General features: G+C 33.4%; 7 protein-coding genes across 13 annotated transcripts; 4 read left to right on the top strand and 3 right to left on the bottom strand.

The window, feature by feature from the left end:
• Positions 1-11,443: 11,443 nt before the first annotated feature.
• On the bottom strand, positions 11,444-42,623 carry LOC126754765 (cyclin G). Of its 2 annotated transcripts, none has more exons than XM_050466872.1 (6): positions 42,508-42,623; positions 20,578-21,593; positions 20,237-20,476; positions 19,627-20,001; positions 19,302-19,516; positions 11,444-17,845 (listed from the first exon to the last, which is right to left on the bottom strand). In XM_050466872.1, exons 2-6 carry the CDS (start codon positions 21,571-21,573, stop codon positions 17,770-17,772), a joined length of 1,902 nt encoding a protein of 633 aa, XP_050322829.1. In that variant the 5' UTR covers positions 21,574-21,593; positions 42,508-42,623; the 3' UTR covers positions 11,444-17,769. The 2 variants fall into 2 exon arrangements, with proteins under 2 accessions (XP_050322829.1, XP_050322838.1); XM_050466881.1 differs by lacking the exon at positions 42,508-42,623 and adding an exon at positions 37,747-38,493.
• Positions 42,624-43,226: 603 nt separating this feature from the next.
• LOC126754990 (cyclin-dependent kinases regulatory subunit) lies at positions 43,227-44,033 on the bottom strand. The gene is made up of 2 exons (XM_050467233.1): positions 43,832-44,033; positions 43,227-43,742 (listed from the first exon to the last, which is right to left on the bottom strand). The coding sequence occupies exons 1-2, from the start codon at positions 43,888-43,890 to the stop codon at positions 43,451-43,453; spliced, it is 351 nt and encodes a 116-aa protein (XP_050323190.1). The 5' UTR covers positions 43,891-44,033; the 3' UTR covers positions 43,227-43,450.
• Positions 44,034-45,192: 1,159 nt separating this feature from the next.
• LOC126754951 (uncharacterized) lies at positions 45,193-54,791 on the top strand. 6 transcript variants are annotated; one of them, XM_050467223.1, is made up of 4 exons: positions 45,193-45,211; positions 47,144-47,838; positions 49,396-50,125; positions 54,709-54,791. In XM_050467223.1, exons 2-3 carry the CDS (start codon positions 47,622-47,624, stop codon positions 49,587-49,589), a joined length of 411 nt encoding a protein of 136 aa, XP_050323180.1. In that variant the 5' UTR covers positions 45,193-45,211; positions 47,144-47,621; the 3' UTR covers positions 49,590-50,125; positions 54,709-54,791. The 6 variants fall into 6 exon arrangements, with proteins under 6 accessions (XP_050323180.1, XP_050323157.1, XP_050323141.1 ...); XM_050467200.1 differs by lacking the exon at positions 45,193-45,211 and adding an exon at positions 45,261-45,370; XM_050467184.1 differs by lacking the exon at positions 45,193-45,211 and adding an exon at positions 45,477-45,798.
• LOC126754946 (transmembrane protein 216) lies at positions 51,486-57,870 on the top strand. Its single transcript, XM_050467173.1, has 2 exons — positions 51,486-52,049; positions 54,709-57,870. Exons 1-2 carry the CDS (start codon positions 51,791-51,793, stop codon positions 54,900-54,902), a joined length of 453 nt encoding a protein of 150 aa, XP_050323130.1. The 5' UTR covers positions 51,486-51,790; the 3' UTR covers positions 54,903-57,870.
• A 284-nt stretch (positions 57,871-58,154) lies between these two features.
• Positions 58,155-59,646, top strand: LOC126754906 (uncharacterized). The gene is made up of 2 exons (XM_050467114.1): positions 58,155-58,298; positions 58,360-59,646. Exons 1-2 carry the CDS (start codon positions 58,271-58,273, stop codon positions 59,463-59,465), a joined length of 1,134 nt encoding a protein of 377 aa, XP_050323071.1. The 5' UTR covers positions 58,155-58,270; the 3' UTR covers positions 59,466-59,646.
• A 246-nt stretch (positions 59,647-59,892) lies between these two features.
• LOC126754606 (DNA polymerase alpha catalytic subunit) lies at positions 59,893-66,374 on the top strand. The gene is made up of 9 exons (XM_050466717.1): positions 59,893-59,995; positions 60,052-60,246; positions 60,317-61,407; positions 61,467-61,652; positions 61,722-62,571; positions 62,632-63,600; positions 64,826-65,384; positions 65,450-65,922; positions 66,001-66,374. Exons 1-9 carry the CDS (start codon positions 59,980-59,982, stop codon positions 66,204-66,206), a joined length of 4,545 nt encoding a protein of 1,514 aa, XP_050322674.1. The 5' UTR covers positions 59,893-59,979; the 3' UTR covers positions 66,207-66,374.
• Positions 66,375-66,451: 77 nt separating this feature from the next.
• LOC126754928 (uncharacterized) lies at positions 66,452-69,223 on the bottom strand. Its single transcript, XM_050467148.1, has 2 exons — positions 68,795-69,223; positions 66,452-67,067 (listed from the first exon to the last, which is right to left on the bottom strand). The coding sequence occupies exons 1-2, from the start codon at positions 69,123-69,125 to the stop codon at positions 66,493-66,495; spliced, it is 906 nt and encodes a 301-aa protein (XP_050323105.1). The 5' UTR covers positions 69,126-69,223; the 3' UTR covers positions 66,452-66,492.
• Between the last annotated feature and the right edge of the window lie 899 nt (positions 69,224-70,122).

Here is a 70,122-nt window from a genome sequence, read left to right as displayed (position 1 = left end):
ATTAAGGGACTTAGTTTTTCAGTGGTAAAAAGAAAGCATTGCATATCACTGAATTATACTCTCGGTTCATATATTGAAATCTTCTTAGAAACAATTTATTTTTATTTTTTTAAAGTGCGGTTATAATATGGTTCTTAATAAATATATTACTTTTATTTATTGTTTTTAATAAAAATGTATACATAAGTGTATATACTTATATATTAATTTTTAATAAATATATTATTTTTTATATTTTTTAATAATAATTTTATCACTAAAAACTTGTATCATAACTAATCATTTTTTAGCAGTATGTAAACTCAATTTTGTTACACTGTATGTACTTTCAACGCATATGCACAATTTCCATAACTCTTTGAAAGAGCATAACATATAGTAGTTGGTGCTTTTTTCGAATCTTCAAAAATATGTATTATTTTTTTTTTGTATGTACACATATGTATGTATATATGTACATATACATGTGTATTAGGGTGGGTCAAAAATCGAATATTTTTTTTCGCTTTTGAATCTGAAAAATATGTTCTTAGACACCTCTAAGAAAGTGTCTTTAAGTATTTCTTTATATGTACATTAGTATTTATTAGGGTGGTTCAAAAAAACACAAATATCTTCTTTCGTTTGGTGTTCCGAAAAATCGGTTCTGCGACACCTCTAAGAAAGTTTCTGCAAGTATGTATGTATATCTCAGTTATGTACACATGTACATATACATATATTAGGGTGGTTCAAAAAACACAAATATTTTTTTTTGTTTGGTATTCCAAAAAATCGGTTCTGCGACACCTCTAAAAAAGTCTCTGCAAGTATGTATATCTCAGTTATGTACACATATACATATGTATATATTAGGGTGGGTCAAAAATCCAAATATTTTTTTTTTACTTAGTACTTAGTACTCTGAAAAATAGTTCAAAAAACTGAATATTTTTTACTTGGTACTCTGAAAAGTAGATTCTAAAACACTGCTTATGAAGTTTCTATAAGCATAAGCACTTAATTGTAACGGAAAGTTCCCTCGTCTTACAGTTTTTCTATATTTTCTTATTATTAGTTCGAAAAAGTAAAATCTCGCTTCAAATTACTGAAAAAAACTTCCTGTTTCATAAGTTTTATAGGCAAGAGAATGCTCTGCAAAGATTTTTTCGTAAATTTCACCATTTAGAAGATATTAAAGGTTGAAGTTGGATTATTTTAAGTCAAAATTATGGTGCCTATAAATTTTTTAACTCAATGAAAAAAATATTTTAAATTTCGATTTTTTTTTACCCACCCTAATATATATGTTTAAATCATATATACCATTTAAACTTCTCTATTTAATTTCCTCACACAATACAAAATGCAAAGTTTCTCGATAAGCTATATGTATAGGCTCCTTGGTCACACTCCACTCCTAGAAAAGATCGCGAGCAAGCACAAACTAAAATAAGCCAAAGTCTCAGCTTTACAAACTTAAGTTGCATGCCAACTTACGCCTTGAGTTAAGTCATTCCACTTGATTATCGAGCGATTTTTCAACACCGTTAACTCTCCCAGAAGGTGAGAGTAATCGCTATACGTATTTGCTCAGCGACATTTTCAAGCTGCCACCGCTACATTGTATTGAGTGCAAAGAGCTTATAAATGTATATTTTATGTATGTATGTAATGTCAGTATATGTATGTCAGTATATGGTAGGCTTGCGCTGTGTCACTTGTCTGTGTCGCTCCAACTTCATTGTGCATTTTTCTCTCACTTTTGTTAATCTATTTTCCATTCATTAGCTTTGGCTGCTCGAGTTCACATTTTAACATGGATAATGACGCCTTTGTAAGCTGACTTTTGTATGCTGCCACTGCCAATTAGTCGGCCACACAATGCGGGTTGACAAAATGTTGCATATGCGTGTTGCTTTTGTATTGTTTGTGCAATGTCGCCATGGGTTATATGTGCTCGCTATCTTTTGGCATCTTTCAATAAGTTTGTCGTGTAAAATCCCATTTTTTCTCCAAAAACCAAATTCATAAACCTGCATACATACAAAGAAGCAGCTTCACAGTCGTATGTATGTGTATAAGAAATCAAAAAACAAAAAATAGTGCTTCACTTTCTGCTGCATGGCTTATTTTAATTACACCCATTGCCTGTGTGACCTACCTTCACCCGCTGCTCGAGCATTTTCACGGCCATTAGTTGCAGTTACCTACCTATACATAATATGTAGATATGCATATATATGTACATATATATATTGTACATACGATGTCTTTAACATTACACAATTAAATGGGGAAATTCGGTTTGCTTAAAATTGCTCATATATTTTGTTTATCTTGCGAACACATATGACCACCCACATATGCATACACAGAGCAATCGTTCAGCAAATTTGAGCTTGCGTTTAAGAATTCCAAAATTAGTGGAATTTCCAAAGACTATTTTTTTTACTTCTGAATTGGTAAACAGTTATTTATTTTGAATTTTATTTTGTAGAGTGGCACTGTTTACAGGTTAGGTTAGGTTAGATGGCTGATCAAAGATCGTACCTCGACTAGTATACGCAGTCTTTTGTGAGACCATGGAAAAGAAGAACTTTTGTGTTCGAACATATAAATTAGCAAAACGCTTAGTAGCCACTACAAATTTGCACAGGCGTTTAATTTCCATTCCCGCCAACTCGGCGGGGTGTCTGTAGGTATACGCTTCCAAGTGTTTAAGTCTGGACCTCCCAAATGCGAGACAGTCAAGAAGGAAGTGTTGAGTTGCTTCCACGACATCTTCTTTGATACAGCTTCTGCAGATAGTGTCTGGAGGAATTCCCAGTCTAACTGCGTGAATGCCAATAAAGTAATGGCCCATTTAAAGTCCCAAACTAAGCAGAAGCTAGCTTTATTGATGGCAAAGGGATCACTAGATCTCTTGCAATCGATCTTGGGCCAAAAGGCTTTTACGACAGCGCATGTACCGATGATGGCCCAGTGCTGTCCAAGCTTCCGGGAAGCTAAGCTATCAAGTAATAGAACAAAAGAGGATACTGGAGCACCGGTCCGCTCCAATTTTACCGATAGCGAATCTAAAGTGCCTTTTCTTGCTAGCTCATCAGTTTTACAGTAGCCTGCGATTCCACTGTGGCCTGGCACCCATACCAGTCTTATCACAAAGACACTAGATGTTATTGATAGCGAGGTTAGGCACTCTTTGACCAGCTCTGAACGAAATATGAATGAGTTCAAGGCTAGCATCGCCGCTCTGCTATCTGAGTGGATGGTCACTTCTCTGAAAGAAGCTGCACTCCGGAGCAGTAAATCTACTGCTACCTTAATGGCTGCCACCTCGGCTTGGAAGACACTGCAATAGTCAGGAAGTCTGAAACTGGAGTTGATAGAGAGCTCCTGACAGTAAACTCTTCCACCGACCTTCCATCAAGCTTTGACCCATCCGTGAAGAAACTCACTGCTCCTCTCCTCCAACGGCTTCTCCAACGGCTTGCTTCTTCCATACACAACTCCCTTGTTGATATATGGGTAGAGAAGGAGCCGCCAGAGTTCGGTTTGACGACTCCTTGATCCAAATGATCCAGTATGAAGTCAAAGTGAGTGAGGATTTCCGAGTGTTCAGACACGTGTACTTTTAGGAAGCCAGATTCTCTGAGTATGATGTCAAGTTTCGCGGCCATTCACCTTCCTGCGGTGTCCACGGACAATATGTGCAAGATGGGGTCAAATTGCATGGTTGTAGTGGACCTTAGTGTACCACACATGCTGATGAGCGCCGCCCGTTAAACGCTTTCGAGTTACTTTGCAATTGTGGTCTCTTCTAGAGCCCTCCGCCACATAAAGACGACATTGAAGATAATGAACTTGACTATCCTAGAACCAGAGGACCACTTTCGGAGAGAAACCCCACTTTTTGCCAATGACTCCTCTACTTATTAGAATTACTGTTTATAATTTTATAAATATTTTTTATTTTTCAATCTCTAAGAAATGTTTGCTAGGCAGTTACAGCTCAAATATAAAAATCTTCACTACATTACAAAAAAAAAACTGAAACAAAAAAATAAACAAAATAAAACAAAGATCAATAATTTAGTAAAAACCACACGAAAGCCTGACAAAAGCACCTAACTCAAGGACGTTTTCACCGAAATCTCTGTTTAAGATGAATTACCACAACCAATGCTATATTTATTTCTTATTATTATTAGTCAACATTAAATAATAACAACAAACGCATTTACCATCAAAAAATATTGACAGTCGAAAAAACGTTTGCCTCCAACTTCAGCGAGCCAACGAGCCAACACCACTCATTTCGGCTGTTTGAATGACTGACTGAGCTTTTAGGTTTGGTTTTGGTGGCAAAAAATAAAATAAAAATAAATAAAAGTCATTAACAAATGAAAGCAAAACCAACAACAACAAGTTATTAATATTAAAAATTAACATTTTAAGTAGGCCACGACGTTGTCGCGCGACGTTTCTGTGTCCCTCGGTTGAGTCTTCACTCCGCTGGTTTTTTACTTCACGCATGAATCATGTGGGCATACGCTGTGTTTGCTGCAGACGCCCTCAACACTTTTTAGTGTTGTTGTAGCGAATAAAATCAACAATTTTTTAGCACGTAAATATGTCTGCCTATATACAGTATAGGTAAAATTATACGCTCGGACAGCGTATAAGGGTTTCGTGCACCGAAAAGTTGTTTATCACAAATCGAAGTAATCGTGTTAGATAGAGTTATATATCGTCAACTAAAATTCAAAACAACGTATCATCAAAAAATCGAAATTGAATTTTTATTGCCTACGATTCACGACATCACATTACATATATGTAGCATAAAATTTGTAGCTTCCGCTGTCAGATATAACCAATATATATATAACCAATGCATAACCAATATATAACCATTTTAACCATTTTATAACGTATATCGTTTTTCCTTCGCCTGTCAACTTTAAAGTGATATTACGTTATTTTCCATTTTAGCTGACGATTTGCATGTCAAAATGCGCTCTAATAAGTTTAAGGTACATACCTCAAAAATCACCAAATCTCCATCAACCAAACTTGCTCAGGGCAAATCCTCCTAGAAACTCCTCACTCAGTTTGAAAATGTGTGAAGTTGGTTAGTAACCACGTCCACTCACCATATAACGGTTACGTTGCAATTAATTTTTAAATTTCCGGTTGGCTTTATACAGCATATCTTGGTCCATATGTAAGATATTTTGACAAAATAAGGGGTTTGTTAGATTTTATTGTTCTTGATATATTTGAAGTTGTTGTTGTTGTCGAAAATGTTGAAATGGATCTAATTGCCGACATATGCTCACCAATATAAAATTGTATGAAAACATGCTTTCAAACTTACCTTAGTTCAATGCTCAAGGTAAACGCAATCAATCCAGGTGCCCTATACTGCAACTCGTTTCGAAAAAAAAATTACTCGAATTCAGATTTTGAAAATTTTGTATTCGGTAACTCGATTTTTGCATTTATTTTCGCTTAAAATATCCGCCAGCTTTTGAGTTGTAGAAAGCAAACACGAAAAATATAAGTATTCATTCCGGCACAGGGTGGTACAACTTTCGCATAACTATAAATTAGATTCGAATACATTTTGGAATCGAGATAGAGAATTAAAAAAAATAATAATAATAATTTTTGCTTATTTTCTGCTTGATTTTATACAACTTAATGTGATCAATATGTGTGGTATTTTAATGAAATTCGGTCAACATGTTTCCCTAACCACAATGCTGCCTATGAATGAAATCGATATTTACGTTGTTCTAGCCCCAATCATGTTTTGAACACATTTGAAATATTTCGCGCATTTTTTAACACAAAATATTCGGTTCCACCCGAACTTAGCTCTTCCTTATTTGTTTTGTAACACTTTCGTACGCTCAAAATGCGCGTCGTACGGAATTTAAAGGTGCGTTAACCATCGGGTTACCCCAATGTGAGGCTTCACTTATGCTATAGACGATTAGTCATCCAGCCAGTCAATAGCCGTTCAATGCTGTTTTGACCGAAGGTTGATGTTTAGATATCACCATTTAGTTGCAGCCAAAATGAACTCCTAAATAAACTCATTGTATGTGTAAAATATATATATTTTTATACTCTCGCAACAAAGTTGCTAAGGAGAATATTATAGTTTTGTTCACATAACGGTTGTTTGTAAGTCCTAAAACTAAAATAGTCAGATATAGGGTTATATATACCAAAGTGATCAGGGTGACGAGTAGAGTTGAAATCCGGTTGTCTGTCTGTCCGTCCGTCCGTCCGTGCAAGCTCTAACTTGAGTAAAAATTGAGATATCATGATGAAACTTGGTACCCGTATTTCTTCTTCTTCTCCATAAGAAGGTTAAGTTCGAAGTTGGGCAAAATCGGCCCACTGCCACGCCCACAAAATGGCGGAAACCGAAAACCTATAAAGTGTCATAACTAAGCCATAAATAAAGATATTAAAGTGAAATTTGGCACAAAAGATCGCATTAGGGAGGGGCATATTTTGACGTAATTTTTTTGGAAAAGTGGGCGTGGCCCCGCCCCCTACTAAGTTTTTTGTGCATATCTCGGAAACTACTATAGCTATGTCAACCAAACTCAACAGAGTCGTATCCTTCAGGCATTTCCATATACAGTTCAAAAATGGAAGAAATCGGATAATAACCACGCCCACCTCCCATACAAAGGTTATGTTGAAAATCACTAAAAGTGCGTTAACCGACTAAAAAAAACGTCAGAAATACTAAATTTTACGGAAAAAATGGCAGAAGGAAGTTGCACCCAGGCTTTTTTTTAATTTAAAATGGGCGTGGCGTCGCCCACTTATGGACCAAAAACCATATCTCAGGAACTACTCTACCGATTTCAATGAAATTCGGTATATAATATTTTCTTAACACCCTGATGACATGTACAAAATATGGGTGAAATCGGTTCACAATTACGCCTTCTTCCAATATAACGCTACTTTGAATTCTATCTGATGCCTTTTCTGAATAATAAGAGTATATACATTAGGAACCAATGATGATAGCGGAATAAAACTTTACAAAAATACGGTATTTGAAAAATATGTAAATGACGGATAATGAAATCTCGATTATCACTTTATCATGCGAGAGTATAAAATGTTCGGTGACACCCAAACTTAGCCCTTCCTTACTTGTTTTTTTTTTTTTTTTGTTTAATTTCAGCGTATTGGGTTTTTACTATGCTTTTGTGGCAGGATACACAGAGCGCTTTAATACATGCATTGTTCCCCATCGGCTTAGCGCCGGCTGTAAAATAAGATTCAACAGAATTTCACTGAATCCAGAAAGCTTAACAGTAAGCGCTTATGTTGGATTTTCAAGTCAATTGACTTAAGGAAGAATGTAGAGGAAAGCAACTTATTGCTTACCAAGGTTTAAATTATGGTTAAAGGCTTTCAGAATTTTACATTTGCACTTTTTCTTTACAAAATCAATAAAAATTTGAAACTAACTGAAATAAGTTATGGTGGACGTCGGAGAACGCCTTTAAAAGATGAAATAGAAGGTTAGGTTGCTTGCGATGTCAAGAACTCCCATATATAGATCAGCGGGCACACGTGTATTGATTGAACCTTTTGAGACACACATCTGTTAAAAGGGTTAATATAAATTTCATCGTTTTCCCCAGGTCTTCCGAAGGCATAACAACATATTGTCTCAGTTTGGAACCTACATTTTTCCAAAAAAGTTTTACTTTCGCCACAATACACCTGCCGGCAAAGTACAATGTGTAGAATGACATTGGCTGCCCGAGTCGGTGTCAAAACGAACCGCTCTTTGAACACTTTAGCGACTTGTGACACAGTGCATTGGCTTGATGAAGCAGCAATTTCTTTTTTTTTTTTTTTCAAATGCAACCGATGGCCAGTTAGAACCCACACAGCTAGGGAGAAATTTGTCTTACTCTCTAGACACAGAGCTCGTTAGATCTCTTACAATCGTTCTTGAGTCTAAAGGATCTTGCGACAACGCATGAAACGATGGTAGCCCAGCGCTGGCCAAGCTCCCGCGAAATCCAACTATCTAGTATTAGAACACATGAAACACTTAGATATTTACAATCCCTACATAACAGATATATTTCGAATGAGTTTTTTTAAACGAACGTAAATTTCGATGAGTGTGAAACGAAAGTGAACAATTTAAGTACTGACTAAAACTAATAAAACCAACAAATAGTTCATATATGAACTAAAAGCGCTTTTATCTTCTTTATTCCACTTTTTCCGGTTAAGCGCAAGTCCCGGAAATGCGGCAGCACGGAAGCATGGCACGGCAACTAATTGAATCCACTTGACACGCGACATTAATAAGCTTAACAATTTCAACAGGTTTTCGCACGAAATTTAAATTAAAAAGTCTTACTATTTTTAGCCCACAGAAACAATTAAAAGAAAAATGTGGACAAGAATAGGCGGTCTAGTGAATGTGTTCAGTATATTTTAAATCAAATCGAATCAAATAGAAATAGAATCACTATAAACTTAAATTGTTTATGATATGCTTATATTTTTTTATTTAGAGAATCCTTTTTAGCTGTAATTTTCCATTCAAATTCTGTTTAACACATGGAAAATATTTCGAATTTAAAACTATGTTGGATTCTCAGTTACACAGCTATACTGTGTACCATAGCCTAAATGCCTCTTGCCACGTTTTAAGCAGAAATTTGATTGTACGACGCAATTCTGAAAATATTGGATGCAGAACGATTTTTTCAATTTCACTAGAATGAAAAGAAGTTTCCTGAATCTATGAAATGCTTTTTATCCCATAGTGAGCCTCAATTCTGGGAAGTAGTTCTAAAAATATTGGATACCCAGAACTACGTTTTTCATTAACCAGAGCGAAGAAAAATCGCTTGTATCCCTATTGTGAACGTATAAATACTCGTAAAACAAAACATATCAGCATATGCGAAACAGAGGCATACCCTTAGGCGCAGCGATAGTCGAAAATACCACAAAATTGCTAGACAAAAAACTGTGTGTGCCAAAATGTCACGGTTCAGTGACAATTAAAAAGAAAAGTGCGCAATAAAAGTTAAGCTAAGGCTACGCCAACTGATACCAGGAAAAAATTAAAAAAAAATATAGTAAGATGTGCAATGCAAGTACTAAGCACTACAGTTTAGTTCGAAATGCTGGTAATTCCCAAAGCAGACACTTTCTCCCCCACTGCCTAGTTTTCGCCTGGCTAAATTTGAAGCATCTCGGTTGCCATACATTTTATGAACCCAGCGAGTTGGCCAGAATTGATATTGGCCGCCTCTAGGAATTTGTGGCAGACTCTAGGCGTTTTGTCAATATGCGACGGTTTTTTTGCCATACGTAGAAGTTCGGGACAACACAACGAGCAAACGGCTCTAGCGGTCCAAGTGAGATTATTCGTAGATTCACGAGCAATCAACTATTTACTTATCCCAACCCACGGAACATTTTTTACAATTTTTCTCCACCTCGAAGTATGGCCCGACTTTGATCCTTGTATAAAAACTTGCTTGTTTATTATACAGTTTTACTATCACCCAAAATTATTTCTCTGCCTTTCATCTTCATAACTGCCGCACCTGAGACATGCACACTTTTGAAAAAAATAAGCCGCGGACGCCCCTCTTTACTATTAAGCACCGTACCAATTTATGGTTTGTACCAAGATTTGTGACTTAGTTATAAAACCTTATATTATTTGGTTAACGGTGCATATACGCAAAATTGCACTTGAGGGTGGATAACCGATGTACCCTATTTTAAAGGGTGATCCATTTCGAGGTTCCCTACTTTATTAAAGAAAAAACACAGAAACTTCAAATTTAATGGGGAATGTTTCTTATCATTCGAATGAACATTCTTTGGCATTTATTTTTGGAATATTATCTCTGTCTAATGTTGGCCGCCGCTACGTCTGAGATGGTCCATCCGTTGAGTCCAATTTTCGATAACTCGTTCGAGCATTTCATCTGATAACCGGCGAATGACGCGCGTGATATTTTGCTCCAAGGCCTAAATCGAAACGGGATTGTCCGCATAGTCTTTAGACTTTACATATTCCCACTGGAAAAAGTCTAACGGTGTGATATCACACGACTTTGGTGGCCAATCGACTGGCTCAAAACGGCTCAAAATTATCGGCTCACCCCACGATCACGAGCTCCAATGTATCTTCTACGTTGAAATATTCCAATTATTCCGAAGACACACTTGAACGTTATCCTCGAACGTTAGTGGTGGGTTGCGTAAACCTTTGATTTAATATATACATACACACATACCCCCCGAGAAAATAATAGAGAGGTGTTAAAACGCATGATCTGAGCGACTATTTGACTGGCGCATTTTTCGAAATTGAGTCTCCAAACTTTGTATGCAATATGTTCATGTTTAGACGTGAAACATGGGATGGCATATCGTCTTCTTGGAAATATAGAGCGTCTGCGTTGATTTCATCAAATGAAGGGAACCAAAGTCGTTTAACATCGTGTCATAACGCTCGCTATTTATGGTAGCGGAATGAAAGCTGGAAGGAAAGCTGGTCAAAATTAAGGTCAAATGATTCCGCCATACCACAACCCGCACCAAATGGTACATTTTCGGCGATGCAATTGAATTGCCTCAACTACACGTAGATTTTACTCACCCCAATAGCGACAAATTTATTTGTTACCGAAGCCATTAAGCCAAAAATGGGCTTCAGCTGAGAAAATGATTTTTCGATGTACGTTTTCAACAATTTTTTGTTTTTGTTTTTGTGAGAACGTCAATTTGCTTAATAATCTTGGACATTTTCCAAGCCTTGTATTAAAGTGACACTTGACATGATGAAATGACAAAACTTACTGACCAAACTGACCAAGCTGGCAAAATTCGACACAAATCGGTGAACAAATATGGCCGCCACGAGTTTTCCAAAACGTGTTGTTATTGTTGTTGTAGCGGCAGAATTCTGCCGAGTTGACGGTCCTTGGCCGCATAAAAATACGGGGCCGTTCCGATTACATAGACCCGACTGTCGTGGGAATGGTGTCAAAAACACGTCATTCCTTTTGGTAGACGCTATAAATATTGCCAAAAGCTGTAGACTATAAGTAAGAAAGGGATGATGAACGCTTTTTGCATTTTATTTTCACCATTTTATGTTGTATATATATAAATATATTTATGTACACAAATTGTATATTTAATTTTAAATTTATTGTTATTACTTAATTAAAAAATAAAACTTAATTTTAACAAAGTCTCATTTGGAATAAATTTATTATAAATACCAAAGATTTTTCTTAGTTTAAGTATATATTTCTATATATTTCATAAATCTGCTGATTTGTTTTTGTTCTCTTTGCGCTTATAAGCCGAACTGATGATTTAAAATGTAGTTTTAATACAGAATTAATTTGATTTTTAATTTTTATATTTTTTATTTTTATAATTTTCGACAATAAGTAAAACACACAAATACAAACACACCCGCCTAACAATATCGCGCTGCTAAAATAAATAAATGATCACATTTTATTCAAATTATTAAGGATATACACATTCAAAATGTGTTGTTGTTATTGTTGTTAATTTTGCGTACGTTTTGCAAATTTTCAAAATGTGTTGTTGTTAATTTTGCGTACGTTTAGCAATTGTTTTTTTATTTATTTTCCTTTATTTTATTTTATTTTTTTTATTTTATTTTATTTTTTTATTTTTATTTTATTTTATTTTATTTTTTTATTTTATTTTTTTTATTTTATTTTATTTTATTTTTTTTTTTTTATTTTTTTTATTTTATTTTTTTTTTTTATTTTATTTTATTTTATTTTATTTTATTTTTTTGAAGTTCACTTCGCTTTAATTAAAATCTTGAAATGTTTATGTATGAATTAAGCCGAATAAACAGAAAAATGCCTTAAATAACTAAAAATCACTTAAAATAACACACATTTCAAATGTGTGGCATATGAATACCTGCATTTTCAACTAACTGTAGGCCAATAAAGCGAATATTTCGCGTATTTAAAAAACTCCACTTTGCTGTATAATTTTACTAATTGTTTGGCGATTAAGGCCAGCAGTAAAGTCATTTCGATCTTATATGTATAAGCATATATGTATGTATGTATGTATGTGACTATGAAAAAAGATTTTGCTACATTTTCTCAAAGTTTAGTGGGTATGTGTTTACTTATATACCAATTAGTTACAAAAGCTATATATATTCAATTTTATATGCTTTCAAAAAAGTGCTCAGCAGCTTAATAAAATACTTCAACTACAAATTATTACACATTAATCAGATGTTCGTATTAGATTTTGCTAAAAATTGTTTAGCTTGAAATGTAATCAGCGTTGTTGGTAATTAATGGTTCGGTTGGTAGCTTATTTACGTTTTAATATCACCATTTTTAACATTAACATTGTCACTATAACGTGTATTCATGTTTTTACAACATCACAAATTCTATAAATATGTAAGTTTTGTTATTTGATACAATAATTTGTTTGTGTATTGCTAAATTATGCCTAAGTCATTGAAGTGAATTTCACTGAAAGATTTTTTTTCGTTAAGATTAGTACAATATTCCATAAAAAAAATAGTACAAAATAAGAAAGTTTAGAAAATGCTGCTTTACTGCTTTATGCGCAATTTCAGTAAAATATGAACATTAAATTGGCAAGAAATGCGAAATCGTCAAAGCAAACACATTTTAGAAGGCATGCAAGCATATTTTTTTAATATTTTTATATATACTTTTTTAATACTGTTATATAAATGTGCAGAATAACAAAAATAAGTCAGTTAATGCAACATTTCGCTTAAGAAAAAAATTTAATAACGAATTTTTACATGAAAATATGTTGGCAGTCTTGCAGGAAACTCTGATATTAAGATATTTTGTATTTGTGAGTCGAAGCCAACACCACTGAGAATTGGTATTTAGCATGTCTGTTATTTCACAAGTGGCGCAAACGCGCCTTGCAGTTTTCAGTTTTGAAGCGTGCCATATGTTACTCATACTTTTCGCATGTATTTTGCATACAATTTTTTACAGCCAATATTTAACCACAAAACAAATAAACCTACAAATTTACCGTTACGTTATGCTAATACAACATTTTGCGCTCTACAAAAAAGGTCTTAATAACATTTTGCATAACAGCATTTCTTTAAAAGTTATATGCAGTTAATGTTATGCATCAAATGTACTGTATGCATGCAGTACACCATGGCGTATGAGCAACTCAGACTGTATGCATAAATCACTTGTATTAATGCAAGCTACACTTGATATATAACTTTAACTGCGTATAACTTTTAAAAGAGTGGATTAACGGCAAAAATTGCAAGGGACTTTTTGGTAGAGCGAAAAATTTTGTACTCGAATATAATTATTTCAGTTTTTCCGGTTTACTTGCTTAGTGCAAAATTTCAATTTAGAAGGATGGTTGAGCCTCAATCACTGCGGCAGTATAGCAAGACATCATATGCGATGCAAAAATGTTGCAGTATATTTAACTGCGGAGAAAACCAGAAATGTCGCAATATTTTGATGCAATGATGCGAACATTCCTTAAATCTCATGTTTTACATATACAATGAGAAAGCAATAGGCTTTAGACACAGTTTGTATTGAAAATAAAGCGCTTGTTTGCGTTGATTGCTTTTTTTTTGCGCACAAAAACTGAAACTTCAAAGGACGTTTGTTAAAAAAAAAGAACAACTTGTGAAATAACCGACAGCCTAATGTATATACATACATATTTGTTGTGTATATGTTGTTGTATATGTTGTGTCAGGTGCAGCGCACTGTACTTACTTAGCAGGCTTGTGTAGCAATTATATGTACTCACTTTGGTGGTGCTTGCATCAGACGGACGAATAGGAAGTAACACGCGCTCTGACAAACAAACAGTACATACGCCGTCAAAGCGTCCAAAGCTCACTTACATAAATGGCAGCTTTGCTGTGAGACGATTTGCGTACCATTACTTAGTCACTTAGTCACTGCAGCAGCGCTATTTGCTGGAAGGAATTTAAAATTTTTAGCACCTTAACAGTTTGCTTTGAATGAAAATCAATTTATTTTGTTTTTTAGTTTAATTTGTTATGCGCATTTGGAAGTTTATTTCGACGAAGTCAAAAATGACTCGCGAAACTACCAACTACACACATATTTATTTTCGTTCATACACAATTTTAAATTGTTGAAAAAATTCTTGCACATTTCCAATTGTTATGTTTGCTTACAAAATGCTCTTAATGCAGGCTATTTGCAACATTTGCATATAATTACTGTATTTTACAGCCTGCTGCTATTTAAAAACAAAGAGAAATTAATTAAAAACTATGCAAAAATAGAAATAAATAAAAATAAAATCATTCGAAACATTTCAAAAATGGTATTCGGCGAAAACTTAAAATTGAATACAGTTGAAATTTGCTGTTCACTCCTTTGCTTGCACAGGAGCACGCATTACACGCATATTAAGGTCTAACTAATTATGGGTTGTATATTTGTTGTTTTGTTGCCTTAATGTAATATCTAGAACAGTTGCTGCGCCCGTACAACTAACAATTAGGTTATGTTGTTTTTTGCAATACTTTTTTAGTTTCCACTTTAGTGTATATTCTTTTGGATTGTATGCATCATAATTTCATTCAAGTAAAATATTATGATTAACATAGCTTAAATTAAAAATGTTTTTTAATACAAATAATTAAAAGTATTTAAGAAACAAGCTGAAAGCTGCTCACATTTTGTTAATTTCGCTTTTTGTTTTTGTATAACGCAAAAATGCAATGAAAGTGTTGTCTTAAAACATATTTAGTTGTTGCTTTTTGGCAAATATCAAATTTGGAAAATTTTTACTCCACACTTAATGTAAAATAAGTGTGTTGCAGCGAACATTGAGTTTCAAAACTCCAACAACAACTTGCTACAAGTTGCTAAGCACTGCTTGATTGCAGTTGTTTTGTTTGTTTGTTCATACTTAAATATTAGCAATAAAATTATTAACAAAAAAGATATTCTAAAAAATACTTTGTATACAAAAAAGTTTGTAAACAAAACAAAAATAATGAAAATTAAAAATAATAAAAAAAAAGATCACTCCAATGAATTTAATTCGAGGATAACATGTGTGTATGTCATAAGCAAGTCTGAGCATGAAATTAAAACAAAATAAATTAGGAAATCCACACAAACTGCGTGCATCTTCCTCAAAATGTTGTATGTAGCAATTAAATGTGGCTTTCACCGTTTGCCTTTTACTATGAAAACTTCAGTCTTTTTTTGACCAAGTATAACTCACTCGCCTCCTCGCTCGATTCGGTAACTGTGAGCGCACGCTCTGAGCGGCGCCACTAAAATACAATGCCTGGCATTGTGTACGCTTAACGCTGTTAGCCAAAATGTACTAACGTTAGCGTGTATTGTGGTTTGCACAATATTTTTCTATGCCGCTTAGGGAGTAGGCATAGACTGTGCCATATTGTGCTTGAGCCGAAGGGAGTGTGTATTCGGTACAACTCACTTCGGCTCGGAAAGAGTTGTTGTATTTATGCATTTCGCATATCCACATGCACATTTCAATCGAAAGTGATTTTACGAAATGCTAACCATTGCCATTGAAATGGCGAACAGTTGTAATTTTGCCAAAAAACTTAATAACATTTTTTTTATATAGTTCCGTACTTGTATTTGTGTGTTTGTCTGTTTGTTTTGCATCGCTTTAGGATGGTTTGAAGTTCGTCGTAGCTTCGAAATTATCAAAATGCTTGCTGCCAATTACATCAAAATTGTTGTTATCATTACATGAATTGTGCCAATTATGTGATGTAATAAGTTTTTTTTTACAAGAACGAGGCAGTCGAATTTTTTCACTTTCTTGACACCCTTAAGACACAATTTACGCTTTGACTTAACTGTTGCGTTTTGTTTTTTTTTTTTTTGTTTTAAACTTAACAAACAAGTGTCAAGGTGCACGTTTTCAAAATCAGCTTATATACTTAAAATTTAGCGCGTCTTAAACAAATTTAAATTTACAATTTTTTTTTTTGAGAATTTTGCGTAAATTAACGTACAGTTGTTTTTCGAAATTAATAATAAAATATTTTTGTACTTTTTAAATTTTTTGTTTTTTTTTTGTGTGTACTTCTTACTACAAATTCGGTGTTACGATAAATAGAACTAAAGAAAATTTGGAATAAAACGGTTATTTTTAATTGTATCATATCGTTTGCGTATTTAATTTTTTTTTTTTTTTTTGGTTTTGATATTTTCAATGTATACAAAGATAACATTACAGTATTTACTAATTATTGTAGTGGTGATATATATTTTTATGTTCTTTTTGTTTTTGCATTTTATATAATCTAATTGAATATGTTTTTGTCTATTTTCTTTTTTAATTTTTTTCTTTTTAATTTTAAACTTTGCATATTAGTTGTTTTGTTGTTGATTTGTTTTTTACCAGAAATAATTTAACAAAGTACTATAATTAAAGAATAATACAAACAAACGGCTTGACATGACATAATTGATATTGATTGTAGTAATGTTTCATAATTATTAATCATAAGTAAATTAGTTTTTTGTTTTGGGTTTTTTTTTATAAACTTTATGTTTCCTTTATAAATGTTTTGGAATATTTTTTGTGTGAGCGAACCCAAATGCAGTGTCCCGTTGGCATACGACACGTGCTCATCTCATCAACAGCAATTTGTCGGTATTCCAGCTGTGCGCGCATGCGCAACACTTTTAGCATGTTCCGCTAAAATACAGACACAGCTAAAATACTTAACAAATGTACAAGGTGTTAGCTTAATTGGTTCGTTTAAAACGAAATATGTTCGTAGGTTTTGCTGTGAATTCGTATTCTGCCAAGAATTTTTACTACTCACTTCTACGGTTCCTTGAAAAAATGCTTCGGAACGGCATCAATCCTTGGTATGATGGTCCGCAACATTTATTTAGTTTTTTTTTTTTTTGCTTTTTGATTTTTTTTTTTTTCATATTTATGTTTTTAAATTTTTTTGTTTGTGTTTTTTGTTGTTTTCCTTAAGTTTTGAAATAGAATTAAACATCTTCCCTATACATACGCACCGTTCTAGCTGTCTGACTGGCCGTGGTCACACATATGCGCCTTCTAACCCATATATTTTTTGTTTTTGTTTTTGTTTTTTCTCTTTAAACATTTCTACTACCGTACGTATATACATACACTAAAACAAATAAGAATTCTTTCGTAATTATGATGCATAGCAAAATATACACACATCGCAGAGTGGGGAGCCGGGTGTTATTGTTAAAAAAAATTGTTTTTTTTTAGTTTTTGTTCTTTTTAAAAAACTGTTGATTCCTCGCTTACGGATTTGACTGTTACTCCTTTTGTTGTTTACTATAAATATTTTTTTCCTTTCAAAAAGCAAAATATCTGTTGTTTCTTGTTTTTATGTGCAGGATATGTTGTTGGTGTTGTTGCTTTACTGTTTCATGTTGCTGCTCTCTCGTGCTTCTCAACTTCGTATTGCATTTCACTGTAATCTCTCAATTGCAATGCGTTCAACAACAATGCGTCTCCATATGAAACAATTTTTTTTTCTGCTTTTCGCAACTTTTTTGCGTACTCCTCTACTCAAACTATCCGAATATACCGAAAAAAATATCCTGCAGTTATTTGTTGAGTTCGTAAGCAAAAATCTGATGTTCTGTTCGCATCCTCTTATGCGTGTGTACGGTACTAACACTGTTCAAAGATCGGTATAATGGGTGATGTGGGCCAGTCCTCCTCCTCCTCGGAGCTAATGCTTTCAGTTCTGTAAAAAGTTAATGAAAAATTGTAAATTTATAAGAAAAATTTATTATAAGAAAATGTATAAAAATTTGTTTTTGCTTTTTGCCATATACGTAAACACTCATATACTAAAAAAAGAGCAAATCAATATTGCGACTTTTTTGATAAACAATTGATAAGGTTTCATTTTTAGATTATGGACATCACACTATTGTGCTTAAAGAATTTCACATGACCAATTTGGGTACAATGAACTTCAGCGACAACAACTTTCTTACGCAGTTACGAGAAGTAGCAAAGAAAAACAATTTTTAGTAAACATTATTTTCCAAAATAGATTGTAAACAAAATATACTAAAAAATAATAAAAAATAAAGTAAACGCTCTAAGTTGTTGTTAAAAGTATAAAAACATTGCTGAAGCACCTACAAACATACTCGGAAAAGCTATCTTAAAGCGTCAATACGACAGTTTCTAGAAATTTTTCTAAATACAAGCATATTGTATTTTTTTTTTTACTTTTGACTTTGTGCTTTTTTTGGCACACACTTTCTATATTTTATCTCACTGCCAGTCCAAAGCAATAAAGTACGCAAGTAAGTGTGTTTAGCAGATAATGAATTGAAAAATAGCACATCAAACAACAAACAAGCTATATGTACATAGTACATACATACATAAATATGTCGGGTAAAGCGTATGTGTCGTTTATTTAGCAGACACATGCGTGCGTACAGGCGCTACACACATACATACACAGTAAAAGTCGCAAATATTTACGTAAATATGCTCGTTTATACATATTTATATATGACTTGCTGACTATATAGATTTGCATGTTTTGTTTTTGTATTTGTAGACATAAATATGTTAGGGCTACACGCGCCAACAACACACAACACAATGAGTGCGCAATTTAGGGAAACGTAGGAAACATACATATGTATGTACTCGTATGTGTATTTTCCCCCATTATGTTTTTGACTTGTATTCCTGAAAGTGTCACTTGTTTTTATATAATCGAAACGATATGTGAGCAGAATTTAAATTGATTTTTTTCAATTGATCATGCGAAAAAGCTTTAAGCAGCACAAGCATTTTGTATTTAGAGAACTTATTTGTTCTAAAAATATAGATTCGTACATATGTACAAAAAAAGACATACTTACGTAAGTATGTACAACGAAATAATGTTATATAAATTATACTTGTAATCAATTGAGATATTTTAGCACAAAAATTACTTTGGTTAAGCATTATGTATAATTTAAGTAAAAAAAATCGCCGCCCTAAACTATTTATTAGCAACAAAACGCAAATTTGACACATTTCAGAACAAAAATTACTTCGGTTATTTGGCATTAGCAACAAAAACACTTTCAAAGATATTTTGTACATTGACATTATTTTCTTTGATCTAATTACGAATTTTTGACACAAAAGCAAAAAAAAAATGTGTAATTAGTGTCAAAACTCACCTTGAACGACAGCCTTCATCCATGACATTCACTTGGCCTTCATCGATGGTGGGTAGATCGGTTGAAAAACGATTGGTTGGACGCAATACTTTCAATGTGCGGCTGGACAATTTCCAAACCAAGCGTTGCTTGTAAGGCTGCTTGTTTTGACCGTTGTAGTGAGACAGGATCTCAGCAACAATGGAAAAGCCACAGCTGAATACGCGATCGGGAATCTGAAATATTTTTCTTAAATTAGTAAATACACATAGCACATTTATGCAGGAATTTGCTATATTTGATTTTTTTTTTAAATATTTGCAGACATAAACGCATAGTAACTCACCCGCAAATATTGCTGCAGGAAAAGTATATACTCGAATACGGGTTTTAATTCGGGCCGTTCGCGTTTATAGGACGCCTTAATATGGAAATCCAAATGTAGACACATCAGTATTAATGCCAATGTTGATGGTGCTATAACTGTAGTCTTGACATCGCATAGCAAATTCTCCAAACGATTTTCTAAGTCTTCCAACTTGATCATACGTTGATAGAATTCATAGAATTCATCGCATACCTCCTTTGCCAAATTACGGAAAAGGGCATAAAAAACGCGCAGGATGGTAACGGCAGTGACCGGGGTGGTGCCCATTTGTACACCCAATTTATTGGCGATAACACCAGCCATACGCTCTAAATCGCCAGCAGTGCAACCACACTAAACAAAATAGAATGAAAGGATGCGATTAGTTTTTAAGCTACAAAATGAAGCCACTCCTCATATTTATTCACAAATTATGCCTTGAAATGAAGAACAAATCTAACATAACCTAAAAGTTGTTCTATATCGTTTTGCTTTTTACATTAATTTTTAATTACCAATAAAACGAACTACTTTGATTTTGTATAAATAATGTAAAACTTTACGTGTTGCTTACTTTGCGCCATCTTACCTGTGAAATAGTCACTAATTCGTCCGCGGGTATTGGTTTTAGTCCTAGCTGCCTAATAGCCAAGTGAAATGAGGCAACACTCATGCAGGCCATATGCTTCGGCTTCACAGCCATGCGATCAAGGAAGCGATCCACAAGGCTCATTGCTGAGAATAGCACATCGGAGGGCAGCTCGTACCACATTTTAAGGCAACGTAAAACATACGCGGAGCCATCACGTCCACCAGCCGTCACTTCACGCTGCAAGCAAACAAAATAAAGTCATAAAATATAACATTTTTGGTTATAGGTGAAATTAGAATTATAATACAGCAGTGTGTGTTGTCTTGCTGTCAGCTTACCTTGGATTCTCTCGGCATCAGCAATACAGTATGGTATTTATCCTGCAGCACATTGTATTCGTTCAACATACGATACAGTTCTTCGGATGACAAACCGACTAATTCATTCTCCTTCTTAGGCGAATTTGGGGCATCATTGGCGCTATTGGCATCGCTGTTGCTACTGCTGCTGTTGTTGCCAGTTTTATTGGCATTATTGTTGTTCATCTTCATATTCCTATTCTCATTGTCCATTAACGAAGACTCCAATGGGTTGTTCATCATGTTAGCAGGTGTTTGTTGTTGTTGTTGTTCTAGCTCATACTTTTGATATTCCAAGCCAGCAGCACCCGGTGTCCCATACCGGCCCTCGTCAGACATCCTCCACTCATCCACATCTACATCCACAGTATGCATTGCTGCAATACCGCTACCATTCGCTACTGCTGCCGCCAACATCGTTGAGTTCATAGCTTCCGCCACTGTCTCGCCGCCCATCATGCTGTTTAACGGCAATTCCGATTGCTCGCATGCCGACTGATTATCGAAATGATGCTGATGGTAATGCAACTGATGATCCTCTTCCTCCTCTTGCAGGACATCAATATTATTGATATTCATATTGTCCATGTTTAAGGGTGAAATCTGATGATGATGATGGTGATGATTGATGTTGTTGTTGTTGATGTTAATGTTGATGTTGGCGGGTAATCCAGTTATTGGCGAAACCGACGACGACATCGATGACCGCTGCTGCATCAACTGCTGCTGCACGTCAAAGCCGTTTATATTGCCGTTCACGAAGTTATTGCACTCGCCCAAACTGAAATTGACGTTGTTGACGTTAGCGTTGGCGTTGGCGTTGGCGTTAGCGACAAATTGGCAATACAACTGCTGTTGATGTTGTTGTTGCTGTTGGTGTTGGTGGTATTGCTCTTCTTGTTGTAGAGTATTTGACAAACCACTATCAACGACGGCGTAATTGGCGGCAGCAGAGTAGCGTACAGGGACAGACATTGTGAGGGCTGGCCTAGTACCTAGTTTTATGAATTGAATTTGTTTGTTTTGTTTAAGAGATTGAAATTAACGTTACAAATGTTTTGGATTTTGTAAAATTGCAATGCTCAAAAATGCGCGTCTCTTTTTAGCCTTCGTCTCTTGGCTATTGCTTATGTCGTTGGTTGTTTTTTTGGTAATAGGCCAACAAAAAAAATTTGTTTGATTTTATTTTCAGCCACAAGTGGAGAATTTGATTTGGATTGATTTTTTAAGCTTACACTACCTTTTCTGTGGTAGGTGAATATGACGATATCAACGAGAAGCACCACAAAAGCGATTTCTCGTCTTCTCTATGAATGGGTTCTCTCAATCTATAGCTTAAAAATTTCTCTCTCTCGAATTTTCACACTTCACAGACGAAAATAATTCGCTTGCTTGCAACAATACAAATTCTCCAAAGAAAAGAACCAAAAGTAAGAAACTAAAATGCGCCACAAAAACCACTTTTCGTAAAAAAAATTAAACGAATTGGAACTTCCGCGTTCGCTCCGCTCTCTCTTTTGCTGATAGGTGGTGATAATGTGGTTTTTACCTTTGCAATTGAATGCAAAACTGCACAATTTAGTTATTCTTACCGACCGAAAATAAAATTTATTGCTTGCTACTTGTGTCGTACACACCGGTCACAGTGACAGTAGTGTAGCGGTTGCGAGCACTGAGAACAGTTACTGCGAACGATCAAAATGCTGCTGCTGCTGTACTACTCTTGCGTACAAAGGACCTTCGTACAATTCCTTTCCTCTATTTTTTAGATGGAGGAAAATAGACAATTTGCAAGCAACAAACAAACAAAACCCTCAAAGATTTTTGAAATTATCTTAAATAAAAATAGTGTCCCTTTAATAAAATATTGCCAAAGTAAATATTAAATACTTTGTACAGAATTAAAGTAGATACAAAAAAGCACGATTAGGTTTATTATGTGAGCTTCGCAGCTTTTTTACGATAATAAACACTTGCGCTTTCTTAACTTGATTTTATTTATTAATAATTTATGCGTATGTGTGTGTTGAAAACACAATTTATGTACTTGAATAGCTTCGATTCTTGTACAGAATTTTAGAAAAATATGCGTCAGAGAAGACTCGTAGTCACTAGCTTCTCTCTCTCTCTCTCTTTAAATACTTGTATATCCTTTTTATCTAGAAAACTTACGTTCTGTTTGGGAGGGAAATGATTGAAGAGAAAATAATTTAGTAACATTTCTAAAAAAATCAATGGGATTGTAACAATATAGTGCACAATATTATTAAAGCTGGAAAGAAGTATGTTTATTGTTTATATTATAGTTATATTTACATATAAATAAAAGGTGCATATTTTATTGGAAAATGTTTAAAAATTAATGTTTGATTGTATGGTTATAATATTTGATTATAATTAAAAATAAAAATGTTTTAAAATAAAATTATGAAATTCTTAAAGTAAATTATGGCAATAGTGAAGTATGAGCAGAAAATTATAATTAAAAAAAAAGAAAATTAATATTAAAAATTATATATTGTTTTAAGGTGGTAACGAAGTATGGATAGACAATTAAAATTAAAAAAAAAAATATTAAAAATTAAAAAAAAAAATTAATATTAAAAATTATATATTGTTTTAAGGTGATAATGAAGTATGTATAGACAGTTAAATTAAAAAAAAATTAAATTAATATTAAAAATTAAAAAAAAGAAAATTAATATTAAAAATTATATATTGTTTTAAGGTGATAATGAAGTATGCATAGACAGTTAAATTAAAAAAAATTAAATTAATATTAAAAATTATAAATTTCTTTTTTTGGTAATAATGAAGTATGAACAAAAAATTAATATTAAAAAAAAAATAAAAAATAATATTAAAAATTATATATTTTTTTAAAGTGATAATGAAGTATGGACAGACATTTAAAATTAAAAAAAAATTAAAACTGCATAAAATGCCTAAATAAGTTGTAAAAATTAACAACATAATTTAAAAATTTAAATAATATTAACTCTAAAGGCGATTTAGATTCATAAAGGTAAACAAACTCAAAAAATGATATGTTAAATTAGACACTTGCTAACGCCTTTGGTGTTTCAAATTCTTATTTTCTTTAACTTAATGATTTTACGAAATTCTTTTTTCTTTTTTTATTTTTATTTTCTTGTTTTTTTGTGGTGACCCTGAATATTTATTTCGCTGTTGTTCTATTTGTCAACATTTAATAAAACACCAAAAATAAACGCTAAGGTTGTCATATGTTATTTGTTTACAAACTATGCTCTACTCAAGGATATGCAAGCCATGGCAATGACATTGCCAGCTGAGGGTGTGACAAGTATGTGTGTATGTTGTACAGATATTTTCAAAAATAAAATCGTTTTTCATATGTCAGATTTTAAAATAGTATATTTCATATTTTAAAAGAGTATGCAAATATAACAGATTCCAACCCAGCAAATAGCACTGAGGCACACAGAAAAATTAGAAAAATTCAATCAACAATCAATTAAATGAAAAATAAAAAAATCAACGCAACAAACCGACGACGAAATTGGAAATATATAAAGCAGAAATAGCCACAATGCGCTGGTGACAAGGTTCAAAGTTGTAAAGAGCACCAGGCGTGGATTTATTGTACATTTACATGGTGTGCTGTTAGGCAACAGATGCCACCAGCAAAAGACGTATGTACATGTTTGTTTTCATAAAAATAAATTACACCGCAGATGCATACAAAAAACGCTATGTTTATAATTGAAAATAGTACTTTGATATGATGGTATGCACACCAGCAGCATTCAATCACACGCTATAATTTATCTAACGGATGTTGTGGCAAAGTGTAGCATAGCACAGCATCAGCGCTCGACAGGCAGCAGGCCACAGTTGATAATTGTGGCGTTGAATGAGATGTTAAGTGCTATCTGGAGCGTTTGCATACCCGCATGCACTTAGAAACTCGACATACTTAGATATATACATACTGCATGCATATAAATATGTATATCGTGTTGTGCGTACGTGCCTAACACGCTTCCCCATTGTGGCACGTAGTGTATTGAGCCGCAAATGCTGAGCAGTGATGCACTATACATATGTAGCAGCAAAATAATTTGTGGTAGCACAGCGTTAGTGAAACAGTGCGTTCATCAAACATGAAATATTTATAAGTTTTCAGCTTTTATTCCCTGTTTTTTATACCCTGTACAGGGTCTATCCTTCTATATATACTCTAACTAGTCCCTCAGTTTTTGGGATATCGATCTGAAATTTTGCACACGCCTTTTTCTCTTCAAGTAGCTGCTCATTTGCCGGAATAACCGATATCGCTCCGCTATAGCATATAGCTGTCATACAAGCTGACCAATCGAAATCAATTTCTTGTATGGAAAACTTTTTTATTAGACGAGATATCTTCATGAAATTTGGCTTTCATTATTATACAATACAACACTACAATTCCCGAACTTATTGTACACATCGGAGTACTATAGCATATAGCTGTCATACAAACTGGTCGATCGAAATCAACTTCTTGTATGGAAAACTTTTTTATTAGACGAGATATCTTCATGAAATTTGGCTTCCATTATTATGCAATGCATCACTACAATTTCCGAACATAATGTTCAGATCGGAGCACTATAGCATATAGCTGTCATACAAACTGCCCAATCGAAATCAATTTCTTGTATGGAAAACTTTTTTATTAGACGAGATATCTTCATGAAATTTGGCATGGATTTATGTTTAAGACAGCGCTACAATCTCCGAACATAATGTTCAGATCGGAGCATTATAGCATATAGCTGTCATGCAAACTGACCAATCAAATTCAACTTGTTGTATGGAAAACTTTTTTATTAGACGAGATATCTTCATGAAATTTGGCATGGATTTATGTTTAAGACAGCGCTACAATCTCCGAACATAGTGTTCAGATCGGAGCACTATAGCATATAGCTGTCATACAAACTGACCAATCAAATTCAACTTGTATGAAAAAAGGTATTATTTATGAAGATTATTATTGCTCCGATCCAACCGAAGTTAGCGTTTTTTTTTCCTGCTATCCAAACTTGTTGTATAAGCAATATAAGCGTTTGTATACAAAAAAAAAACACAACAAACTGCGTAAGAAGACCAATTGTGTAAATACTAGGAGAAAATATAAATCATGAAATGCAAATGAAGGCACGTACAATTGCAATTGTATGGACGTAGTTGCTTGTAGCTATATATAATTACATATGTATATGTATGTATATAGTAAACATGTACATATATGCGTATAAACGTCAGCGAAGTGAGATTTCTCAATACCTCATATTCAATTAAATATAAGCATAACAGAAATTGATTGAATCATAAAATTTGTAATTTATGCGTGGTTTACACTTGCAGACAAACAAATAAAGTGGATGGTCTATGTTAAAAGCGGCTAGTAAAAGCCAATCATAAATACTATATGTATGAAATAGTATAGGAAATGAATCAGAGTCAATTGAAGGAATATTTATAATAAGATATAAATAGTTTTAAAGAAGCCGCAAATATTCGTGGACGACTTTTTGCTATGGTATTGATGAGCAAGAATGTAGATATGGTCACCTTAAAAACCAGTTGTTTTACAAAACTTACATTTGACTGTAAATGACATTGACTACTCCAATCTACATATGCATATAAGTAGGTATATTAAAACCTATATTTAAATTTTGTATTAAATTAACAATGAAATATAAAATTCAGAATTCATAGCAAAGCTTTTCACAATACTAATAAAATAATAAATTCATATCAAAGCGATGCGGAAACTGGTTACTTTATATTAGCCAGTTGTTGTTGTTGTTGCGACAGAATTCTGCCAAGTTGACACCCCTTGACCGGATAAAAAATCCGGGTCCGTTCCGGTTACGTAGACCCGACTGTCGTCTATTAGCCAGTGGAAAGGTATGCTTCGAGTCGCAAAGAGCTTACTACATGAACGTGTGGAAGTTTGCACTTAAATTCGCCTTAGGGACAAAAGCACGAGTTTTGAATAAATAAAATATGCGAGTGTTATTTAAATAATTATGGCCGCCCTGAACGTTCACAAAGCGCTTATCAACAAATTAAAATCGATTTAAATATTTTTAACGGCATTTCAAAAATAATTTTCGCAAAACGCAATAAGTAAATAATTTTTTTAAAAGCCTTGACAGCAATTAAAATTGATACAGTCAAAACAGGCTAAAAATGGAGTGTGCACAGGTGTTTTTGAAGCCAAAAAATGTATGTACGTACATACATACATACATATGTACGTAAGTAATTATAAACAAATGCACAACATTTAAAATCCCAACATGTTCTCGTTAAACACACATCAAATTTATTTAAGTAAAATTAGCAAATGACCAAGAAAAACAAAAACGAGACCGACCGACCTTTGCTTATGACCAACGCGAGTGCAACAACCAGCACACCGAGTACAGTGACTTTGAAAGCAAAGGTTAAACAGCAATGCTAGAAGGGCGGCCTGCATTTAAATGCCATTCAAATCGGTTAACACCACTACCGGCACATTTAAATTATAATTTGTAATTGGCTAAGCGCATAATAACTGATCAGGCCATTTTAATAGAGTTTCCGACACACTACAAAAAACATTATGTATCAGCTGACTGCAACAAGCAGCACGTCACGTAGTAATTCAATTGAAATAAATATTGAATCACGGTTGTGTTTTCCAATTATGCTGTCCAATCACCGCCACAATATTTTGAGCTTCCGCCATAATTAGGCACAAACAAAAATAGCTATGATTAAAAGAATCTTAATTGAGCGAGAAGAAGTCGTAAGCAAATACAACTCACGAATAAACAACCTGACCTTCAAGGTCGCATGACGCAGTTATGACAGCAAAACAAATTTAAATGCGAAAGAAATAATAAAAACTAAAAAAAAAAACTAAAAAAAAACTAAAAAAAATAGCTAAAAAAAATAGTTAAAAAACGTTAATTTCGATTGCACCGAAGCTATAATACATTTCAGGAACATACTAAGTTGAAATACCCTGAAAAACTTGTTCGGAGTTTGTAGAGTTGCTTTGGTTATAATAATACTTTCGAATTTCGTGAAAATAACTTACCAAGTAACAAGTTTTCCACAAAAAAATCAAACAGCTTGTATGACAAATATATCTTAAAGTGGTCCAATAAGATTAATTTTTTTAGAAAGCTGTATTCTAATTTCAATGTCATTTGTAAACTATCAACTTACTGTAATAGGTTCCAAGATTTTTGATACTTGTCAAATAATATTTCAGCATGCTAGCTCACTAACGCGAATACATATACTAAGCATATAAAGGGCAAGGTTTCGGACCCAAAACCTAAAATTTGTTTTAAAAAAGATAACCTCTAAATAAAAGTACTCGTGCACATACGTATGCTCGAGTTATTCGACGTCTTAACTTAATGGAAAATTACTGGCCCAAGCATAACGTGGAAGAAATATAAAGAGAAAACGAAAATTCAGGGCGATAACTTGCAAACTTTAACTCAGCTAGTAAAGCTGAAGAAACGAGCAAAATGGATTTGCAAAAACTGAGTAAACCGGTCGAGAGAAATTAGTGTACGCCCAAGCATAACGAAGAAACGAAGAAGAAATATAAAGAGAAAACGAAAACTCAGGGCGATAACTTGCAAACTTTAATTCAGCTCACAAAGCAGAAGGTGAGTAAACCTGTCGAGACAGCTATAAGCATTCTAAAAATATACTCGTGTACATATGCTCGAGTTATTCGACACCTAATGGAAAATTACTGCCACAACGAAGAAGAAATACAGAGAGTGAACGAAAATTCAGGGCGATAACTTGCAAACTGTAATTCAGCTGGTAAAGCAGAAGAACCGAGCACAATGAATTTGCAAAAATTGAGTAAACCGGTCGAGAGATATAAGTATACTTGCAGAGAATGACAGAAAAGCAATGCATAAAAGTAAAAAAGACTAAAATTTTGTCTCAAAACTACACTCTTCCGCTACCTTTATGTTTGGGATGCCGTTACTCCAAACAAAAAACAAAGGTACGAAGAAAATATTGCATATAATGAAGCGCGAAATGAATTTCTATAACAAAGATCATACAACAAATATGCGCGTACATACATATATTTATATATACAAACTGTTAATTTGGCGCAAAAACGACGACAAGATAACGCCAATATTTAGCTATTCCTCAAACAGACAAATAAGCCAATATTTTTTTTTAGCTTTGTCTAACGGCCAACTTTTTTCTATTTATAGCATGACGTGATGTGTGAATTTCTACAAGCGCTAAAAGCAGCTCCAAAAATTTGGAGAACAGTGCGAAAGGCAGCAATATTTTATAGATTTACGTAAAGCTTACAAAGCTGCTTAGGAAGGCTTTCCAAAAAATATGAAGAAAACAAGCTCACGTCGAGTTTTTTCACGGTCTATACAAATGCTAACTCAACGAACCAAAAATCGAATAAGAAATTTTATGATTTTCTTTTTTTGCGGACAATACGAAATACAGTAGAAGAAATTATAAAATAAAAGCTCTGTGTTACTTACAATTGACTAAAATCTAGCTAACTCTAGCCAACAACAACAACAATTGCACAAGTGTTTATTGACGAAAGCGAAAACAGACACTGACTGACACTGTGTTTTCGTCATATTTTCATGGCAGAGCGGGAATTATTGTATATTATTGACAATTTCAATTGCCTCTTTAGCACACGATGTGTGTAGGATGGCCATATTCGGAAGTCGAGGTTATGTATGACCGAAACTAACAAATGTTGAGTCGCACGCGCGCTCTTTTCCGTGGTTAAATAAGGCAAGAAAATAAAAGCAAATGCATAAACAGCAAAGTCAATTGCATATTCGATACAAAAAAGAGAAATTTTTTGTTTAATATAGGAAAAGTCGCTGTCCTACTACAAAACGTAGCACTGATCTAAGCCTAAAGAATAGTAGCAATACAAAATTAAGCTTTAAATTATAAAATAATTATATATTAATAATTGTTTACCGTTCGTATTCCGCACTTATGCGTACAAATTGCAAGTCATGCTAATGGCAACGATCAGTGGATGAAGAAAAACAACAATTGATACTCTTGCTCGTTTCGCCTTTTTACATTTTGGTGTTCGTGACTTTGACTTTAAACCAGTGTACGCGCTTTGCTGTTACCGTTTTTTTTTTGGCAGCTTTCTAGTATTTTCGCTAACAATAAAAGCATTTTTTTGTTTTTGGTTTTGTGGTTTACGAATGTTTTAACATTTTTCTGCGTTTGAAGGTCAATACACACAGGTTGAAAAGGAATGAGTTTTGTATTCAAAAAATGAAACGTTATTTTAAGCAATTTTATTTAGAAACTGAGAATTTTTAAATATTTTCAGGGGCTCTACATTTCATTTTAAAATTATATTAACAAAAATAAAAACATTAAGCAAAGCGTCTCAACGCCTGCGTCAGCGAGAAGTTCAACAAACGATATCCATACAAACATACATATGAGCAAAAAATTTTGACACCAGATAAGCAGCCAATAAATTAATTTGTCAGACGCAAGCCGTTCACAGCTCCCCAAGTGTATAAATATTTGTGAAAAGCAGCACAATAAAAAAAAGAAATTCGTTAACAAAATCAACCCCTCATTAAGGGTAGTAATTTCCAGAGGCAAACGATACAATGTGTAAAAAAAACGCTTTTCTGTTTCAAAATACATAAAGTATTTGAGGATATATGGCTGCTATGTTTATCATCGTGCTGAGCTCGCCAAGCGATAATGTGTCAGCGCAGACAACCGCAACACCACAGTTGTTCTTTGTTCAAAGTAGACGTTGTTACCTGAGTTGATTGGCGGATTAGGTTGAAATACATAGTCTGACCGACACTTGAAGGCAGTAGAACTTTCGTCAGTTATTTTAATTATTATAGACACTACTCTAAAATCAAATGAGCAGTAGGGCCACTGTAGAATGCAACCCTGAAAAATCGATCCAATGTTATATGCAATAACAAAACAAGAAAAAATGTTAACTTAAATGGCAACGAAGCTGTAATACCCTTCACCAATAAAAAGTTTTCATACAAAATTAGATTTTAAACGAGCAGTTTGTATGACAGCTCTACTTAAAACTGGCCCGAACTGAACAGTTGGTTCGGAGTTTATAGCGTTGCTTTGGACAATAATCTGTGCCAAATTTCATGCAGATAACTCGTCAAATAAAACAGTTTCCCATACAAGTACTTGATTTTGAACAATCACTTTGTAGTGCAGCTACTATATGCTATAGTGGTCCAATATTGTCGGTTCTCACAAATGAGTAGCTGCTTGAGAAGGCAATAATGTGTGGGAAATTTCAGATCGATAATAATCGATAACATCCCTGTTTAGGGTATAAAAAAGTACGTTAATAGCAGCGAAACTTACATAATTTAATCTTTGCACTGCCAGACTGTCTAGTCGAGTCGCATATTGAATGTTTTGCTTGTCCGACAGATGCTTTCACTACAAATTAATAAGTTGTGTTAGCACGTCAATGCTTCGTGTACTTGATAAACTTAGTTCTTTTTTGCTTGTTTGTTATTTAACAAGCGCTTGTTAAATAAACAGCACAATATAATATGATAGCGATAAAGGTGATACGTAGTTGTAATCATAAAAGCTATAAGTATGAAAAATTGTTGTTGCGAGAGAGTAAAACAACTAATAAACTCAAAGAAAAGCAGTTTGTTTGACGTCACAAACTAAAAAACAACAATAAAGGCGGGTGCGTATTAACAATAAAAATATGTTTCTGCCAAAAAATCACTCAATATGGGCGGACATTTAAACGCCTACCACCGTGATTCATAATTTCACATACATAAATGTTGGGTATTTTAAATACATACGTAAGTTTCTGACTGGAATTTTTCCATGAACACTTTTTGCGGTATAAATCTCTGACACATATTGCTTTTCATGAACTTCCATAAGTCGAAGTTCTCTATAACTCGAACTCTTGAATTTGCAATAGAAGTCAAATTTAATACAAATTTCCTGCCATAACTCGAAGTCTCTCTAAATCGAAGTATTTTTGTGAATTATGGTGATTCGAGTTAAGAAAGTTCAACTGTACTTAGAATTATGCATTGAGAAAACTCAAGTCATTGCATAAAGAATTCGATTCAAAATGAAAACGAATATATTCATTTGAAATTCCAATGCCCTAATTTCGAAACTCACACAATGTTAAGACAACCATATGTTTTTAATCAACACACAATGCCAAATTCGTTTCGAAACAAACATATTAATTATGCAACCTTCTAGTATATAAATATATGATTTAAATTGTATATTCAGCCATTTAGTTAGCGCAAATTAAAACGGTCATGAATTACACACTAAACAATCAGCTGGACTCAAAGCCAAACAAATAAAGAGCGTAATTGTACCCGACTTTATTTGCTCGTACATACATATGTATTTATAAAAGAAACGGTCTCACTAGTTGTGCATAATTAAAAATAAACTGCATATTTGCCAGGCAGGGATTTTGCACTGTGCGAACGCTTACAATTCCGCTTACAAGAGCATACACTGCCGCTAACCATAGGTACTTAACGCGTAGAAGCACCTTCAGTCAGTCGTCTGGGCTAAAAATACGCTCATATAGTATATGGTACTTGTGTGTGTACGTTTGTTAGCCTTCTGCGACCGACCGTATGGAATTAACAATTAAATTAATTAAATTATCGCGCATGTGCACCTAACACTTCATTGAGTAAGCAATAGCCAGGAACGGAATTGAGGGAGGCAAGTGTAAATAATGTTGAACGACTTTGCCTATTTTGTTAGACAAACAAAAACTCTAGTACACGTGATGCAACAATTGGAAAAATCGCAAGATAATAAAATTATATTTACACAAATGTAAGCAAGAAATATTTTAATGAAATTTCATTTACAGCATATTTATTTTTAATTTTGCGCTCGCCAAATAAACCAATGTACTTCTTGACCAGTAACATATCAGCTAGGCATAAGTTTGAGTACATTTTATCAACTTATTTTTTTATTTTATTGCAATCACTTCAATTAGCTAGGCAAATATTTACACAGTTTATTGCTAAATTTTACTATACCAATCTAACAGTTATACTATATAACGTTTAACGCAGAACATTTTGAAGACGAGTGCATAAAATAAATTCGACTGCAGTTAGCATACGCAAAGTCAAAGCTTCAAGGTCAAATTAACGAATTACGCAAAATGAAATGATAGATAAAGCAAAGATACTTATATCAGTGTTGACAAAGCGGATATAATTGAAGTCAGCGCTGCATTTGGTAAACAACTGAAACGACTTGTCATCATTACCGAACGCAATAAATATTGACAAATAATTGCGGAGTGGTTTGCGAACACAAGTGATTGCCGAATATAATGGTACTTTTTCTAGATTTATAAATCAGCTGATCAGATGTCATAACTGCCGATGTGTTATCACCAGTGATTGCCGTATATATGTAAGTACTTGTGATGGCACTTTTTATAGATTTACAAATCGGCTGATCAGGTATCAAAATTTCGGTAAAAAAATATTAAGGAAACTAAAAAAGGAAAAGGGAGTCTCTGAAAAAATGCTACAAAACTACATTGCACAACTTTTTTCGTTGTTGCATAAGCAGTTAACTCGGTAGACGCTGCTGTGAGTCAGTGATTTTTAATTAAAAAATTTACCACCAACAGCACGGGCACTGCGCTTGGCAGGATTCCATCAAAAGGGTGCAACCTACACGAATAAAAAGGTAGACGCGTGTCAAAAGAGGGTTGACACTTACATACGATTGAATGTCGAATAAGTACATTGGTGCACACGTCAGCGACAAAACCGTCCGACGGCTTTTGTTAAACAGTTTTTGTTTAACGGCTTTAATTATCTCTATATTTAATGCAAAGGTGTGTTAAATAAAACAAGTTATGGGTAGAAAAATCATTAAAATAGCCAGAGCTTCAACTAGGGGTTGAAACTGCATACAATATAAGCTACGACGTAAAAGTAGCAAAACCGAAATCAATACAAAAAAAATACCAAAAACAAATTTCAAGCTGACAGTGTCATTGCTAAGCCTTATATAGATTTTATTTTTAGACTTTCAACATGCATATTGTGTCGATATTTATGCGCACGAATGGGTCAATGAATGCACAATGTGATCGATTTTTCTAAAGGTACCATATAATAATTTATTCTAACTCCTTTGTGTGGCATATGCCAGTAGATATACTTGACAACAGCAGGCGTCGTAGCGTTGCTTTCCACTCGACTTGCCAGGCGACTGTGGTGTCGTATACCGTTTGGCAAAAATATTAAAAAAAAAATAGCAGTGAGCAACATCAAAAGCGCTTCGAGTGACAACTGCTGCTGCTGCACACTCCACTTGACTTATGCAAAATGACGGCTGTGTGAAATATGAATTGTCGCAGAAACATGTCGAATCGTATGACCCTGCCAGCTGCAGGCAATTTCACAAAATCAGTTGCTTGCAACTACACACGCTTGCAAGCAAAAATGCGATGTAGCTAGCAACATTTATAAATGTTGGATTTCTTTTTCAAGTACATTATGTACATATGTATGTATGTATGTATATAAATATTACACACATAAAGCAGCAGCAGGAATGTTGTAGGTAAGCAATGTCCGAACTGATGAAATATGAAGTTAAAGTTATTTTGCAGTTAAATACGTAAATTTTCAGTAACGCGCATAGCGACTCAACCGGGATCGGCAGTCCATTATACGAAAATTTCACTTATTTGTGCAAACAAACACAACAGTACAAATTTATTAGTGGCAACTGCTGTACACTGCTGGCCATTGTTTGACGCTGTGTCGCCACCAATATTGCTATTTACACAATAATGTGTTAAAATTACATAACTATTTCAAACACTTGAAAATCTCTACATAGCAATAGTGATGAGACACTTGTGAGCAGCGGCATTGCATTTCGCCATAAACAGCAGTGGAGTGATCAACCAAAAAATGTCTGTGGTAACTATTTGTGACTTAGAAAATGGAAAATATTTAATTACCACAAAAATGTTCGCGACTGAAGCAAGTTATAAATAAGTAATGGCGACGCCTGGTTTTATGTCTGTTGCCAAGGCTGATTTATTTACTTATGCAGCGCGTAATTGGCTTCCTTTCTTCGGCACTGCAGGTGCAGGGCTAAAAGTTAAAAGCAATTGCAGCGCAACTGCTAGCCTGTTTGAGTAAACAAATACGTTGCTATATTTGTATATATTCCTGTATGTTTACAAATAATTTAAAGGATGTAGACTATGTTCAACTCAAGTTGCAACCAAGGCATTATTTTGTGTAGCGTTTATTTGTTTATACACATGAAGCATGTGCGCGCAACATGTTTATAAACAATAAACAAAATTTATTTGTGAATAATGAAAGTTAGACGACTTTTAGCTCGTAAGAGCTGAGTTGAAATATAAATAATGTTGGTATAGAGATGGTATATGCACATACATATATAATGCATGTAGATGGAATAATACTTTCTTTTATTTCAAATTTATTTACAGATTAATTTTTGTGCATTTTTATTGTGCATTCAAATTTATCTTATACGCTTTAGATATAACTTTATATGCATTTTTATTAGGCCTCAAAATGTATCTTATACGTTTAGCCGTCGCTGCTATGGCTTCGTATAACCTTCAAGATTCAGAATGAAAAACGCAAAGGCAATAAAATGGCTTTATCGTCGTCTTGCGAAATATTTAGCGTACACAAATTTATTTTGTTATGACACTTGGCAAATGCAAATGCAGCAAATTGGTAAACAAACAAAAATGCATAACAAAATATGAAATAACATTAATACACATGAAGAGTAGAGCAAAACAGAAATCTAAAAGGTGAAAAATGAATTATAAAGGCTAATAAAAATTATAACAAAAATGGTGCATATACATACATACAAATGTATAATATATGAATAACATAAATATAAAGTAAATTACGGTATTAAAGACATAAACTTCAGTATTTACGGCAGGTAAACAAACATCTATTATCAAGTTAAAAAAAAAAAATATTTCGAAATAACCTTCGAAATTGTAGTATTAATCGAAATACACACGAGACATAGCAGCACTTTATAAAGCGACGCGTGCACAAACTCGTGACCAAGTTTGTTAACATATTTAAGTATTATTCGGTTATCACAACCGAAGTTTTCAATCGCGTGTAATATGGGTCAAACTTATGGCATATTACAACGTTACAGCAGTGGGTATTACTCACATATTTGCTTAACAAACATACATAAGTATGTATGTAAGTAAGTACATAGTAGGTCTGGCGAAAAGTCGCTTATCAAAAATATAAATTACGCATATAAAATCATAAAAAACCAACCTAACCACACTTTTTTCGCCCAACTCGAGTAAAGAGCTTAAAGCTAAATCTAACAAAATGAAAAGTTCTGTGAACAAACTTAAGGGTGTGTAGGTACATGTTTATGTGCTTGTAGATATGTAGAAATAACAGCTATGTATGTATGTACGTAGGTGTACTGCATATACAAACGTCTGTGTTTAGAGATTGGCTGACGCAATTCTAATACAATACGAATTTTGAATACGCTTTTTTTAAACTTTTGTATATTTTAGATTTTATGCTTTGACTGTGAATGTGAATGTGTATGCTTAAGTAGCGCACGCGAATATACCTACTATAATGAAATAAATATAAACAAAGACAACGAAAACAAAATTTCTATATAACATTAAAAAAATTACAGTTTATAGATGGGGTGCTATACATGATGAAAACAGCAACGGGTGGAAGCGGAAGGCAACTGAAACAGCTGGTAAGAAACTATTTGAAAAGTAAATTAAACAAAGAAATACAGAGCGCGAACAAAATGGTAAACGGACTGTATATTGGGGCTGTTGTTGGTGCGGAACATAATGAGATTAACAGCAGTTGCGCTTTGCACTGGTAGTAGTGCCTTTTCGTGAAACAAGTGGAAGTGAATTTTGAAAAAGAATGAGCAAATTGTCATTATTTATTAACCTGCAAGAAATGTAAAAAAAACGGCGTACAAAAAGGAATTTGTATTTTACGAAATTCTGAAAATATTTTTGCTTTTGACGACAATTTAAAGTTATTCAACAAAATGGTACGGTTTCTACCCGCAAATTTGCAAAATTTTCGAAACATACGAAAGTCACCTTGAATAAAATTTGCTTGCACAAAGTCAAAGCTTGTAGATGTCAGTACGTTGCTCGAAATTCAACTGCCAATTATATAAAAAAAAAACATTTAAGAAAGCTTCAAGCAAATAACAATTTTGGAAAACAAAAATTCAAAATTCATCTACAGTCTGAGAACCTAAAGTAAACTGTAGCTATGCCAGCGATACTTGTGGGCCATGGCAATATAGGAATTATTTAGCAAGAAAGCAGGCCACAGATGTTTTGACTTGACGAAAAATTGCAAACTTTTATAAGCTATGAAATAATTTCTATTTGCTGCCACTAAACAAATACATATTTAACTGCTTTGCGTTTTATGTGTTGTGTTATTGAAGCTCAGCTGTGAACGCGCTGGCAGCTGGAACAAATACAATACCAATGCATGAATACAACTACAGTATGAGTGCGCGCGTCGCACCACCACCGCACCTCACCCACAAATACCAGCATACAAAACTGTATTCTGTGGAAACTTTTGCTGGAGAGCTTCTTCATTTTCTATTTTATTCATTTAATTGAAATTTTTTCGAAGATTTTTTATTAAGTCTAGAGTTAACGATTTTTTTATAGCAAATTGAGACAAATTTCAGCGGAGCGAGTAAAATAGATATGCATGTGTAGAACACACAGATACACAAATAGTCGCAAATAGATATGCCGTTAAAAGTTACAATTTGCTATGCAAATTTTTCAAAATGTAGAGAAGTTTCTTGAAAAAATTCGGCAGAAATACAGCTACAGAAATAAGACTAGCGGATATGGAGACAACAAGATTTTTGAGCTTTGCACTTCTAACAAAATCGTATGTATGTATATAGTAATATTAGTAAATAAAGTGTTGTTCACTTAAGTATGCTTACATTTTGACAGCCATTTTGGTTTATGTTGCGCAGGAATGTTGTATCAGTTTAAGCTTTTATTTAAATGTGTAGAAAAAATTTCGCTATTGCACTAAAAAAAACTTGTTGGTACTTATTGTAACGTTGTTTATGTTACTTAACATTTAATTTACGTTTATTATTAGTCTAAGAGCTCTCTGTGTTTTTTTGTTATTTTCTACCACTAATTTGTACTTTTACAAAGTTATCACAAAAATTTCAACTTTCGCAAAAAATACGAGTGACGAAATGCAATTGTTTTTAAAAAATATTTTCTTGGTGTTTTACGTTTGCGGAATTTAATTTTCCTTCACCGTCCAGTTCTTTCAATATGGTTGGTGAAACAAAGAATTTTTGATTTTCTTGCTTCACGAAGACATTTTGGTTGTGTTTTTATTACTGTCGTCTTGCAACAACTTATTTTCTTACACAATAAAGTTTTTTTTGGAGTTATCGATTTTTCATCATAACTTGCTCATATTGCAAATGTATGTTCAAATTTACAATGCCATTTTCATTGTATACGAAGCGTTAACTTGTATGTTGCTTAATACGTCTTTAAAACATTTTAATGTTTAAAATCATTATATTTTATTTTAGTTATTTTATTTTGCTAAATGCTTAGACACTTTGCTGCAGTTTGATTTCACGTTACACATATACATAAACTACATGCAGATTACAAAAAAATAAACTGTTGGTACTTTATTCAATTGTTGCCAAACATAAACTAAAACAGCTTGAGCCAGAGCCTACACTGAGTCGCATAGCTGCAGCCAGTCACGAATTGATTTCGCACCGAACGAACCGAAAACGAAATCATCTGGCCATGGGCTGTACACAAACAAAGGCCATTCGGGTGCGTTGAAACCAGTGCTCGTATTAATGCTGCCATTACGGGTGAAATAATGCACAAAGTGTAAATTATTTGATCAAAAATTTGTGGTACTTATGTACATATACATATGTATATCGTCACCTAAATTGCAAACCAACGTAACATTGTTTTAGAGCGAAGGAAAAACGATATAAGTAATAGAAACCACTCCTATTGAAACAAATGTTTGAGTTTTGTTAGTAAAATGGTTATATATTGGTTATATTGGACAGCGGAAGCTAAAAATTTTATCGTAAGCAATAAAAAATTCAAATTCGATATTTTTGATGACACGTTGTATTGCATTTTAGATGACGTTATACCATATATTATTTCAAAAAAAATATTTTAAAAGTTGTTTTAATGTCAGCGAAAGCCAAATCCTAGACTACTTTGAATTATTTAACGAAATGTTGCCTTATACCCACATTGCTGAAATTAAGAATTTGAAAATTATTTATATTTACCGACTGGTTGAGTTTACTACTGTTAGTTCGGACAGAAAATAAGCGCGAATTACATAAAGCTCCATATCGTTTTGATAAGTGAAAAAAATACTCGAGATCAAAGTTAAATTTTTTTTTTGCGATTTTCATTGAGACCATAATTTGTAGCAAAAAATTACTTCCAACAAAAAGTTTAGATGATAAAATTATCTTGAAGAAATTTATGAATTTATTTACCAGAAGCCACCGTTTCCGAGACATAATAACATCATAGGTGACAATATAATATATAATATACATACTATATATACAATATATACATACATACTAAGCATATAAACCTTCAATGCTTATTTTGACCGGATTATATCTCTAAAATCAACTGATGCCTCGCAATACTGCATTTATAAGCCCAGTCTGCTTTATAAATCATAGAATTGCATTATTAAAAATGTGGCTACACTGTGATGTAGACATCTATAGAAACTTTTTGGTATACTTTACCGAGGTTTCACGACGCAAAGTGAAATCCATTGTACAAACATATGAGCAAACAATACATGTACATATGTGTGCAGCTAAGCTACAAAAACAAAACTGTACATAAATTGTACAGAATTGGCTGATGGTGGACAGACAGCGAAAATAACACACACAACAATATTTTGAATTGTTTCAGCCAACCCCGTACTAACCAGCTACAATAAAAAATTGTATCGATGTGTATTTTAGCTCAGTGTTTGTATTCGCCTACTCCGCGTATCTGCGCTGGTATTTGTCAAGGTGGAATGCTTGTGAAATGGAACGGAACGGTACGGTCGAAATAAACATGGCTGCCCTTTTCTCTTTACTTGTTTATTATGCCAATGTTCAGGTTTCCCAAACAACGGTACGTTATGGCAACGGAACATACTAAACTCTTACTAAAATGATTGTTGATAAGCAAGTTGGACTCATTGTACTGCACATAAATTAAATATGTGTTTACATGCATATAGAAATATGTTGAAATATGTATTTATATCATGTAAATAAATAAAAATATTTAATAATTCAATATTTGTATATGTACAAACATCCATAAATACATCAAATGGTTCTTGCTAGCTTTCTCGCCTGTTACTTAATATGACAACAAACCACGGGCAAATAATGCAATTATTTTCAAAAATTTATTTTTTTATTTATTATGAGATTTTTACTACCAAAATCAGAATTAAAAATTTTAAATTTTATTTCTACCACCAAAAGCGGAATTGAAAATTGAAGATCTAATTTTTAATCCAAAAATTTTTAACCGAAAAATTCGAATTCCTGAATGTATCACTAATCCTAAGCATAAATGAAGTAATTTAACAATTATCACAGCAGCCTATTCTACGTTATCGAAAACTGACCAGGATTTTATCAAGCCAAGGGCTGTTATTTCGAGAATCCAACCATATACGGATTATAAATATTTATTAACTTTTAACTTTCTTATAATTTTTGTACATAGTAAGAAAATTTCGAAAATAAACAAATGAAGATATTTTAATTGCCTTTCCATAATCTTTATAAAAAAATCGACAGGAAATAGATATGTACATATATGTATGTATATAGAAAATATACAAGCATTGATAATACCAAACATTATACACTTAGAATACATTTTTGAAGTACTTAGGTTAAATATGAAGAATATTCGATGTACAAAAATATAAAGCCTGAAAAACACTGCAAGTCAAAACAAGAACTGGTTTTAGTAAATTCGTAAACATTAGCGTAAATATTATTGAACTGAGCATAGAATGGCAGCATTCTGATATTTTTGCTTTGATAGTACTGCCTACAGATAGTACATACTGATTTTTTTTTATTAAATCTGCAGTAATTATTCTGAAGTATAGTACAGATAGAATCTGTTTATTTATATAAACATTTATTTTCATATATTCTGTGGAAACAAATATGTGTGCATAACAAGCGATAATTGAAACGATAAGAATGCTTAAACCTTTAGAAAAAGGGAGCACAGGAAAAACAAAAGCATTATTATCTCTGTTGGCATCAGACACCTATTTAAGCATTGTATTAATGTACATAGATTGATGTACACGGAAGTTTAGCTATGTACATATGTTTGTACTAATTCATTGGTTCATTGATTTACATTGTTTGATTGACAACTTGACAAATGCCTTTAGTTAAATTGATTATTTGTATCGGTCAGCCATTGTGTTTTCAAAAGAAAAGAGATAAGATGCGTTGCAATTGTATAAGATTTTAGAAGTGGTTAAATGAAATTTGAATACCGCAGCATCTGTAATATACACACATACTATGTACATAGTCGCATACATACATACGTTGTCGAGTTATGATTATTATTTTTTTCTTATAATTTTTTTATTTTATTTTATTTTTATTATTATATTAATTTTATTAAATGTATGCATAATGTAGTGCACTTTATCTCCTTAACACATTTTAATTTAATATCGACGCCACACATTTTAAAAGTAACCAGCATTCATAGTTCTTACTTGCATACTTTCTGCGGCTAAAATGTAAACAAACACTAGTTGACACAGGGTGAACTTTGTAAAATAATATGTTCGCTTTTGCATAACGGTAAATATTTGTGTGCATTACACCATGAACTCAACTGCCTAAAATACCAAATATTACAGTACTTTTTCATTCAAAAGTTTTATTAATAAAAGGAATATGCTTTGTGTATTGTCACAATAAACTTTTTACGTATAAAGCACAGAATGATTTCACAAGTTAGTGAAATTAAAAAAGGAAACACTGCTATGGTTAATGTTGTATGTATTTTTAGTCATCGTTTAACACATAAAGCATAAAGTTTGGCGAAAGCTAAGCATTTCTCTGATCACACGTATTCCTATTTTGGTGAGTACCAGCTATATTATAGGACACATTAAGAGGGCACCTTAATAAAATTGTTCTGTAGTTAATTTTACATCATAAATTGACATCAAAGAAAACTATAGCAATTGGGCCCTGTTGCTATGTGCTCGTCTCGCACTTCCGCACACATTCGCTGGGCTGTCACGATCAACCACTGCTTTATTCACGCACACTGCTACATAAAATACTGCGTAGATATAAAAAAAAAACTGCAAATGACGTATCATTTCAAATTGCTTATAGTATTACAAAATATAAGGTAAATCGTATGGGAATTGTAAAATATCTAATACAACACACACATATCCTTGTCATTTCCCTTTTGTTGCATTCCTTTCTAATCTTATTAGATTGCTATACAATTTTAGGGCACTTTCTTATAAGAAATCGTGGGCACCACGAGCATGTTAGAAACTCTCGCATATTTACGCCGTTGAATCCGTATAAACTACGCCGATTATCAATTAAAATTATTAAGGATATGATTAACATATTACTTACCCGGATGCTTCTGCAAGTTGAGTCAGTTTTTGCTCTTTTTTATTTGTCCCGGACAGAAGAAAAATATTTCAACACGAATCGAACAAGAATTGTGACATGGAAGAATTTCGATTTTTCTATCTTGACAATTGCCACCATACCGCCGGCGCCGCGAAGTTGGCTGCTGTTCGAAATGTCACATTTTGGTAGCATATTCGAGTTCGAAATTATCAAAGGTGGAGGTATTTACTAAAACCAGGGTGACATCTTATTTACATTTTTTCAATCCATTTAATTTTTAATAAATTTTGCAGAGAATTTTAATGTTCTCCAACATTTCAAAAAAAAAAAATAAATAAATAAAAACATCTTTAAAATTTGCTCATAAGATATGTGTTGAAAGCATATAACACTTAAAACATTTTCTTTTCGTTTAAAGCTTAGGACAACTTCTCAGACAGGTGGCGCTACTATAAGGCCAGATGAAATCAAAACTCTGAAAGAAAAAAATATCTAAATTAAAAAACATTTATTGAATAGAAAAGATTAGAAATACCAAATACTTATACTCTCATTATAATAATAAAAAGCTAGAATTTTTGTTTTGTCTTATATAAAAAATCTTTAATTCCATCGCAGTAATAAAACCTTAACGCTAAAGTTTATTTTTTTATTTTTTTTTTCCATATTAAATATGTTTACTTGAATATTTCTCTTTTGGGTTCAACAAAGTCAATATATAGTCTATTCACAGATCGATGTGTTATACATATTTATTAAATTAAATATAATTCTTTGATTTCTAACGCTGAGTAGTTCATGCATTTTCAATGGATTATTCCATTTTTTCGCAAACGATTGAAATTAAAAATAAAATAAAAATGTATTATAATTATCTTATACATCTTGTTTTGAACGAGGTGTCTTGTTTTGTGTAGCATTTCCACTTTATGCAGAAACATTATTATCCATGTACTGATACATTATTGTTAGCGTTCATCTGTTTTTGTTGTGCTGCAGGTTGTTCTTTGTTTGTATTGTTTATGGCAACAGAATTATTGGTGTTGATATTCGTCTCAGTTTCTGGAATATCAGTACGTGGCCTTCGGAAGAGTATCACATGAGGTTCAGGCGCGTGAATCATGTAGTGCACCCAGCCTGGACTCTGCTGCACACCTAAATTTCGCCATTCAGTTTCACTCATTAAATGAGACTTTGGTACCAGCTTCGTTAAGTCCGGCGGAAGAATAACGTGCCTAAATTATTATTATATTTACTTAAATTCACTCAATTGACGAAAGGTGAAACTCCACAAAATAAACAGATCTAAGCAATTCAAACAAACCTGTATTCATAAATGGCATCGAAGTACTTTTCTGAGTACTGTATTTGATCTGCAGGCATTTTAATTTTTAAATATCCCCTAATACTGTACACAACTGAAATATACTGTAATTACTTAACACAAAAATGGAAATATTTTCCAAATTGTAAATTGCGTCCCTTGTTTTCACCTAAAATGTTTAGAAATATCCACTTGTCAATGCTTCTTCTTATACGAGAAAAAGGCACGATGGTACAAAACAGAGATGCTTAAACTGTAGCTACATTTGTATATATAAATAAAGATATATGTACCTTACTACACCTACATATATAAAGTAATTCATATAATTAAGAAATTAAGCTTACTAAATGAACATTGCTTACAAACAGTAAATTCGGTATTCTATCTAATATAATAATTAATTGTTCTAAAAGAATATAAAATTGAAATCGTAACCTTACGCTTACACAAGTCTTAACTTCCACACCTTACAGAAAAATAGATATTACAAAATAGTAATGGTTTTTGGAAAAGAATATAAATACATTTGGACTTTTGAACGAATATGCTGTTAATGGTTCGCAGGTTTTCAATACTCCATCCCACTAATGCTCAGCTCTGTTTCGCGGATAGTTGCTGTAAATTATAAGGGTTAGAAGGACTCAAAATAAATAAACAATATCTTTCAAATGCGAATTACGTTTATTTTGAACTTTCTAGGTATTTTTTAATCATATAACATTTTAATTAAAATATTGTTTTGTTCCAGTTTCTGTATTTTACTTCTCTGTCATCAGTGCCTCGGTGTTCAATAAATGGAATTTGAGAAACGGAAACGGATTTCAAATTAATTTCCTCTTAGAAATATTTTTTTATCTTTAACTTTCTCTTGCATACTTACGGATGCCTTTTTTTAAAACAGCAATGTTTTTCGATGTGATAATGCAATAGTCATCTTTGACTAATTTTTGTACACATTTTACTTTTTCGTACATTCTTTTAATATGCATTGTATGTATGTATGTTTTTTCTGTCTGCAACAGTTGGATTGTGTATTTATAAAATATTACTTAATTTATATGTAGAATATGATAATTGTGCGAATCTAGTTGACACGAACCAAAAATACTCAAGAAAAATACGAAATAAGCCTAAAACAAAACTATGATAAATCGTCGATAAGCGTTAAATACCGAAAAGGAATTATAATGGAAAAAATTCAAAGAGCGAGAAACATCAAGGCAAAAAATAATAACACAACCACCGTTTACAATGAACTACCAACGATATACAATTGCACTTCCGACTACAACGAGTATTCGTTCTCGCCAGAATACGTAAGGAGTAAATAGTGAAAGCAAACAAACGAGTTGTGGGTTGATGGTGATAGTTGTCCAGGTAGAAACTATGATGGGACGGGAAACAAATGCACTTTCTGTTGTCTTTTTGTTATAGTTCCCTCATACAACGACAAATATATTTTACATTTTCATTCAGTGCAAAGAGTACCGCTTTTCTTAAACAAATATACTGTGTATATACCGATGTATTTTAAGGGTATACAATTAAACGTACTTATATATATTTCATTATACTTACGAGTAGATATGTATGTAGGTATGTCTTTGCATGGAAATATTGGCTTAAGTAAAAAGGCAGCAAGGCAGGCAGGCTGTCAAAGTAGAACATACACAGGCGAGCGCGTACAAGGCACGGAGAAATAGTGTACGCGCAGCAGGAAAAATTAACACAAGCGAATGAAAATACAAATATGTACTGTACATATAATCAAAGCAAAATATTCGCAATTTTGTAATAAATATAAATAGAGAATTAAATATCTGCTCTGCTCAAAGACAAATCAATGAGTTATTTGACAGACTTAATTTTTATGTATTCCATTTCAATGAAATTTGTAAAAAAGTGGAACAGTGTACAAAAATAGATAAAACTCGTGTTCATAATATTGAAAATTTAGTGAACTAGTAAGTGCAAATATGTGTGTCGTAAAGACAAATGAGATAATATTTAAATCCGAAATGTGTTATCCTAAATATAAGTGCGAACATTAACATTGATGTATATGCATATAGTAATGTAGTATTATATATGTACATACATATGAACATAATCTATAGGGAATCATTAATTCAAGTTATGCAAAATTATAACATGTGAGCTTACCAATAATTACATACATACATACATATGTAACTTAAGTAATTGCAAGTACCTGACAGTGCACAAATGAGCTAGTGTTAAGTTAATGGTTAACGTGACACACATTAACAAAAGCTAAAAGAAACAATCTTCTCTGGTGCTACATTTAATCATCTCCGTTGAGATCGAAATCGTTTTATAGTTTCTTTCTACTTTATTTTCATCGTCTACGCTAGGAGCATATTCTTCTCTTCCTTGAATATTTTAGGCTGTTTCGTCTGTCATAATTTTCTTTTTATGTGTTTTCGTTTTGTTTTTCGTGCAGAATTTATCTAATATAATGGCGAAAATAAGAAAGTTATAAGCAACTAATATAATAAATCGAAACATTGTCTTAAAATTAGAATATAAATAAAAGCAACTTAAAAAGTTAAAATTATCGTATGTACTTTAAAAGAATCAAGAAAGATAACAGTTATAAAAAAATAAAAATAGCTATGCATTCGAACATACTATATGGTAGTTACTAGAAATTGAGGGCGTCGTATCTATAGTTAATAAAATCCCTTGAAAACAAATACATACATATATGAAAAATAACTTAAACATACGGACAACTAAAAATGAGAAAAATGCAATAACGACAGCACCAACATGGATACTACAGTAAAAAAATGAAAACGAGCAGCAGAGAAATCGTTAACAATAAACGAATTAAACATTGTCGTACGACCGCCTTTTAATCCATTTCATATCATTTAACTATTTGCACCAAATAAATTAAAACCACCGTTTTTTTTCTGCTAAATTATAAAGCATTAAAAGTAACACAACGATCCTTGCTGACGGGTAGGCAGATACACTGATGTAAATTATCGCCAGCCAATAAAGTGCTCCAATACCAAAATGGCATTAGGTCGAGTTAAAGCAATTATTTGTATCACATTAACATCATAAATTCAGTCCGTGCTTATTTACCGTTCGAGTAAGTTTGCGATTTATAGGTCAATTAAAAATCGGCTTCATTTGCGATGAAATATGACTATAACGCATAACAAAACAAAACAAAAGTAAAAATAATATACAAACATTTGTATGTCCTATATAACATATGAATAAATAGTAACAGTTTCTAGTTAACACAGCATTTTAATGTTTTTAAAACCTTAGGTAATGCACCACACAGTATGTTTCATCTACAAGGCCTTGTCTAAAAACATGCCTACACTGTAAATTAGAAGCTACATAAACTTACATAGCAGTTATAGTGAGTGAGAGTGAATGCTCAGAATGTATAGAGCTGAACAAGTAACTTACAAGCAACAGAGCCCAAACAACAAATGGCCTAACAATCAATAGCCGACCAAACGGTTCATATCTTACCAAAGCCAAAATAGTACATCAACCATCATTAGCTGTCTCAGCAGCCAGCCGCCAACTAAGCCATCTACACCATTGCCGTCAACCCGCCGCCAAAAAAAAAAAAAATAATAATCACATAAATACACAACAACAGAGGTTAGAGAGGACACATTAACTAGTCAAGTTTGCAAAACGCTTTAGCCAATCAACCTTATCAGGCAAACAACTAACCCGCCCAGGAAACAACACAATTCGGCTCCAAACGCGGTGACGTACTCCTATTAAAATGAATGCCAGTCTCATTTACGAAATCCTCATGTATTTGAATTCGTTTTACTTTGGAATGTACGCCATATTTGAGATTGGTGTCGGTGTTCTGAAGGCAATCGGATTGAATTATACTACGCAAGAGTTGACGCGAGAAGGGTGCATATTACTCGCATTGTGCATTGTGGAAACAATACGAATTGTATTAGGTCGGAAGAGCAGTTTAAGCGATCGAGGTATGTACTAAAAATGTTTGCCACTTGTTTTTCATATCTATTAAATTTTCAGCACTTCGTGTACATGTGTATGTATTGCATATATGTACATATGTGGGTGATATGCATTGTTTATATGCCTACACTGTAAACAAAACTTAGCTCGAAACTTTGAACCCCGCAGGAAAAAATTTAACTGACGTTTTTAATTTAATGACATACAAGTATGCTCTTTTTTTTAACAGTAATCGCTACAAGTTAAGCAATATCATACCTTTAATCGTGTTAGTACATTCAAAAGCTCCTCGGCAGTAGCTAAAGCCACAATTTTTTGCCTTGATATTAATATTTTATAAGTTTGAGGAGTAGTATGAAATACATATGTATATCTCTAATACAGCATATATGTATACTGTGTATAGAATGTAATTATGGTGAAGTAGCAACTCGTATATAAATATAGATGATGATTTTAAATAAAAGTTTAATATATAAAATTTCCTATAGGACAAAAGGTTTATAAATATTCATGTATGTATGTATATAAATATTGACAGTAATTTGCTTATGGGTGAGGAATTTCAATTATGACAGCACGCCATAAATTTTAATAGTTATGTCCTTATTTTATATGCATACAATTATGTAATCAAAAGTTTTATTAAAAATATTTTTCACCTAATTTTTTATTAGATTGTAATTTTTTATTACAATGTAAAAGAAAAATTAACTAGAACATGTTAACCATTTAAAAAACCTCGACAAGGCATCCCTGAATAGCAGTAAAAAGTTAAATAGTAGCAAGAATTGTTCTTCTGTGCGGCAAGAACGCATTTTATACTGGTTAGTCGAAAAAGTCGTTTCGTATTTTGTCATACCATATACATAGTGTTGAAAAGGTGGGATTTTAAGCTGCATAACCAAAAAAATTAAGTTCGGGGAAGTTGAAAAAAAGTTACAGCTGTTCAAAAATGTGTTAAAATAATGAAGAAATTCGCTATATTTTGAAATTTTGTATAAAAAAGGGAAGAAAACCACGTCAACCACCAAGGAAATTTGTGAAGTTTACGGAGACAATGCTGTATCAGTTCGCGTAGCACAACAATGGTTCGCTCGCTTCCGTTTTGGAAATTTCGAAATTTCGATTTACACTGATGGAATAATGTCTCTAGCGGAAAAATGGCAAAAAGTGTAGTATAAATATAAAAAAATAAGTTGAAGTTTGATTAGAAATACGAAAAGACTTTTTCGACGACCCAATATATATTATTAGGTGAAGTTTGAGAGTAACACGAAAATTCTAAATCCTAAGTACCGAGTCGGTTATAATAAAACCGAAGTTGTTTTTAAATACAATTTTTTACACATTACACATACATACATATGTTCAAAATTCGATTGAAACGAAGTGACTGAAAACAATAGTAAATTCTAAGTGCTTATACGTATCACCCTAATGTACATACATAGTTTATAAAAATATATAATAATATATGTATATATACATGCATATATACAAACGCATGTCGTTTATATAAATTTTTAATAATTTTTTTTTTTTTTGATTTCTACTTGTAGGCTGGCAAGCAACAGCATCCGTAATATTAACACTGCCCAGTCTTGCTCTTGTTATCTATTTATGTCTTTTTCAAACCTATGTTCTCAAACTCGAATTGATTCTGAGTGCCTTAATGATAGCCCTCCAAGGTGCTGAACTAGTGTATGCCTGTGTCTTCATCTGCACCATGTTTGGCGATGTTTCGTATACCTAGCAGTCGATAAGAATTTACATTAAAGTTGTAACGACGAACTTGGAACAATTTCATGTATGATTTGATGCATGAACAAGCAATGTTAATGATTCTATATAATGGTACTGATACAAGAGTAAGGACGAATACGTAAAAAATAGCTCGTTTTGTACTTCGAAATCGAAAACACATAAAGAACGAAAGTAAAAATATAGGCAACTTTTAGCGAAAAGCTCACAACGTTAATCTTCATGGTCAGAATTGCAAGAATAAGCAGAAGAAGTGATGCATTTCCTCAAACGAAAATAATACACAATTTTAGCAGTGAAGCCAACTCAATAGCCTAACTGTAGTGCAACTACGACAAACGCCATTCATACATATGCTCTTGAAACATAGTTGATGCGTTTAATATATAAGAGATGACCCGAAACTAAGCCTATGATATACATAAACATATGTAAACCAATATTTTGAGACCAATTTGAGCATTTTCCTATGTCGAAACCACTTAGGCTGTTTGGACAAGAGTTATATTATATACTTTGTACTTTCAGGTAAGTCTACACCGCATTTTAGCGCACTTCTGTAAATATAAATTTGGTTAAGTTTTGTAATTTAAGTTTTAGCACTAAATTTGCGTTTCAGCTTAATGCACTTTTTTGTATACGCAGACGAAATCGATGCGCCTGATTACCGAACGCGACATGTCACGAAACCCAAAACACACAAACTGAATTGTATGGATAGTATTCAATAGCTAGTTTGGCGCTAACTTGTGCAGATTTTAAGATTCTATATGCACTACTAAATTTGCCTCAGATATATTAAAAATAGCAATCACCGCCATAGCTAGCCGCCAGTGAAAAAAAAAGCATACGAGAAAACCTCTACATTAAACAAAAGCAAAAGAACTGCCTCGTAGGAAGGTAATGAACGCATAAGTCTGTGAGTGTGAGGTGTAATAATTATCTTAATTAGGTGCATAAGCAACAGATGCGATCGGCTGCAGCTGTGCCTTTTTGTAGCGAGAAATTGCAATAAACTAAAGATTTTATGACTCCACGCACGCTTAGCTATATAGGCATGCTTGTAAGCATATAAATATGTACAGATTTTTATATATAGACGTATATAAATAATGATGTGTGTAATATTCCAGGGGCTTAATAAATCTATAAACACAACAATCAAAAGTGAAAAATACGAGCTGAACCAAAAAATCAATAAATTATGCATGCCATTCTTAAAGCACTTCCTGAAAATCAAACTTGCAACTTCTTTCATTAATTTGAAATTGCAATTTCTTAAAATATATATTAACCGAAGCCAGCGCTTAAATGTTGCTAATAAATAATTTAAACATTTATTGATAAATTCATATATTATTATTATTTATTAAAAATAATTTCCGCGCTATAGCGCTTGAACAAACCAATTATACCGCACATTGCATTGCGAAAAGCTCGGATTCTAAGTTTGCTGCCACATTTGAACCGCCTATGACTTTCGGTTAATTGAAAAAAAAAAAATTCTAATGTTGCTTTCTAATTCTTTCTCGGTTTCTCGGTTTCCATGCTCTGTCGAAATTACTCACTAGGAGAGTAGTTTTGAGCATTGAAATTCACGAGACCGTAGGGTAAATGAACGTCCTTGATGACGTTCCCTACGGAACGGTGCCAAAATCCCAAATGCTAGTACACTTACAACAATGCATGCCAACAAGCAATGGTAATAATCTAGTGCCTTTTGCATGTACTATATGCAGATATGCATCTCGTACACATACTTATTGTGAATTGTTATAGAGCGACATTTTCATCGCCGGGCCGATACTGATACAATGCTCGAATATATAGCCAAAGGTACCATCAATTGCACCGCCAACAATCTGTGCAACGCAAACATACCGTGGTCAGTCTATAAATACGCGCCGAGACATATAGTACTATAACTACGCGGTACGAGCGTGAAGCTACTCTGAACACACATTTTGATTACCCAGAAGCAATAGTTTTGCATTATTTGTCACAAGCGCCAGCACACGCTGTTTAGTTACAGTGCTATTTTTTGTAGTGAAATCTAAAATTAAGTTTGAATCCTTTAAGAAAACATGGCGAAAATGAAAACACGCTCAAATCCACAAACTGTTAGTTCATAGTGTTTACGTATATAGAAACCAGCGTAGTTGAGAAGAACGATTGATGTAAAAGTGTAGCGAAATGCCACCGCCAAAGAAGCCACCGATTCATGTGCCAAAGAAAGCCAATCCTAGTCTTGGCTACGAAGTGCTAATCTATTTGAATTCCTTCTACTTTGGAATGTTCGCCTGCTGTGAACTGAGTATGGGTCTGCTGAAGGCCATCAATCTATCATATCCGAATAACGTTTTGGCACGAGATTCGGCTGTTGTGATTGGTTTCTGCATTTTAGAGACGATACGCATCATACTCGGACGCAAGGGCTCTTTAGCTGATAAAAGTATGGAAATTATTTTATAAAAAACTCAAAATTACAATATACATATAAGCAAAAAACTGTAAATATTATCTATAACACTGTTTTTCTAAAACAATTAATTAATTTTCTTCGGCATGAAGGTTTGAAGTCGGAATCGCCTCAATTATATATTTAATGCACTGCTTCCATTCAGTCGCATTTCTCGGTTTTATTTATACATTTCTTGCTTGACATAACCTCATAAAAAAGTCAGGAAACCTTGGAGGCTAGCGGAAAGTGAATTGATATTCATTTGTTTTCAAATTTCCGTTGGAGCTCCGCAATAACCGGTCTGACTATGTGTGCATTTGTTTCATCTAGCTGGAACCAAACGCTATTGAAAGAGATACGTTTTCGGCGCAGTTCTGGGTAAAAAAAACCTCATTCAACATCTTTAAATAACGGTTTCCATTGACAGTTACTGTTACACCGTTTTCTTCAAAGAATTATGGCCCGACAATACACCTTGATGAATCTGCGCCCCACACAGTGACTGGTTCTGGTTGAAGTTCCGTCTCGAGAATTATTTCTGGTTTTTAGGCACTACATATTTGGCAATTTTGCTTGTTTACAATTCCGTATAGATCAAAATGGGCTTCATAAGACATCTTATCAAATTATAGTGTTCCTCGGCCCTTTCAATATTTTTTTTTTTGTCAAAACTCCATGCGAATGGGCAGGGTAGATAGGGTAGTATAGTATTGAGGGTTTAATCGGCTTGTTATATGCACTTTGTGCAGAAATAGATTTAAGTCGTCATGAATTATCCATTGTAATGATCGCATGCTAACTCCAAGTTACGCCGATAATTGCGAATCGAAACTCTTGGGTTTGCCTGAATTAACGATACAACAGCCGTGATTGTTTCTTGAACACAAACATACGGAACTCGATGGTACGGTCGCCTTGCGATATTTTCAGATTCGGCAAACATATTTACCAGCGCCATAATGGTCTATCTGCTCAGGGGAGTGCCCCCGAAATCCCGTCTGAATTTCCTTTGCACGGAAAAGGCGGACGGCAAAGCATGGTACCGCTGCACTGTCCAAACCCTCTTTTCGGAACCCAAACATACATTTTTACAAAATTTAAATAATAACCTGCCAAATGAAAAAAGTTATTACGCTTTGTTTTTGTAGCACAATTCAAGCGCCACCTTGTGTAAGTGATCAGCGTGTCGAGCTGAGTAAATTTAGCCATGTCCATCTGTATATACGCGAACTAGTCCCCCAGTTCTGAGATATATGTATGTAGATATGAAATTTTGGGAATGACTTATTATGGAAGGCAAAAATGTGTTCTCCGAAGAATTTGTTCAGATCGGATCACTATAGCATATAGCTGTCATACAAATTGAACGATCAAAATCAAGTTTTTTTATGAAAACTTTTAAATACATATAAAAAAAGTTAAAATTCATCTAGGCTGCTATGGCTTAAGTCATATTAGCGTCAAGTTAATTGTTTCACAGACGTTAACGCGACACTGTTTTTCAAAAAAAAAGTAGTGCTTTTGGAACCAATCGTGCTTTCACTTTACTTAGGTACAAATGATCTCCGATATGCTAGCGATGCCAGTAAGATCTCTGATTCAATTCCAATTTCTTTATTTTACTGACGTGTTGATCATCAGTTGATGTTGATGACCGTCCTGGACGTGGTTCGTCGTCAACGCGTTCTCGACCCTCTTTGAATCATTTGTACCAATCAACAACATTTGCTCGCGACAATCACTGAAAGTCTCTTCTAACATTCTGAACATAACGGCATCAGAAATTTGATTTTGCACACACAATTTAATGGAACGCGCGAAATTTAAATTAAAAAGACTTTCTTTAAAGCTTTTGTGTTAATAATTTGTGTTACATATGTATATTTAGAAGGCCGAAAAAAGCGTATTTTCCAGAATTTTTTCTGAGAAAACTTGTAAATTTATGGATACAAAAATTTGTACTAATATTATGGTATCTTTTACCTGTATTTTAAGACTTAGTATTAGTAAAAATATTTATTTGGAAAGAACTACAGCTGATCTCCGGGAGTTCCACTCAAAAAAGACGTTTTGCGGTTACCACTATATATCTAAACTGGATCCTCTGAAATTAAAAAGCCAAAGAGATTTCGTTAAAGTAATGTTAAATCTAGCAATTAATTGGAAAATAAGCAAAATAAAATTTTTTGACAAAATGGCGGTTTCTAAAAAAAATTATTTTTGACCAAAATTTTGCAATTAAATTGTTTATAAAAAATATTAATCGGTGAGAAAAAATTTTCGTTTAATTACTAAAAAAATGTATTTAAAAACTCGTGTTAAAATTTGAGTCTAATAGCTTTAGCCGTTTTCGAGCAATATTGGTCACCGACTTTGAAAACAGCATTTTGAGAAAAACGCGTTTAATGTTTGACCTTGTACTTCCAAGCACTCCGAAACACCTTTTCCAATTTGCGTGTAACTTCCAAAATATTCAACGGAACGATATGAAATTTTATGTGTGTATTCTTAAATATTAGTACATTAAGAAAATAAAATAAAAAAATGATTTTTTTTGAAAATTCTAACCGTATATAACGCCTTAATACTTCAATATGCATTAAAAACTTTGTTATTGTAATATGTTTATACTGTTTTTTTCTTTTTACAGGCTGGCCAGTTATTTTATCTGTTTTCCTAACAGTCCCATGCTTTTTCGGTGTCTCCTACATATTACTTCTACAAGAATACAAACTACGTCTGGAATACGTGCTCTGTACTTTACAGATCGGATTATATATGACCGAAGTTTGGTATGCAATACTTTCATTTTTTTCATTATGTCGTCCAGTAACTTTCGAATAAAATTAGCCAAAATCATAAAGATGAACTTTTAAACTATTAATGTAACAAAAGCAGATAATTAAGAAAACAAAATGTGTAATTGTGAAGAATTTTCAGTGGTATTCAAGAACTTGTAACATTAAGTTAATAAAAGAAAACAAGACAAAACACAAATCATAGCAATAAAGTATGTATTTGAGAAACATATTTTGAATATACGATGAACACACACAAAATGCAAAATTATGTATTATTGAAAATAAAGGAATATAAGAAAAATGTATGTATGTATAAGTACAAACATATTAAGCGCGAAAACTATGATGTATATAAATTTATAAAAAAAAAAATAATAATTTTCAAACTTTTGAATACACCTTTTTATAATACATGCATGCAAGTGTAAAAAACTGTTACGTTTGTAAGTGAACAACAACAAAATAGCATAATAGAAGTATTCTCATTTAGCGTTAGTATAAAAATATGGCTAAAATATTTTTTTTGTGGAAATTTTTTTTTGTGGAAATTTTTTTTGTGAAATTTTTTTTTGGTGGAAATTTTTTCTCGTGAAAATGATTGGTTTAAAAGGCAGGAGTTGGTTAATGCAACAACAAATGTGCATGAGAACCATTAAAAAATCGTTAACAAACTAACAAACTGTATGACAACCGAAGCCAACAGCGCCAACAAACAAGCTGCGAAGTTTCAGCATAAATATTATAAAAACTAAAAGAATTTCGAACTCATTCTAAAGCATTAATATATATACATACATATTTATTTGCTTGCAACCACAATGTATGTAACTGTATAATCATATAACGCATGTTCTCATTAAATCTTTGTAAATGTCTTAAGGATAAGCGAAGATAAATAAACTAGCTTGTTAAGGACTAGGCAAATACTCAAAACTACACAGAGACGAAATTTCGAAATTTGTAAGTAGCTAAGTATATAACCATATAAGTCTATATATAAATAAATACATATGTACATATAAACATACAAACATGTCTCGCACATACAGCAAATCTATAAATACGTATGTACAAATGTATATTTATTTACATAAAATATTTAAAGCGCTAGTTTTAGGTCTCCACAAACACACGCGCAAAATATTTCAGAATTAAAACTTTAGGTGTGCACTTTTCGATTGCGATGTGTAAGTACATGCATACAATTGTAGCTAACTTCGAAAGTACGTCAAATAAGTCTTGAATCGTTTTATAAATTAAAGGTATGTTAACTTTAAAATATTTTACTTGACTTTGTTATTGGAAAATAGCGTGCGAAAATACTGTTGAAGCTCCACTCAAACCCGACCCATATATATGTATATACATATATATATTTATATGTGTATATAGAAATATGTACAACTTACATATATTTTCACTTCCAATATAAACATGTGCATTAATGAAATTTCTGAAAACTGAACTAAAAAAGCTTTACCTGTGGGCAGCGCATTTCGTAGCGTCTACTGCAATAACGTCTGTCCACGCATGCATATGTACATATATTTTTACTTACATTTTTATACATATATTTATACACACAAAAGTCCCGAATTTCGAATTTCGAATTTTTATAAAACTCAATAGGTATACACTAAACAAGTTAAATCAGAAACGTCAAATTTACATAAATAAGCAGGTGCGTATACTCCAACAAAATTTAATATGCATAATTTATATATTGTATTTTCTAAAAACAAAAAAAGAAAAAACAAAAATAAGTCCAAAACATCATTTTTATTATAAGTTCGAAGTATTGTTCCCCCGTTAGAACGGTTTTTACGGTTGACAACTCTTGTGCCAATATTGTTGATTGAAGTGTTTTTTGACAGCGCTAGGAATCTACCACACGTGACTTATTTAAAAATGGTTATATACAAATTTTTAAAGCTAATAAATCAAGCAGTTAAGAAATGTGATTGAAAACATTGGTTACTATGTAAAGTGTTATTGATTTATAAAAAATTTTCATGTTCACTAAAATTGTTTTTACGAAAATAAAAATGGCGCAACAAATATATGTACATACTATATAATCAATAACCAAAAAGTGTCTATAAAATGTTGAAAAACATGTAAATGTTAAACAATTTTAGAATGCAAGCGTACTTTTTTAATCATAATATTTGTGTATGTACAAAACATTTATTTTACATTTATAAATTGGGCAAACGAACATATGTATGTATGCACTTACACGTACTTTGTTGCTGTGCATGCGAATTTATTCTGAAAATGAAAAATATTTCAGTTATTAAGGAAAACTAACAAACAAAAAATAATACTTTTATTAGCGTTAAGAGCCGTATTTACTTTAAGTTGAAGAAAGTAAGCCAAAAAACGGTAAACACAAATCTTAATGATAACATAAATTTAAGACCTAAATCAACAGTGTAAATTTTAATGAAACTGATAAAGCTATAAACAATAACAAAAAACTCCAAAATTCAATATGCATGGGCATACAATTTTTAGATAAAATTATTAATAAAAATTTAATGAAATTATATATATGGTCAAACTAGTGAATTTTAATGATTTATATACCGATGTTTATATTTTTGTTATATTGTAATGAACCTCAATGTAATGTAAACATGCATATTATACATACATACATACTAACATAAAATTGTAGATTATAATAGCTTATTCATGCAAAAAACCGAACAATTTGAAATTACAATAAGAAACACACAAACTCAGACTCACAGACGGAAAATACATATGTACATACATATATGAAACCGGAAAACGTAGTCTGTGCACCAGGTACTTATTTACATTATTTATGTATATATGTATGTAGGCATAAAAGAACAATGCATTACGTATATAATGCACATACTCGTAAATACAGCCTATTTTTATTCAATTATACATATTTATGTATGAGTACATATATAACGGAGTGGTGAGTTGAAATAAAATTAAGAACTGGGAACTCCCTTTACAAATTCAAATGGCAATTGCAGCATTTTTATTTGAATTATTGGCTTGGTTTTAATTATAACTAAAAAACAAGTAAGTATTTACTCTTTATTTTTATTTATTTATTTTTTTGATCAAATAAAAAGCATTAAAACTTTTAAGATTTTAAAGTTCACGGTAACTTCAATAACAATTTAAGGTAAATAATATTTTGAACAACTATTTTTTGAAGCTACTATCAATTTGTTGCTTTTTTTTCTAACAATGTATTGGAATTGTTTTCAAATACTCCACAATTTCCGCATTTCACTTCACTTTTTATTTAAACTTCAGCAAATCTAAATTATGAACAGTCAGCTTTTTTGTTAACATTTTCCAAATTCAAAAACAAAAAACAACAAAAAAATTTAATTCAGCTTACTTAAAATATCGCACATCATGTACTCAAAAACTAGTGAGACCAATGGTAACAATCTTGCAATATTTATGCAAAAACATTTATAGCAAACAGCTGTTCCACTTTTTAGCGGAAGAAAATAGTGATAGCAGTCATGCTTCTCATTTGAAAAACAAAGCGAATTCGTCTAATGGCGCACAGAAGACTAACTGGTTACCATCAACGGAGAAAGAAACTTACCGTACAGTTGTGGTAAACTATCGATATGCCAAAATGGATAAGAACTATCCGCGTAATACCGGCGCAATATCAAAGAAAAAGCATTGGAATCGCATGATTTCCGCGTTGGCCGCCAAACCGAATAGCGATGAAGAGGAAGCAGAGGATGATGATGTACCCAATTTGCGCAAACTTTATGATTGCTCGAAAGAAGAATTAAGTACATGCCATAACGTGGATACACCAAAACCTTCATGCGAGAACTTAACTAAGCTATTCCACGAGTCACCGAAGGAAGCCATCAAGTTGGAAGTTTATTGCTTGCCAGTAGAACAGGAAGCAATAGTGGAGGAACCGCAAGTAAATACAATTGAGGAAAATGAAATCAAATCAGAAACTATAGAAGATGATACTTACAATTACGATGAAACAAAATCGCAGGAGAACTCAGATGAATGTGTCGAGGAAGGCACCGATAACTCTTTTGAAACAACGCAAATGGCAAGAAATTATCCGTCGTTTTCAGATTTTGTATTTTTGGCTGATCATGAAATTGGCGAAACACCAGACTTCGATGCGGATTATTGTTGTGCCATGACTAAGGATAAAGTAGATGGCACACAGCAGACTTGCATCATCAAGAACACGACAAAAGCAACACAGAAACCAGAACGAAATAGCGAACAACTGCAAACGATTAAGAAGTCTTGTAGGCGTTCAAGTACGCTCAGTGCACAAAACTGTGAAAATTGTTTAGAGCTTGCGGTAGCAGAAATACCAAAAGAAACTGGCAAGCCAAAAACTACACAAAATCAAGGTGGCTTCCGTCAGCGTCAACAGGAACTACACCGATATCGCATTGCGGTGGAGCAAAAACGGTTAGAATTACTTGAAGTAAAATTACAACGGGAACGTGATGAGATGTTGCGTGAACAAATACTCTTTGAAAAGGAGATCGAATTCAAAACGACACAAATAAGACAGCTTAACGATGATAAGATCGTTGACATATTGTGAGGTTATGTGCTAGGCATCACTACAAACCGGAAAAGTGCGAGCAGAAGAAAAAATAAAGATTGTAAGCAAAAAAGTTTTTCAACTATAAATACAGTTTGTAAATATCATTAACAAAAAAGCAAAAATATCAAATTAAACCAAATTACTATTGCTACAATTTTTTAAAATAAATATCAAACAAAATCCCTTTTTTTTAATACTTTTTAAATAAAATTGCAAATATTAGTTACTACCAATTTTTACTTAATATTATTCAATATGTCACATTTTAATTTCCTGTTTAACTGTTTACTACTTATTTTTACTTTACTGCCAAATATATAAGAAACAGCCACCCTAAGCAAAATAAAATACATCTCTGTGTTAGCAGCGCCCTTTGTTTTGTTTTTCCCGCCATTAGTTTTAAAGTTGTCATATTTTCTGCATTTTTTTGTATGCTCAGCTAATTGTACATTATTTTTATTCAGTTGACTTACTAAATTTGTACAGATTTTATAAACTATTGCTGAGCAAAATGGCTGACTCTCCAAGTAATAATAGTGATAAATTGTTAAAAAAAGATGTGTTTATAATTATTATCTACCAGGTGAACCTAGAGCAAAACGACAACGCGTGGACAAAGCAGGTCGATTCGCTGCATTGGAACGGTTGAAACAATTGAAAGGCAATAAGCACAAATACGAAGTTGAAGAGGAAGTGGATGATGTATATGAAGTCGTTGATGAGCGTGAGTATGCCAAACGTGCAAGGGAAAAGTACGGCAATGATTGGATTGAGGAAGGTAAGCGTCATGCACTTGGAAACTCTATGATAGTATTCAACCGTAAAGTAAATATTAAAAAAACATGCAGATGGTACTGGATATGCTGAAGACGGCCGCGATTTTTTCGAAGATGAGGATGACTATTCTGAAGATGAAGTTGCAGACAAGAAAGATAAAAGCAAGAAAAATAGCCGCAAGCGTCTACGAGACACTGAAAAACCAGTGAAGGGAAAGGGTTCAATACGTAATCTCTTCAGTAATGCTGTGCCCAAGAAGACTCAAATGACATCATTGGCTGAAGATAATATACTGGCAGATATTTTAGGCGAATTACACGACAAACCCAAAAGTTCAACTTCAAAAGCTGCTCAAGGTATTTCAGAGACGGAGCCAGCACCTAAAAAACACATAGCACCAGCACGAATTTTAAGCAAATCAACCAGAAAATCTGACGCTACACTTGCTAATGATTACATGAATAATTTTATAAATAATATAAAAATGGCGGAAACAGTAAAAAGTGCTGACAAAACTAGTGACGATGAATTATTGGACAGTATTCTCAAACCGAAACCTACAGTGCCTAATAAAAAGATTTTGGAAAAATCGAAAGAGGTCTTTGAAAAGACAGACATAGCAAAACAGGTGAAAGGGCTGGCGCCCGTTAAAGAAACTGTTGCGGTTCCAGCCGAAAAGGTGGTAACAAATTTGTCTGAAAAGCCAGTCGAAAAGTCAAATGTTGCAATCGACACGCCGTTAGGTGGAAATGACTTCCCAGATGATGATATCGACTTTAGTAGTTTGCAAGACAGCAATGCTCAATTTGAGAAAGTTACGGTGGACGCAAACGACGTAAGTGAAGTCTCGCCAAAGAAAATTATACAATCAAAAGTAGCGCCTGTGAAAGATGCTGACGACTTACAAAACTTATTAAGCAACTGGGAGCAAATATGTCAGATGGACAACTTTGAGGAGGAAACCACAAATGGTGAAAATGATTCAGCAATGAATGCGACATGTAAAGAAGATACAATTAAATTTTGGTATTGGGAAGCCTGGGAAGACCCCAATAAATGTCCCGGCGAAGTTTTTTTGTTCGGCCGCTCATCAGAAAACAAATCCATTTGTGTGCGAGTTGGAAAGATAGATCGCGTACTGTACCTTTTACCAAGAAAATATGTGAGTTATTGGAACATAAAATATTGAACCTTTTTTGAACCGATTGATTTTTATTGCAGTTACTCGACCCAATTACTAAGGAGCCGACAGACAAACTTGTTCAATTAAGCGATTTATATAAGGAATTCGATGAGGAAATTTCTGTAGAACTTAAATTAGATGGATTTAGATCTCGTAAGGTTACCAAAAACTTTGGCAATCACTCTATTGGCATTGATGTGCCGCAAGTTTGCGACTATATGGAGGTAATTACTGAATATGCATATTTCTTATTATGATTGCAAACTGTATAATTCTAATTTTTTGCTTTACAGATACATTACGACGGCAAAAAGCCGCCACCAAATTTAAAGAAAAAATATAATTCAATTGCCCATATTTTCGGAGCCAACACTACGGCACTAGAACGCTTTCTGCTCGACCGAAAAATTAAAGGTCCTTGCTGGCTAACACTGAAGCAATTCTCAACAAATCCCGCGCCAATAAGCTGGTGCAACTCTGATGTCACCGTTAACGATCCAAAGTCTATCGTACTTACGGAAGAACTCAAACCCGCACCACCACCACCACTTACACTGCTCACATTAAACGTACGGACGGCGCTTAATCCCAAATCACTTAAAAATGAAATCTGCATGATTTCCATGCTGGTACACAATCGCTTCCACATCGATCGACGCGCGCCACAACCTGCTTTCAATAGGAGTATGTGTGGTATTACTCGCCCGGTAATGGCTGCTTGGCCATTCGATCTCAAAGCTAAGTTAGCAAAATTCAAAGCTATAAATGTCGTGAAGCATGACAATGAGCGAGCGCTACTGATGTGGTTCCTTGCAATGTATCAACAAGTAGATGCCGATTTAATAGTCACATTCGATGCCATTGATTGCCAGTTGGATGTGATTACCGATCGCATTTCAGCACTCAAAGTGCCGCAATGGTCTCGTTTGGGCCGCGTACGCTTGTCTGCACACGGCAGTGGTCGCAAGTGGCTCGATTTCTTCGCAGGTCGTATGGTATGCGATGTTAAAAGAACAGCTTCTGAAGAGAAAATCAAAGCGCGTTCTTATGATCTGCAGACATTGTGCCAGGCCGTATTGGAAATTAAAGAGAACGAACGAATGGATGTCAACGATGAAGACTTGCTACAATTATTCGAGACAGGTGAGCCTATAAGTCATACTATAGATAACTTCAACACTTTTCAGATTCATTCTCTTCCAGGCGATGGCGTATTGAAATTAATAACACTAACTATGCAGGACGCTTCCTATATACTTCGCATGATGTATAAACTAGACCTTTTGCCTCTGGCTTTGCAAATAACCAATATCTGTGGCAACACCATGACGCGAACACTACAACACGGACGCTCCGAGCGTATTGAATTCTTACTGCTACACGCCTTTACCGAGAAAAACTATATAGTACCTGATAAGAAAAAGCGTGAATGGAGCGAAAACAATACGACTATTATTGATGGTGAGGGCAATGAGACATCAGCGCCGGCAGCAAGCAGTGGACGTAAAAAGGCTGCCTACTCAGGCGGCATGGTGTTGGATCCTATAGCTGGCCTCTATGATAAATACATACTGCTTATGGATTTCAATTCGCTTTATCCTAGCATTATTCAAGAGTATAACATATGTTTCACTACTGTACAACAACCGTACAACAGCGATGATTTGCCACAATTGCCTGATTCAAATGTAGAACTTGGTATACTGCCTCAACAATTGCGACGACTGGTGCAGTCACGTCGTGAAGTAAAAAAATTAATGGCGAAACCGGATGTTGCACCCGAGTTGCTCAAACAGTACGACATACGTCAGTGGGCGTTGAAAATCACTGCTAATGCTATGTACGGTTGTTTGGGTGCAGGTCACTCGCGCTTTGCCGCACAGCATTTAGCGGCGCTGGTAACGCACAAGGGCCGTGAGATTCTTATGAACACAAAGAGTTTGGTACAGAAAATGAGCTACGAGGTAGTTTATGGCGATACAGATTCAATAATGGTGAATACGAACATACTGGATTATGATCAGGTCTTCACGATTGGCAATGGCATCAAGCAGAGCGTGAATAAAATGTACAGGCAAGTGGAATTAGGCATCGATGGCGTTTTCAGTTGTTTGCTGCTGTTAAAAAAGAAGAAATACGCTGCTATGATTGTGGAGAAAGACACAAAGACTGGTGAGTTAAAGAATTAAAGGTATTTGAAAATACTCGCAACACAAAAGCATGTTGAAGAAGCTTCAGATGGTGGTCAGAACACTGCATTCCGTACGATAACAGGATTCCTGTTGTTTTTGTTGTTGTTATAGCCGCAGAAATCATTCCTGAAGTAATTTCGAGGAATGATGCCGAGTTGATAGCCCTCGGCCGGTAAAACTCGGCGTCTGTTCCGGTTACTTCGGCCAAACTGTCATGGGAACGTGGGAGTGGATTCCTCTTTATATCTACAGTCAAACCTTTTCATACTTCCGGTTAAGGAACACAAAGCACTCTTCCCCAAACGGTTTCTGCGGTGAAATTTGCGCAGAAATTACCCCTACAAATCTCTTGAAGCAGAGCCGCCGCCTAAGTAACAAGAATAAACGTTGTTGGCAACATACAAGGTAATCGGCCAGCCGGTCCTTCGCCGTGAAACGCAGACGAGGCAGTTTCAGACACTGCAATCCGGACTATAATGTGAAGCCTCTTGATGTCGAACATCTACGCAGTGAGACCCATATGCTCCCAGTTAAGGAACATAATGAACTCGTCTCCAAACAGTTTCTGCTGGGGTGTTTTCGTAGAAACCATCCTTGCTCCTTGGAGCATCAATGGGTCCTTACTTAATTACGTCGACGACATAAGACAATACGCTGACCAGACTTCGGACAACTAACTTCAGACATGCACTGACCGCCATTCACAGTGCAGCCATAAACATCTTCACCGACTCCCTCTCAATGACTACGACGAACTTGAGTTGCCTCGAGAATCGAGACATTCAGACATGCACTGACCGCCATTCACAGTGCAGCCATAAACATCTTCACCGACTCCCTCTCAATGACTACGACGAACTTGAGTTGCCTCGAGAATCGAGAGTGACCCTTGCGGAGCTTCCTTAGGTTAAATTCGTACTTTTTCAGAATCGACCCCAACATATACATAAATATATGCCCAGTATGCAACGAGTCCCCGCTGGACTCTTAACTACCTCTTTGCATGACCAATGAATCCCACTTATCTACCTCCGCTCACCCTATGTCCGACTCCGTCGAAACAGCACGTTTTCTGGTTATACCGTTATATGACTTAAAGACAACCAACTTAAATCTTACCACACAAGATCAGATAACCGCTACAACAACAACAATATGTAGCGTGTTTCAATACTCCTTTTTTACATAACGAATTTTTCCCGCAGGTGCATTGAAAAAGGTGCAAGAGCAGAAAGGTCTAGACATTGTACGCCGCGATTGGTCACAACTAGCTATAATGGTCGGCCGAATCGTACTTGATGAAATACTTTCCGAAAAACAACTCGATGAAAAATTAGATGCCGTGCATTCACATCTCGAGAAGATACGTGACCAAGTGGAAACTGACGCCGTACCATTACCAATGTATATCATAACGAAGCAGCTTTCCAAAGCACCCACCGAATTCAACAATGCCATCTCACAACCGCATGTACAAGTAGCATTGCGTATGAATAGCACGCGCAATCGGCGCTACAAGAAAGGCGACATGGTGGACTATGTGATATGCCAAGATGGTACAAACAATCCAGCTACACAGCGCGGTTACCACCTGGACGAGGTGAAGTCGAGCGAAACGCTGAAATTGGACAAGCAATATTACCTGGCGCATCAGATACATCCGGTGGTCACGCGTATGGTGGATGTTTTGGAGGGCACAGACGCCAGTCGTGTTGCCGAATCGCTGGGCTTAGATCCCAGCAAATTCAGAGCGGCTGCACAGAGGTAGTAAATATATTTATGCATTAATTATATAATTTAAACTTCGATTTTTATTTTTTTTTTTTTAGAGCACATCAAGAGCGTGTCGAGGACACCACAGGCGAATCATTAGTGAAGACTACTTTGCAAAAATATCGCGAATGCGATAAATTCAAATTCGTTTGCATTGCCTGCAAATCCGAAAATATAGTGGCAACCGCTTTTCGGCCGAATGCCACTAATTCCCACGACGCTGTGCTGCAGAAATGTGTTAACACGGATTGTAGCACTGCGCCATATCAATACATTGTGGCCATACGCAATCGGCTGTTGCTTAGTATACGTTCGTACATTAAGCGTTTCTATCAGAATTGGCTGGTTTGCGACGATCCGTCATGCAATCAAAATACACGCTTTTATACGCATGTGACAGCGGGAAATCGACCCATATGCCCGTTTTGTAAGGCCGGTTCGTTGGTGCGTCAATATTCGGAGCGAAATTTATATCAGCAGTTGAGCTATTTTCAGTACATGTTCGATTTGAGCAAATACCAGCATAAACGTAAGCATTCACGCATTTATTGTAGAAAAGAATCTGTACAAAAATTGTCTCATTTTCAAACAAAACTTAACCTTATAGATGTGCCGCTCACACCAGAAACAGAAGCGGCTTACCAAATGCTCTTCGATACTGTGAATCAGCAACTGGAGAAATCCGCATTTTGCACAATATCCTTGGGGAAATTATTTAGCTATTTTAAGCCACTTGAGCAGAGTGATGAGATTTCGCATAAAAAAATTGAAATTCCACAACTGGAAACGCAGGTGGCCACTAGCCTAGAGTGATAATGCAAATTTTAGCGAACTCATCACTGAGTGTATCTATAGTAAGACGAGTTTAGTTTATTTATAAGTGTAATTATTATATAAATATTTATAAAACAAAAGAATTATTATACACCCTAATATTTGCTTTGAAAAGTAAAGAACGAAAACACTTTCTTAAATAACGCATTTATTTCGTTAAAACTAATTTGTATTTACACTGCTTAAGCACGTTACGAACAGTATTTTATATATAAATGTAATAACAATAATTACAATAACAAATATGCAGTAGGTTTACAAGGCATCAATTTAAAAATTTGCTTGTCGGAAATTTTCGAAACGATTCATTGAATATGTCTGTAAAAGCAGTGCTCACCAGCTCATTAATGAGCGGCTTAATAACGGGAAAGCCAATGGGCCACATACTATTTATAACACCATCAGCAAAGTTATCCAGACGTTCGCGTCCCTCTGCCAATGCGTTAGCGACATGCATTTTCAAGCCGCCAATACGATCGATCTCCACATGCACCTTCAGTAGTGCACCGGGTGCGCCCAATCTACGCACGCTCGTCGTTTGGCTGTAATCGTACAGTGTCATATTCCAGAAGCCACTTCGTTTGATAGGTGTACCCAGTATTTTACCCGAAAACTCATACCAGCCGTCCAAACTCTTTTCCGGGAAATACTGCGCATAGATGATGCGTTTATTGGCGTAGTCCGTGCGATATTTGGTTACCTCCGATTGCGACCAACCATATTCAGAAATATTGCGCAATATTAATTTGAAGCCACCGAAGCTGTTTTGATCGCCACGACGCAACTCCACGAAGGGAGAACGATGTGGATCGAAAGGTTTAATGTTATAAGCAGGAACACCTGAAGATGTGATATGCATACATACAAATTTAGGTAAATATGTGAATAGGTATTAACATACATACATATGTATGTATATATTCATAAAACGTTATTATATAGTAGTTGTTACTTTTAGATTGTTAAAAAACATATTTTTTATGATTTTATTTAATATTTTTTTTTACAATTTGAATTATTATTTTTTTATAATTTTGATTTCTTTAAATTGTTATTATTATTTTTTGTTTTTAATTTTTTATATACATAATTTATTTTTATAAATTTAGTTACACTCTCTTTTTTTTAATTTTTGATTTTTTTTATAATTTATTTACTTTTTGTTTTTTTTTATTTTCATAATTTATTTAAATTTTTTATAACTAATTATTTTTTTTTATAATTTCAGATACTTTTAATTTTTTTTTATTAATATTTTTTTATACTTTTCGTTTTTATTTTTGTAATTATGGTTTTTTTTATAATTTTTCATAATTTTTTATATAATATTAATTACATTTTTTATAGCTTGTTACTTTTTTATAATTTTATATACTTTTTTGTATGTACATACTTTTTTGTACGTTTTGATTTTTTTATAATTTTTGAATATTTTTTTTTTATTTTTAATAATTTTTTTATTTAATTTTAATTATTTTTTTTTATAGCTTGTTATATTTTTTATAATTTTAGATAATTTTTTGAAAAATCAAAATTTTTACACTTTGGAAATTGTTTTTAAATTTTAGATTTTTTTTTAATTTTTGATTTTTTTTTTTAATTTTTGATCTTTTTATAATTTTTGCTTATTTCTTTTAATTTTGATAATTTTATGTTTTTATAATTATTGACTATTTTTTAATTATTGGTTATTTTTTATAATTTTTTGAGTATTTCTTTTAAATTTTTGATTATTTTTTTTTTAAATAGTTTTTGATTCTTTTTTAATAGTCACTTATTTTATTGATAAATTTTGTTTTTTTTTTTTGGTTGTTTTTAATTTTTTGTAATTTTTGATGTTTTTGCTTATTTCTTTTAATTTTTGATAATATATATAATTATTGACTATTTTTTAATTATTGATTATTTTTTTAGAACTTTTGAGAGAGATTTTTTATATTTTTGGTTGTTTTTATTATAATTTTTGATTTTTTTATAAATTTATTTCATAACTTAATTTTTTTTTTTTTTAGTTTTTGACCTTTCTATATACATATATATTTTAGTTTTTTTATGTATTTTACTACATTTTTATATTTTATTTTAGTTATTTCTTACAATTTATTGTTTTATTTTTTTGTTAAATTTTGTATATGTTTTTGTTTTCTTTTACAATTTTTGATATTTTTTTATATATATGTATGTACATAGATTAAAAATTTTGTTATAACTTTTAATTTTTATATATGTACTTCTTTACATTTTAATATATATTTTTAATAGTTTTTGTCTTCTTTTGATGTTTTTTATTAAACTTTTTGTATTTAAAATATTTGATTTCATACTTTATAATTTTTAAGTATTTTTTTATATTTTTATTTTTTATACAATTAGATATTTCAAATATTACGAATTTATTTTCTTTTATGTTTTTTTTTAATAATTTTTTTACTTATTTTGTATATTTCTTGAAAATGTTTTATTTTATTTTATATATTTTTATATTTATATGTACATATTTACATAGATATTTGTATATCTATTTTCATATATATGTATATAGTATATATTTTTACTGTTACTCTTACCAGTTGGAAAATACGCTCGTAAATCGTTGAATACCTCCTTCATACAGCCATCGAATTCGGCGCTGCCTGTTTTACACCTGCCCAGAAGACGTGCAAAGTCATCATCAACTGCGATTTGACCTTGTGCCGCTGCGCCGAGATTTGTGGTCACGCAAGTGATTACTATCACCATCAAGCTGCATTGCAGCAGCCACTTTGATATGATCGCAAGTAGAGAAATGCGTCTGCTGCGCAAGTCGGGTTGCGCATGCGCAGCAGTCACTCTGCCCAGACGACTGCTGCTAATGCGGCTATAACTGTTGTTTTGTCTATTGCTGTTGTTGTCGGCCATTGCAAATAATTGCGCCTCAACGCCTTTTATATTACAAGTAATCTGTGTCTTGCGCTATTTTACGCCTTGTACGGTGTTAATTGCTCACTGGCCGAAGTGGAAGCTGCGAAAGAGTCATAGACGAGCATATGTACATAAGCAAGCGAATGAGACGTTGTGCGGGTATGTACATAAGTATATGTGCTGATATATACATAAGTGTGTGGCAATAAATGTGTACATAGGTATTTATAAAAAATATTGTAATAATTTTTAAGACAACAGTTCACGTCTTCATTATTTTTAAGAGTTATTTAATTTAGTAATTTGCTAAATTAAGGCAGCCACACTTGCGAAATCATCTTTTATTTGCCTTGCAGTTGCTTTTGCAATTCCACAACAAGTGCACACCATCGTTAAATGCAAACGCCAACGATATTGGTGTGTAGCAACCGCCAAAGCGTTGAACTGTTTGTGCGCAATTTCGTATTCAAAAGCACTTCTTAGCTTGCAACAATCAACTATTTGCATGCTTGTGGCAAAGCTGTACAAAATTTGCTGAATTTTTGTTCCTACAACCGCTTGAAGCTCACAAAAATCATGGCGTGAAACTTCTATGGCGTTATCTTGTGGAGCTGTGGAGTTCAAGTTGGATTTCAAAATTCCAATACCTAAATTTACATATTCGTAGCAATTGCCAATAACTACTACTATAACGATTTTTTTCCTTTGTGCTTAGAGGAGATGCAAAAATAATTTTCTCATCTTTCTCAAAAAACCCTGCGCATGCGTTAAGTTTCTTAAGGTTTAGTCTTATAGATATATATTTCCTTTTTCTGGACGAGTGCTCAATCGTTTGGTTGAAAAATGTAAAAAATCGTGATTTAAAGCCTTTGGTATTACAGTTGATATCTCGACGAGCAGCAGTGCTTCTTACCTATTGCATTTATTAAGTGTTCTTTTAATAACAAAATTTCGTTGGCTGATGCATACTGTTATCTTAATAATCTAAACTTTC

The sequence above is a fragment of the Bactrocera neohumeralis genome, chromosome 2, assembly GCF_024586455.1.
Source record: "Bactrocera neohumeralis isolate Rockhampton chromosome 2, APGP_CSIRO_Bneo_wtdbg2-racon-allhic-juicebox.fasta_v2, whole genome shotgun sequence".
Classification (NCBI taxonomy): Eukaryota; Metazoa; Arthropoda; class Insecta; order Diptera; family Tephritidae; genus Bactrocera; species Bactrocera neohumeralis.
The sequence above is the reverse complement of the archived record's forward strand: the minus strand, read 5'-3'. Positions and strand labels throughout refer to the sequence as shown.

Coding starts and splice junctions, on each gene's coding strand:
- LOC126754906 (XM_050467114.1), top strand. CDS start 58,271: ATGTACTCAAAAACTAGTGAGACCAATG. Junction 58,299..58,359: donor AAAAACTAGTGAGACCAATG/GTAACAATCTTG, acceptor TCCACTTTTTAG/CGGAAGAAAATAGTGATAGC.
- LOC126754990 (XM_050467233.1), bottom strand. CDS start 43,890: ATGCCTGCAGATCAAATACAGTACTCAGAAAAGTACTTCGATGCCATT. Junction 43,743..43,831: donor GATGCCATTTATGAATACAG/GTTTGTTTGAAT, acceptor ATAATAATTTAG/GCACGTTATTCTTCCGCCGG.
- LOC126754606 (XM_050466717.1), top strand. Junction 62,572..62,631: donor GCTACAATTATTCGAGACAG/GTGAGCCTATAA, acceptor ATTCTCTTCCAG/GCGATGGCGTATTGAAATTA. Junction 65,923..66,000: donor GAGCAAATACCAGCATAAAC/GTAAGCATTCAC, acceptor TTAACCTTATAG/ATGTGCCGCTCACACCAGAA.
- LOC126754928 (XM_050467148.1), bottom strand. CDS start 69,125: ATGGCCGACAACAACAGCAATAGACAAAACAACAGTTATAGCCGCATT. Junction 67,068..68,794: donor ACGAGCGTATTTTCCAACTG/GTAAGAGTAACA, acceptor TCACATCTTCAG/GTGTTCCTGCTTATAACATT.
- LOC126754765 (XM_050466872.1), bottom strand. CDS start 21,573: ATGTCTGTCCCTGTACGCTACTCTGCTGCCGCCAATTACGCCGTCGTT. Junction 20,477..20,577: donor TGATGCCGAGAGAATCCAAG/GTAAGCTGACAG, acceptor GTTTGCTTGCAG/CGTGAAGTGACGGCTGGTGG. Junction 19,517..19,626: donor TCCTGCAGCAATATTTGCGG/GTGAGTTACTAT, acceptor AAAATATTTCAG/ATTCCCGATCGCGTATTCAG.
- LOC126754946 (XM_050467173.1), top strand. CDS start 51,791: ATGCCACCGCCAAAGAAGCCACCGATTCATGTGCCAAAGAAAGCCAAT. Junction 52,050..54,708: donor GGGCTCTTTAGCTGATAAAA/GTATGGAAATTA, acceptor TTCTTTTTACAG/GCTGGCCAGTTATTTTATCT.
- LOC126754951 (XM_050467223.1), top strand. CDS start 47,622: ATGAATGCCAGTCTCATTTACGAAATCCTCATGTATTTGAATTCGTTT. Junction 47,839..49,395: donor GAGCAGTTTAAGCGATCGAG/GTATGTACTAAA, acceptor TTCTACTTGTAG/GCTGGCAAGCAACAGCATCC.